A 72,089-nucleotide genomic window follows, 5' to 3' on the forward strand; every position below is an offset into this window, starting at 1 on the left:
TAACGACATCGCTCCACTAGAGCAGCCAGCATCTTCTCCAGACATGAGCTCTATCCAACATGCCTGGGACAGATTCAAAAGGGCTGTTTATGGACGACGTGACCCGTGAACCGATCTGAGAGATCTACTCCGAATCGCCATTGAGGAGTGGGACAATCTGAACCAACAGTGCCTCGATGAACTTGTGGATAGTAAGCCACGACGAATACAGGCATGCATCAATGCAAGAGAACGTGCTACTGGGTATTAGAGGTACCGGTGTGTACAGCAATCTGGACCACCACCTCTGACGGTCTCGCTGTATGGTGGTACAACATGCAACAGGCTCCGGAATTCTCGGAACCGAGGTGATGCAAAACATTTTTGATGTGTGTAGAAGGTAGGCAGTGTTGTGTTGTCAGTAGTGGAGCAGCGACGGTACAATGGGTTGGTCTGGAGAACCCATTGACTTCGAATGTGGACTGGTCATTGGATCTCACCTGAGTAACAGATCCTTCAGGGACATTTCAATCCTTCCTTCTACAGCTGTCGAATTTGACCATTAGTGACGTGATTGTGAAATGGAAGTGCGAGGCAACAATCAGACCAGACACACCTCAGATACTGACGGAGAGGGACCATCGAGTGTTGGGGACGGTGGCTGTTAAAATTCGCGTGAAATCAGGGGAAGGATTGACTTACGAGTTGCAGAGTGCTGTCAGGAGGTCAAGTAGCACAAAAATGTGCGTAATGGGTCGCAAGGCATGCGGTTGAGTGGTCGAGCAGATCCTCGTAACCAGTACTTTTCTGCAGTCAGTGCTGAGTGATGCTCGAAGCGCTGTAGACGGTGATGGCACTGGGCGGTGGACGACTGGACAAGAGTGATTTGTGGTCGTGGGTCGCGGTATGCCAAGTGGCTATTCGATGGAAAGGTGATGGTTTGTCCACTGGCGACAGAACTCTACCAGCCACCATGTGCAATGCCAACAGTGGAGGACAGAGGATATGCTGTTACAGTTGTTGTTGTTGTTGTGGCCTTCAGTCCTGAGACTGGTTTGATGCAGCTCTCCATGCTACTCTATCCTGTGCAAGCGTCTTCATCTCCCAGTACCTACTGCAACCTACATCCTTCTGAATCTGTTTAGTGTATTCATCTCTTGGTCTCCCTCTACGATTTTTACCCTCCACGCTGCCCTCCAATACTAAATTGGTGATCCCTTGATGCCTCAGAACATGTCCTACCAACCGATACCTTCTTCTAGTCAACTTGTGCCACAAACTCCTCTTCTCCCCAAATCTATTCAATACCTCCTCATTAGTTATGTGATCTACCCATCTAATCTTCAGCATTCTTCTGTAGCATCACATTTCGAAAACTTCTATTCTCTTCTTGTCCAAACTATTTATCGTCCATGTTTCACTTCCATACAGGGTTACACTCCATACAAATAATTTCATAAACGACTTCCTGACACTTAAACCTATACTAGATGTTAAGAAATTTCTCTTCTTCAGAAACGCTTTCCTTGCCATTGCCAGTCTACATTTTATATCTCCTCTACTCCGACCATCATCAGTCATTTTGCTCCCCAAATACCAAAACTCCTTTACTACTTTAAGCATCAGATTTCCTAATCTAATACCCTCAGCATCACCCGATTTAATTCGACTACATTCAATTATCCTCGTTTTGCTTTTGTAGGTGTTCATCTTATATCCTCCTTTCAAGACACTGTCCATTCCGTTCAACTGCTCTTCCGAGTCCTTTGCTGTCTCTGACAGAATTACAATGTCATCGGCGAACCTCAAAGTTTTTATTTCTTCTCCATGGATTTTAATACCTACTCCGAATTTTTCTTTTGTTTCCTTCACAGTTTGCTCAATATACAGACCGAATAACATCGGGGAGAGGCTACAACCCTGTCTCACTCCGTTCCCAATCACTGCTTCCCTTTCGTGTCCCTCGACTCTTATAACTGCCATCTGGTTTCTGTACAAATTGTAAATAGCCTTTCGCTCCCTGTATTTTACCCCTGCCACCTTCAGTATTTGAAAGAGAGTATGACAGTCAACGTTGTCAAAATCTTTCTCTAAGTTTACAAATGCTACAATCGTAGGTTTGCCTTTTCTTAATCTAGCTTCTAAGATAAGTCGTAGGGTCAGTATTGCCTCACGTGTTAAAATATTACTACGGAATCCAAACTGATCTTCCCCGAGGTCGGTTTCTACCAGTTTTTCCACACGTCTGTAAAGAATTGGCATTAGTATTTTGTAGCCGTGACTTACTAAACTGATCGTTCGGTAAATTTCACATCTGTCAACACCTGCTTTCTTTGGGATTGGAATTATTATATTCTTCTTGAAGTCTGAGGGTATTTCGCCTGCCTCATATATCTTGCTCACCAGATGGTAGAGGTTTGTCAGGACTGGCTCTCCCAAGGCTGTCAGTAGTTCTAATGGAATGTTATCTACTCCCGGGGCCTTGATTCGACTCAGGTCTATCAGCACTCTGTCAAACTCTTCACGCAGAATCATATCTCCCATTTCATCTTCATCTACATCCTCCTCCATTTCCATAATATTGTCCTCAAGTACATCACCATTGTATAGACCCTCTATATACTCCTTCCACCTTTCTGCTTTCCCTTCTGTTACAGTATGGGAGTATTTTTCATAACTTCGGTATGCTCCCCTTATCGCGCTCAAGAAAACACTGGACGTGAACACATTTGACAGAATTATGTACTATGTACAGTATTGGACGAGTTTGGAGACGATGACTCTTTATATGAGCATGACAACGCACACTGTCTTGAAGTAGCTCTGTGAGGCAATCGTTTGGTCCAATAACATTCCTGAAATTGATTGGCCTGCCCGGAGTCCCAACCTGAACCTTGGTTAGTCTGCTTAGTTACATGAACTGACATTGTACACTATGCTCGATGACGGTCTGTGCCCAAACTGGTTGTACAGTAAAGAATTTTTTTATCAGCAGCTCTTGCCACCACATTTAGACACAGTCGTAATTTCAGAGAGTTTTGCGGTTGTGTCACGCAGTGAACCTGAATACAACGGTAGCAGACAGAGTTTCGCATCTAATGAAGGGCGTGGCCGGTGACGTCAATCAAACTCCCCTTCTGTAGGATGTCACCACAGTTGAGGCCTTCGTTTGGTGCCACCACTTCGAGCCAGTGCACCAGAAAAAGAGTACGCCAAAACAAACAAATGGAAGGAAGTTTACAGTTTAACGTCCTACCGACAGCACTATCATTAGAGGTGGAGCACAAGTTCGCATTTACGAAAAGATGGGGAAGGAAATCAGCTGTGCCCTTTTCAAAGAAATTATCCCAGCATTTGCCGCGAGTGATCTAAGGAAACCATGGAAAACGTTAAATCTGGATGGCCAGACGGGGATTTGAAATGTCGTCCTCCATAATGTGAGTCAATTACGCTAGCCATGGTGCCTCCTCTCTCAGTATCTTTGTATAACACTTCCATCTTTCCCCTTACATTCTTTGCTTCGCAGTAGCTTGCCATCTGAGATCTTAATAATCGTATATTCATACTGTTTTTATCTGAAAAACACTAAATCTCCTTCTTGAATATTATGAGAAAAGTCAATTGAAAACACTGGAAAGAATATTGGACCTAAGAGTAAACCTTGTGGAAAACCTCAAATGATATCTGTCTGAGAATAAATTTTTCCAGGCTTACATTTTGAGTGTTCAGTGCATAAAGGAATCAAGTCACAATAAAGGCCATTCCCTTTTTAAGCGAACTATCATAGCACTAGCCTGAAGAATTTAGGAAAATCAGAGTAAACCTATTTCTGGATGGCTGGATGGGGGTTTGAAACATCATCCTCCTGAATGTGAGTCCAGAGTATTAACGGCTGTAGCTCCATGCTCGGTATCTTTGCCTGACACTTCTACCTTTCAACTATACATTCTTCCCATCTGAACTCTTAATGATCATACATTAAAATTACTGTTATCTGAAAAAATTAATTCTTTTTGTTGAATGTTAGATGAAAAGCCAGTTCAAAACATTGGATATAATATCGGACCTAAGACTAACCTTGTGGAAGACCACAAATTATAAACTACTGGCCATTAAAATTCCTACACCACGAAGATGACGTGCTACAGACGCGAAATTTAACCGACAGGAAGAAGATACTGTGATTTGCAAATGATTAGCTTTTCAGAGCATTCACACAATGTTGGTGCCGCTGGCGACACTTACAACTTGCTGACATGAAGAAAGTTTCCAACCGATTTCTCATGCTCAAATAGCAGTTGACCGGCGTTGCCTGGTGAAACGTTGTTGTGATGCCTCGTGTAAGGAGGAGAAATGCGTACCATCACGTTTCAGACTTTGATAAAGGTCGGATTGTAGCCAATCGCGATTGCGGTTTATCGTATCGCGACATTGCTGCTCGCGTTGGTCGACATCCAATGACTGTTAGCAGAACATGGAATCGGTGGGTTCAGGAGGGTAATACGGAACGCCGTGCTGGATCCCAACGGCCTCGTATCACTAGCAGTCGAGATGAGAGGCATCTTATCCGCATGGCTGTCACGGATCGTGCAACCACGTCTCGATCCCCGAGTCAACAGATGGGGACGTTTGCAAGACAACAACCATCTGCACGAACAGTTCAAAGACGTTTGCAACAACACGGACTATCAGCTCGGAGACCGTGGGTGCGGTTACCCTTGACGCTGCATCACAGACAGGAGCGCCTGCGATGGTGTACTCGACGACGAACCTGTGAGCACGAATGGGAAAACGTCAATTTTGGGACGAATCCAGGTTATGTTTACAGCATCATGATGGTCGCATCCGTGTTTGGCGACGTCGCGGTGAACGCACATTGGAAGCGCGTATTCGTCATCGCCATACTGGCGTATCACCCAGCGTGATGGTATGGGGTGCCGTTGGTTACACGTCTCGGTCACCTCTTGTTCGCATTGACGGCACTTTGAACAGTGGACGTTACATTTCAAATGTGTTACGACCCGTGGCTCTACCGTTCATTCGATCCCTGCGAAACCCTACATTTCAGCAGAATAATGCACGACCGCATGTTGCAGGTCCTGTATGGGCCTTTCTGGATACAGAAAATGTTCTACTGCTGCCCTGGCTAGCACATTCTCCAGATGTCTCACCAATTGAAAACGCCTGGTCAATGGTGGCCGAGCAACTGGCTCGTCACAATAGCCCCGTCACTACTCTTGATGAACTGTGGTATCGTGTTGAAGCTGCATGGGCAGCTGTACCTGTACACGCCAACCGAGCTCTGTTTGACTCAATGCCCAGGCGTACGAAGGCTGTAATTACGGCCAGAGGTGGTTGTTCTGGGTACTGATTTCTCAGGATCTATGCACCCAAATTGCGTGAAAATGTAATGACATGTCAGTTCTAGTATAATATATTTGTCTAATGAATACCCGTTTATCACCTGCATTTCTTCTTGGTGTGGCAATTATAATGGCCAGTAGTGTATCAATCTCAGAATAAATTTTTCTATGTTTACAATTTTTTTGAAATGCATGGCACTGCTTCATTAATTATGACCTGAGCAACATGCTGGATTCAGCTGTTAACCAAGCAGATATGAGGGTGGTGTGTGACAGTTTGTCAACGTGTGCAGTTCGAGTGACCCGGTGCACGGCCCTCGTGCCTGCTATGTTCCCGCTGCTGCTGCTGCTGCTGCTGGCGGCGTCGACGTCTGCGTCCGAGAGGCAGGCGCGGCGCTTGCCAAACGAAGATGCGTGGGCGGCAGGCGGGCACGTGGACAACCACGTGTCTCCTGAGGAGTTGGCGCGCTCCAGGGAGGAGGGGAGGGAGGAGGGGAGGGAGGCGGCGGCGCTGGCAGACGTGGCCAGGAGCGTCGTGGCCCGGACCGCCTCCACCAGCCAGGTCAGTCTGCGACGAGGCCAGTCTCTTAGGTTTTATCAATCTGCTGCTGCTGCTACGGTGCTAGAAGTCAGCTTTCATTCTAAAATCAATCATTAAACTCACAGAAACACACTTACAAGGGAACCTCCCCATCGCACCCCCTCAGGTTTAGTTATAAGTTGGCACAGTGGATAGGCCTTGAAAAACTGAACACATATCAGTCGAGGAAACAGGAACAAGTTGTGTGGAACTATGAAAAACATAAGCAAAATATACAAACTGGGTAGTCCATGTGCCAGATAGGCAATGTCGAGGACAATGCAAACTCAGGAGCGCCGTGGTCCCGGGGTTAACGTGAGCATCTGCAAAACGAGAGGTCCTTGGTTCAAGTCTTCCCTCGAGTGGATATTTTAATTTCTTCATTTTCGCCGAGTTATGATCTGTCCGTTCGTTCACTGACGTCTCTGTTCACTGTAATTAGTTTAGTGTCTGTGTTTTGCGACGGCACCGAAAAACTGTGCGATTAGTAGACGAAAGAACGTGCCTCTCCAATGGATTATCACATCCACAAGAAAACCTAAATCGGGCAAGGTAGAAGAATCTTTTTACCCATTCGCCAAGTGTACAAGTTAGGTGGTTCGACAACATATTCCTGTCATGTGACGCACATGCCGTCACCAGTGTCGTATAGAATATATCAGACGTGTTTTCCTGTGGAGGAATCGGTTGACCTATGACCTTGCGATCAAATGTTTTCGGTTCCCATTGAAGAGGGGTTTTGCGGTGCGGTCGCAAAACAGAGACACTAAACTTATTACAGTGAACAGAGACGTCAATGAACGAACGGACAGATCATAACTTTGCGAAAATAAAGAAAGTAAAATTTTCACTCGAGGGAAGACGTGAACCAAGGACCTCTCGTTCCGCAGCTGCTCACGTTAACCACAAGACCACGGCGCTCCTCAACTCCCAATCTCCTTGATGTTGCCTATCTTGCGCATGGACTACTCAGTTTGTATATTTTGCTTATTTTTTCATAGTTCCACACAACTTCTTCCTGTTTTCTCGATTGATCTGTGTTCAGTTTTTCAAGGCCTATCCACTGTGCCAACTTATAACTAAATCTGAGGGGGGTGCGATGGGGAGGTTCCCTTGTTAGTAAGAAATAAGGATACACGAACACATAAACACACACACACACACACGCTCACACACACACACACACACACACACACACACACACACACACACACACACACACACACACACATCCAGAACGAAAGGAGGAATCTAAATGAAGCTAGAATTCCTGGCCACTGTGGCCGAGCAGCTCCAGGCCCTTCAGTCCAGAACCACGCGGCTGCTACGGCCGCAGGTTCGAATCCTGCCTCGGGCATGGACGTGTGTGATTCCTTAGGCTAGTTAGGTTTACGTAGTTCTAAGTTCTAATGGACTGATGACCTCAGATGTTAAGTCCCATAGTGCTCGCAGCCATTTGAACCATTTTTTTGGGGACACTGATTAGCACACTCGACTCACATTCCGGAGGATGGAGTTTGAAATCTGCGTTCGGCCATCCAGATTTAGCTTTTCCGTGCCTTTCCCAAAATCGCTTAAGCCAAATGCTGGGATGGTTCCTTCGAGAGGGCACGGCCAGTTTCCTTCCCCAACCTTCCCTAATCCCAGCTTGTGCTCTGTCTCTAGTGACTACATAGCCGACTAATCTACTGCTCATGCTCTATTACTCACTAAGCCAAACAGAATAAGTCTACGGTACTTGATGTATCCCCCCCCCATGAACCATGGACCTTTCCGTTGGTGGGGAGCCTTGCGTGCCTCAATGATACAGATAGCCGTAGCATAGGTACAACCACAACAGAGGGGTATCTGTTGAGAGGCCAGACAAACGTGTGGTTCCTGAAGAGGGGCAGCAGCCTTTTCAGTAGTTGCAGGGGCAACAGTCTGGCCTTGTAACACTAACGAAAACGACCTTGCTGTTATGGTACTGCGAACGGTTGAAAGCAAGGGGAAACTACAGCCGCCATTTTTCCCGATGTCCTTACATTAGTTAGGTTTACGTAGTTCTAAGTCTAGGGGATTGATTACCTCAGATGTTAAGTCCCATAGTGCTTAGAGCCATTTGAACCATTTGATTACAAAATCGTGTTACATTTAGAGAAAAGTGGACAGTATGAACCCACCTATCCGTATGATATGATATTCCCTCTGGCCTAGATGGATGCGCTGATGCGGTTGGGGAAACTGCCTTAAAGCCATTGCATCTCTTCCTGAGGCAAGCTGACCCACAACTCTGGCATCTGGCCTTTGATATGCCAGATACTGGCAGTGGGGCGGAGTTGACATCCAAGCTGGCGCCGCACATGTTCTATTGGGGACAGCTGTGGGGATCTTGCTGGCCATTGAAGTACCTCATCATCATGCAGGCATTTCGTAGAGACATTTGCCATGGGTGGACAAGCATTGTGCTCTTGTAAAATGGCACCAGCATTATCTCTCATGAGAGGTCACCTTTGAGGATGCAGAATGTTCATGACATACCATTATGCTGTCAGAGTTCCCTCAGTCAACACTGGTCATCACCTGTAATCATTCCTCATGGTTCCTCATACCGTGACGCCCAGAGTAAAACCATTGTGCCTCTGCAAAAGATTGTAATATTGGGACCAAGGTCACCACCGTACTTCCCAACGATGGTCATGAAGGGTAATGGACAGTGGTGATTCAAAAATGGTTCAAATGGCTCTGAGCACTATGGGTCTTAACATATGAGGTCATCAGTCCACTAGTACTTAGAACTACGTAAACCTAACTAACCTAAGGACATCACACACATCCATGCCCGAGTCAGGATTCGAACCTGCGACCGTAGCAGTCGCGCGGTTCCGGACTGAAGTGCCTACAACCGGTCGGCCACCGCGGCCGGCTAATGGTGATTCATTGCTGAACATAATGCGACACCATTCATCTGCAGTTCATGCTTCCCAGTCGCTGCACCACTCCAAATGTAGCCACTTATGTTGTGGTGTTAATGGCAGTCTACGAGTGGGAAGGTAATTTCCTAGTTTGGCTGCTGTTAGTCTATGACATAAGGTGTGGAATAATACAGAATGTTGCAGGGGCTCCACTGCCAGTTCTAGTACAGCAGGTGCGAATCTGAAGGGGTAACAACGATGTGTTTGGTGCACAACATGGCGGCGTTCCATTTCGGCCATTAAATGTGGTCGACTGGAGCCTTGATTAAAAGTATTCTTGCCCTCCCATTCTCGTGCAGTCCTACATCAGGCAACTGTAACACGCCTCAAACCTGATACTGAACCATTTGACCATTCGGGCAATTGGAGACCAAGCTCTCCTGCGAACGAAACAGAAGTGCTAGTCCTGCAAGGTTCGCAGGAGAGCTTCTGTAAAGTTTGGAAGGTAGGAGGCGATGTACTGGCGGAAGTAAAACTGTGAGGACGGGGCGTGAGTCGTGCTTGGGTAGCTCAGTTTGTAGAGCACTAGCCCGCGAAAGGCAAAGGTCGCGAGTTCGAGTCTCGGTCCGGAACACAGTTTTAATGTGCCAAGAAGTTTCAGTAAATAAGGAAAACTTCATTTTTGTGCATATAGAACAGAGCAGGAAGGACCTGTTCTTAAATTGGCAGTTAATTTTGGGGTACACAGGGTGCGAGTTTCGTCCATGGACCTCTGGCAGCAGCAACGATTGTTATACATCTGGGAATCGGGTCGAGCCGAGCTTGGGTGAAAGACACGGGTAACCCAGTCCATTACGTTTGAGTTCTGTGCCAGTGTTCAGCAGTCGTTGTAGCTGGTGAGTGGTGGTATGCCAGTCTCTCGGCAAACCACGAACAGTTGTTTTCAGTGCGTAAGAGGCCTGGAAAACACGCTCGCCAGGGCAGTAGTTGAACACCTTCTGATTAGAGTAAGTCAAGGGGAAATTGCGATCTCATTCATACAAAACTTCGGGTAACTCTCGAATGCTGGGCATAGCCAGCGGCCTTGACATATCAGAAACGTAACGGTTGCTTTCCACATTAGAAGCTATGACAGTAATAGATATGGTGCTGCGTACCCCATGGCACCCTGAACTGTTATAACCTGACGAAACTACAGTGGGTTCTTTGATTTCTCTGGGAGATGTCTCATTGGAACTACAACATCTAGTTCACTTTCTTCTGTGAATGATAAAAAGATTTACTTAACTTGATATAATCCTCTGCCACAGAAGTGCTTCATAATTTACATCTGTCACTGACTATTGACACATCACTTGATGCACTAATTAACAAACTGTTCTCTTTGTAATGGGTACTTTGGAGTTCTATTTAATGTTTTGTGGTGTGTAAGTGTTATTGTAAAACATATGAAAGTGTACCAGCAAGAATGACAGTATTATTTGAAAGAAAGAAATAAACTCTGATAATTCTTATTTATGTGCTGCTGAGCCCGACTACGAGTTTCAATAATTCCATACTTGACATTAAAATGATATATTAGTTATTTGATGCATACCAAATAACTAATATATCAGATCACCACCTCTACCCATAACAACACTGGTGTCGTAAATATTTCTATTTAAAGTCGCTCATCAGTTAGTTTTGGAAAAATTAATCTTATGCACAAGACATAAAAATATTTCATTACGTTGAGTCTAAGATTGTTCTACTGAAAGTGATCTTCATTTTTACAATAGAAAAATAATAAATTCCTGTGGGTTCTTGTCCTCGAAGTTACAACATTGTAATATCGATCGAAAGAATTAGTGTCTGATTATTTCTGCAGTTTAAAATTGCCGCTCCATACGCTCACGTAATGGCGACAAACAAAGCACAGTCTGGACTGCTGCAAACACAAAACTTAAAACATTCATAGTTGGTTATTTAGTTATAAATAAAAGTCCATACAGTAAAATTCCATTTAGTAAATTTTACATTATATTTTTCCTTTGACCACTTATGACTACCTTTTACAATATTTAAAAGAACAGACTTCAGTTTATCTTCGATCTCATCCGCTTCATACAACATGGAGAAGAAGAACATAAGAAGGAAGAATTCCACAGACAATACAAAGCCAACACACTCTCTCAGTGGTATTACCTTTTGTTATGTGGTTATTCTTTGTAAGAAACTGGTTATAAAATAATAAAACATATTGTTGTTATTTCACAATATAATAATAAACCTTTTCTCAGTTAAGTCATTTCTGGAAAAACATTCGTTAATTCATAAGCCTCGAGCACTGTTCCATACACTGGCGACACAAAATATTCGCTCTGAATAACTCCTCCGTACTACTCGACGATGTTAACTGCTTCACCCTGAGGTCACGAACTGGGACAGACCGCTTCCAAGCTCGGCTCTATATTGACCTCAGTGTGAGAGCACTGCTGTGCTGAGAGAGAGGCCGTTTCTTCTTCAGCCTCACCCATTCGTCATTGCGGATTGCAGCGAGATATCACTAATGTCTGTGATACCGATGTGTGTTGCTGAATATGCTGTGGCACCACGATCTCTGGATGATGTTAGATGCACCGTCACGCCAGCCACTTCACCATATCAGAATGACGGTTGCAACTTTGCAAAGTTCGTTCTGCTCAGAGCCTCCACACACAGTTATGTACGTCGTGATGCCCCACCCGCAGCCAGGAATCCTCTGAAAACACGACTCCTGTGTCCAGTGCTGCTCTCGCATCAAGGGAAGCCGCGGCACAGCTCGTCATGCCGCAGTCTGTGGTGTTCCAGACATCGTCCATGGCGATAACTGTGTCGCTGCAAGCAGGCGAATTCCTTGACTTAAGGCACGTCAGATAGCTCTACTATCCTGCTCGGCCAAACAAACAATGTAAATAGATGTGCAAAACTTAAGGACGAAAGTAACTTTCACATGACAAAATAATGGCGTGTGACGAGGGCCTCCCGTCGGGTAGACCACTCGCCTGGTGCAAGTCTTTCGATTTGACGCCACTTCGGCGACTTGCGCGTCGATGGTGATGAAATGATGATCATTAGGACAGCACAACACCCAGTCCCTGAGTGGAGAAAATCTCCGACCCAGCCGGGAATCGAACCTGGGCCCCTAGGATTGACAGTCTGTCGCGCTGACCACTCAGCTACCGGGGGCGGACTTTCACATGATGTCTCACTGCCAAATAACAGATCTCAATGGAACTTGGCCATACATAGGAAGAGCTGCTACAGTATAGTACAGAAGGTAACTGAAAGAAATACAGAATGAAACGAATGATGACGTCAATCAAGATGGTGGATTTTGGTTCGAAGTTTGAATTTTCCCCCAGAGAAATGGCGCAAAGTTCAAATTCCAGCAGGATAATGCACCACACCCAGGTTATCTCTGCTAAACAAAGAAAATGGCGGGAGGAAAGGACTTGTCTTTATTACTTAACCGATTTCAAGTAGATAAGTAAACGTATAAGACAAACTCAAACACTATGTTCGATTCGGTATCCATGTTACTGTCCTTCAACGCTGGAAGGACAGTAACTCCGCCCTCGCTCACTTTTCCTCAGTGACACTTTTCGTCTTTGAATGCTAGAATGCGGTCTGGAGGACATTTACAAAAAATGTTCGGTTTCCTCTGTGTTGAATATGTTGCGTAGGCCGTTGCCACTCAAAAGTTGTGTTAGTTCGTCAAACCACTCAATACAAAGGAAATTGTCCACGCTGGCACTCCCTACGCAGATTTTTTTTTAAGGTGGCGGAGTGACAATTTATTAAAATTTGAGAGCCACCTCTCACTTGCCGAAATTCCTCGAGTCCAGCGAGACTGCGCAAAAGACTTGGATTTTTCCTGCGCCATGAAGCCACTCCCGGGAACATTTGTCCTCTACACTGATTTATTCACTTTAGCAAGCACTTCTCAAGACGGGGAAATTCTCCGTGGCCTGACCTTTTCCTTTTTGTACCTGTCTTCCGATCGAACGATCCTTATTTTTTTAAAATCATGGACAATCATGGACAATTAACATGAAGCACATTAAAAAATTACAAGCTCTAGAGATGGACTTTTGGAGAAGATCGGCAAGAATCTCCAGGAAAGAAAAGATAAGGAACACCGAAGTAATAAGGAGAATGGAAATAAAAGAAAGAATATGTGACGTAATGGATAGGAAGAAATTACAGTGGTACGGGCATGTACGACGAATGGAGAAAGACAGAATACCAAAATTCATACTGGAGTGGGAACCGGAGGGGAGAAGAAGAAGAGGACGACCTATGACAACCTGGCTCCAAAATGTACAGCACATAATGAGGAGAATGGGCGCAGAGGAAGAGGACACACATGATCGAAACACCTGGAGAAATATTTTAAGATTATAGTTTAAGAACGTTTATTGTTTGTATTGTAATTTCCAAGTAAATTATTATGTTGGAGATAAGCCTCTGTAATGAGGAAAAGCTCAAAATAATAAATAAAATCGACAATGTAGACTGTAAAATAGCGAAAGGTTTTCCAGCATCTTTTTCCGAAATTCCACTCTGCACAGCTTCAATAACAACCCTTTTTTTTGTAACTGAAAGACACTTGTTCACTAAAGCACTCATGACGCTTAACAGACTCTAGAAACACGGATTGACTATAAAACAGTATGAAAGCAGACTGAAGATAGAATGGGATATAGGTCGTAGAAACAAATGACTGACGGTCTTAGGTCATACTGAGAATCACAGCAATAGCGGAACTTCAGCAGGAATCAGAAGTGGGAGATTTCGAACTGTAGATAGTGCGGGAGCCGTGACTTCAAATTGTAAAGTCTTGGCCCTTATCACTACAACTTCGCTACTGAGGGAGGCAAAAAAACTCGATTTTTTTTTATTTATGATGTATTTTTCAAGGGACCGGACAAAAGTTTCAAATTATTGATAACTGAAATCACTTCAACGTATAAGAGCTTTTTTTTTTAATCGAAAGCAGCTATGTTCAGATGGAAACCATGCCAATCACAGCTTGCGACATCTATAGGACACAAACGATCGGGCGATTTAGCAATTCTATTGAGAGGAGGCATTCACATATCATTTGGCATGTGGTATGGCGAGCGATGCACCATGTTTCCTTAGACACAGAGACACGCGAAATGTCTTACCTGATGGGTAGTGGTTAAAATGTGACCCAGTCCAGACTCCACGCTATTCATTTGATGGATTCACCATTACGGCATCAGTGCCAAACTCTGGACGTTGACAAACACAACCTCATATGTGGACCCTCAGCGGAAGTGGTAGTCTGGGCGCACAAATGAGCGCTTTCTTTCTTGGAGTGGGACAACACGACGCTGGACCAGGGATTGTGTTCTTCCGAGTTGGGATGTACTATCCACATACTAAGACGAGTGCAGTAAAGTGGCTTCGAGGCCGAGACAGTGGCACATTTGTTCAGTGATGGCCCGAGGAAAGTACTGGACTTTTGGGCCTTCTTACAGAAGCGACGTTTGAAGATCGTGTGTAGTCTGAAATACCGACAGTTTTCTCTAGGTTTTTACCGAGTATGTTTGAAGACATATCTCCCCCCACACCCTCCTCCACCCCCACCCCCACCCCCAGATCTTCCAGATGGCTGGAACGTACAAAGTACAAGAAGTTAAATTATCACTGAGACGGAAGAACGAATGGGTGATAAGAATCGATGAATGCCATATACATACGAGAAGATATACCCAGATGAAAAAGCAGCAGTGGGATTGCCAATCAAATTCTTCATTAAGCTGTCTATTTGTTTCATTATGTTATGTAAGGACGGTTTTAAGTTTATATATCTTTCAAGTAATACAGAAATACTATATTATTCATGGTATGACAATGAAATGGTTGTCACTGACATAAAAATTTACTTACTGTTATATGTGTAACAGGATTTGATTTAATTTTTTATTGTGACGTGTGAACGATTTTCATTAAAGTCTGAAGCATAAAAAAGGAAAAAGTAAGTAACTGTTCTGTGGAGCTCGACTCAAAGGCGTGCTGATTTGATACCAGGTGCTGGATGAAATTTTTACTACTGGCATTTGGACAGCAAGGGAAGGAGTGATGGTGACATAAAGTTCCAGTCTTTGCTCCAATGTCCTGGATTAAACTGCAAACCTCCGCGCAGCGATCCTGAAGTGAGGGCATGTGACACTTGATGGTGATCCGTCTGTCGGATTGGGACCTGCAGCTCGCCAGCCCCATTTTCATATTCATGTACCGGAACCTGATTTCATCCTCTCATTTCTCTCGTCATCAAACAACTCAAGCTTAACCTTTCATAATACACGCATCCATCGTAGTCAGTTACGCTCTACAAATACACATAGGACACAACTCTCCCGTGTCCACAGACAAAGGAACCTGTGTGGGTTGAGGACGAACTCCCTACGTGACACGCAGCTGAACCAGTAGACTTTGGGGCCTGAAGTATCCTCTCACAAAGAGGAGTATCTTTATGCTGATGATCTTTGCCGTACTCGCATCTTCGTCAATTTTGGAGACGCCATTTTGACTTGCATTTTATGATGATCTACTGTATCAAAGCCACCAGTGTCAACTAGTATGCTGTTTCAAGGGAACGGCATATCGAAGGTTTATCACAAACACGTCACCCTTATAATTAATAATCAGTTAGTGATACATCAACGATATAAGCCTTCGAGAGAGACTATGATAGTCAGCTGGCACGAAAGATGAATAACACATGTCTTCCCTCAGTGTAGTAGATAAAGACGTGGATTACAGAGACGAAGAAAGTGGGTGCTAATATTTGTTGGTTTTTTTTTTGTCTTAGTGTTTTTAACACATTTTGGGACCTTCTTATGGATGTAACACAAGTAAATTCTGCAGTACTCGACTTTATTTACGTTCCCCTCTGAACAGGAAACAAAGGATGAAATAAGTATTTGGCTATTTATTTCCGAATATGTGGCGATTTCCTAGTCAGTGGCTAGGCAGGAATCGAGAAGGAGAGCTTAAATTGCTGCGAGTGAAATGAGCAGCAACAAAACTCATATTTATCCTTGCCATGGCGCCCCCAGTGCTGTCGAAAATACGAGTACAGCAAGGACGATCAGCGGAAATGCACTCCACTTTTTGAGAGGAATGCATCAGGCCCGATGCGACACCTCAATCGGCAAATCCATGCGACATTTGTTTTAGAGCGACCCTTCTGGAGCACCGCAAATTTTTAGGACTATCACGCTATACAGGGTGTTATAAAAAGGTACGGCCAAACTTTCAGGAAACATGCCTCATACACAAAGAAAGAAGATATGTTATGTGGTCATGTGTCCGGAAACGCTTACTTTCCATGTTAGAGCTCATTTTATTACTTCTCTTCAAATCACATTAATCATGGAATGGAAACACACAGCAACAGAACGTACCAGCGTGACTTCAAACACTTTGTTACAGGAAATGTACAAAATGTCCTCCGTTAGCGAGGATACATGCATCCGCCATCCGTCGCATGGAATCCCTGATGCGCTGATGCAGCCCTGGAGAATGGCGTATTGTATCACAGCCGTCCACAATACGAGCACGAAGAGTCTCTACATTTGGTACCGGGTTGCGTAGACAAGAGCTTTCAAATGCCCCCATTAATGAAAGTCAAGAGGGTTGAAGTCAGGAGAGCGTGGAGGCCATGGAATTGGTCCGCCTCTACCAATCCATCGGTCACCGAATCTGTTGTTGAGAAGCGTACGAACACTTCGACTGAAATGTGCAGGAGCTCCATCGTGCATGAACCACATATTGTGTCGTACTTGTAAAGGCACATGTTCTAGCAGCACAGGTAGAGTATCCCGTATGAAATCGTGATAACGTGCTCCATTGAGCGTAGGTGGAAGAACATGGGGCCCAATCAAGACATCACCAACAATGCCTGCCCAAACGTTCACAGAACATCTGTGTTGATGGCGTGATTGCACAATTGCGTGCGGATTTTCGTCAGCTCACACATGTCGATTGTGAAAATTTACAATCTGATCACGTTGGAATGAAGTCTCATCCGTAAAGAGAACATTTGCACTGAAATGAGGATTGACAGATTGTTGGATGAACCATTCTCAGAAGTGTACCCGTGGAGGCCAATCAGCTGCTGACAGTGGCTGCACACGCTGTACATGGTACGGAAACAATTGGTTCTCCCGTAGCACTCTCCATACAGTGACGTGGTCAATGTTACCTTGTACAGCAGCAACTTCTCTGACGCTGACATTAGGGTTATCGTCAACTGCACGAAGAATTGCCTCGTCCATTGCAGGTGTCTTCGTCGTTCTAGGTCTTCCCCAGTCGCGAGTCATAGGCTGGAATGTACCGTGCTCCCTAAGACGCCGATCAATTCCGTCGAACGTCTTCCTGTCGGGACACCTTCGTTCTGGAAATCTGTCTCGATACAAACGTACCGCGCCACGGCTATTGCCCCGTGCTAATCCATACATCAAATGGGCATCTGCCAACTCCGCATTTGTAAACATTTCACTGACTGCAAAAGCACGTTCGTGATGAACACTAACCTGTTGATGCTACGTACTGATGTGCTTGATGCTAGTACTGTAGAGCAATGAGTGGCATGTCAACACAAGCACTGAAGTCAACAATACCTTCCTTCGATTGGGCCAACTGGCGGTGAATCGAGGAAGTACAGTACATACTGACGAAACTAAAATGAGCTCTAACATGGAAATTAAGCGTTTCCGAACACATGTCCACATAACATCTTTATTTGTGTGTGAGGAATGTTTCCTGAAAGTTTGGCCGTACCTTTTTGTAACACCCTGTATAGTTACATATTCAAGCATGCCAATTTGACTTACCACGAAGTTTGTTGTCAGACGTCTGCACACTCAGACTCTGGAAACGCGCAGGTGGGTGAAATTTAGCCTATGTTTGGCAACGACCTATCTTTTTAATTTTTTTTATTGGACAGAAATTCTTTTCCTATCTAGTATCTTTCCTTACTCAACTTCCTTGGACGTACGAAAATGCTGGATATGTACTTGGCAGTATTTACAGTCAGCCTGTTAATGGGAGCCTTTAGCTGGCTGGATCATTCTCTTCAGCTGGTCAGGTTGAAAGCCTATCCACATGGAAACAGCTAAACAGTGCCACTCCCCTGGAGGATGTTATTTCGCTTAAGAGTCACGGAGCCATGCAACTGTGGGAGGAGTGGTTAGCACTGAGGGACAATAAGTTGCAGTCGGTGAAAGCAACTATCCAGCTGCGGTGTTCCTCGTACCAGTCACTCAGGCAGGATGAAGTGAACCTCGCACACCACCGTACTGGTCTCTGCCCCTCACACATGACCACATGCTCTGGCAATAGCCACCCCCCACCCCAAGCTACAATGTTTGTGGTGTGCTAAGCAGTGATGCAACATTTCAACTGAGAACACTTTCTATTGTGACTAGTCATTTCACCACATCTTCACCCACATACGCTTGTAGACATATATTGAACACACCTCCTCCTCCACCTCTCTGTATCCACATCTTCCTCCCTCTGTCTGACCATCCCCTCCTCGCCACTCTCTCTGTCTCTTCATCTCCTTCTCCCACTCTCTTTGTCCATTTCCTCCACACCTTCTCTCTGATCTTATCTTCCTCTCCACTTCCTCTGACTACATCCAGCTCCCCCTCTCTTTGTCCATTTCCTCCACACCTTCTCTCTGACCTTGTCTTCCTCTCCACTTCCTCTGACTATATCCAGCTCCCCCTCTCTTTGTCCATTTCCTCCACACCTTCTCTCTGACCTTATCTTCCTCTCCACTTCCTCTGACTACATCCAGCTCCCCCTCTCTTTGTCCATTTCCTCCACACCTTCTTCTGACCTTATCTTCCTCTCCACTTCCTCTGACTATATCCAGCTCCCCCTCTCTTTGTCCATTTCCTCCACACCTTCTCTCTGACCTTATCTTCCTCTCCACTTCCTCTGACTATATCCAGCTCCCCCTCTCTTTGTCCATTTCCTCCACACCTTCTCTCTGACCTTATCTTCCTCTCCACTTCCTCTGACTATATCCAGCTCCCCCTCTCTTTGTCCATTTCCTCCACACCTTCTCTCTGACCTTATCTTCCTCTCCACTTCCTCTAACTATATCCTGCTCCCCCTCTATCTGTCTATTTCCTCCACACCCTCTCCCTGACCTTATCTTCCTCTCCACTTCCTCTAACTATATCCTCCTCCCCCTCACTCTGTCCATCCCCTCCTCTATTCATCTCAACCTGTCCCTAGCTATGCTCATCACCATGTGTAGCCACTGCAATAAAATTGAATAAAACAGTCCAATACTACTCCCACAATACACCTTCCCTGCAGGGCAGCTACATATCAGGGGCTTGAAAATCATTTATTTGCTCCTAACACGAGGGTGAGTCAAATGAAAACCTTAAATATTTTTTTAAATATTATTTATTGTGCAGAAGTGGTACAAAGCTGTACCACTTTTCAACATAATCTCCCCTACGCTCAATGCAAGTCCTCCAGTGCTTACAAAGTGCATAAATTCCTTTAGAAAAAAATTCTTTTGGTAGTCCGCGCAACCACTCGTGCACCGCGTGGCGTAACTCTTCATCAGAACGGAACTTCTTTCCTCCCACTGCGTCTTTGAGTGGTCCAAACATGTGGGAATCACTCTGGACAAGGTCTGGTGAGTATGGTGGATGAGGAAGACACTCAAAATGCAGGTTTGTGATTGTTGCAACTGTTGTACTGGCAGTGTGGGGCCTTGCATTCTCATATTGCAAAAGGACACCTGCTGAGAGCAATCCACGTCGCTTTGATTTGGTTGCAGGCCGCAGATGATTTTTTAGGAGATCTGTGTATGAGCTCTAACATGGAAATTAAGCGTTTCCGAACACATGTCCACATAACATCTTTATTTGTGTGTGAGGAATGTTTCCTGAAAGTTTGGCCGTACCTTTTTGTAACACCCTGTATAGTTACATATTCAAGCATGCCAATTTGACTTACCACGAAGTTTGTTGTCAGACGTCTGCACACTCAGACTCTGGAAACGCGCAGGTGGGTGAAATTTAGCCTATGTTTGGCAACGACCTATCTTTTTAATTTTTTTTATTGGACAGAAATTCTTTTCCTATCTAGTATCTTTCCTTACTCAACTTCCTTGGACGTACGAAAATGCTGGATATGTACTTGGCAGTATTTACAGTCAGCCTGTTAATGGGAGCCTTTAGCTGGCTGGATCATTCTCTTCAGCTGGTCAGGTTGAAAGCCTATCCACATGGAAACAGCTAAACAGTGCCACTCCCCTGGAGGATGTTATTTCGCTTAAGAGTCACGGAGCCATGCAACTGTGGGAGGAGTGGTTAGCACTGAGGGACAATAAGTTGCAGTCGGTGAAAGCAACTATCCAGCTGCGGTGTTCCTCGTACCAGTCACTCAGGCAGGATGAAGTGAACCTCGCACACCACCGTACTGGTCTCTGCCCCTCACACATGACCACATGCTCTGGCAATAGCCACCCCCCACCCCAAGCTACAATGTTTGTGGTGTGCTAAGCAGTGATGCAACATTTCAACTGAGAACACTTTCTATTGTGACTAGTCATTTCACCACATCTTCACCCACATACGCTTGTAGACATATATTGAACACACCTCCTCCTCCACCTCTCTGTATCCACATCTTCCTCCCTCTGTCTGACCATCCCCTCCTCGCCACTCTCTCTGTCTCTTCATCTCCTTCTCCCACTCTCTTTGTCCATTTCCTCCACACCTTCTCTCTGATCTTATCTTCCTCTCCACTTCCTCTGACTACATCCAGCTCCCCCTCTCTTTGTCCATTTCCTCCACACCTTCTCTCTGACCTTGTCTTCCTCTCCACTTCCTCTGACTATATCCAGCTCCCCCTCTCTTTGTCCATTTCCTCCACACCTTCTCTCTGACCTTATCTTCCTCTCCACTTCCTCTGACTACATCCAGCTCCCCCTCTCTTTGTCCATTTCCTCCACACCTTCTTCTGACCTTATCTTCCTCTCCACTTCCTCTGACTATATCCAGCTCCCCCTCTCTTTGTCCATTTCCTCCACACCTTCTCTCTGACCTTATCTTCCTCTCCACTTCCTCTGACTATATCCAGCTCCCCCTCTCTTTGTCCATTTCCTCCACACCTTCTCTCTGACCTTATCTTCCTCTCCACTTCCTCTGACTATATCCAGCTCCCCCTCTCTTTGTCCATTTCCTCCACACCTTCTCTCTGACCTTATCTTCCTCTCCACTTCCTCTAACTATATCCTGCTCCCCCTCTATCTGTCTATTTCCTCCACACCCTCTCCCTGACCTTATCTTCCTCTCCACTTCCTCTAACTATATCCTCCTCCCCCTCACTCTGTCCATCCCCTCCTCTATTCATCTCAACCTGTCCCTAGCTATGCTCATCACCATGTGTAGCCACTGCAATAAAATTGAATAAAACAGTCCAATACTACTCCCACAATACACCTTCCCTGCAGGGCAGCTACATATCAGGGGCTTGAAAATCATTTATTTGCTCCTAACACGAGGGTGAGTCAAATGAAAACCTTAAATATTTTTTTAAATATTATTTATTGTGCAGAAGTGGTACAAAGCTGTACCACTTTTCAACATAATCTCCCCTACGCTCAATGCAAGTCCTCCAGTGCTTACAAAGTGCATAAATTCCTTTAGAAAAAAATTCTTTTGGTAGTCCGCGCAACCACTCGTGCACCGCGTGGCGTAACTCTTCATCAGAACGGAACTTCTTTCCTCCCACTGCGTCTTTGAGTGGTCCAAACATGTGGGAATCACTCTGGACAAGGTCTGGTGAGTATGGTGGATGAGGAAGACACTCAAAATGCAGGTTTGTGATTGTTGCAACTGTTGTACTGGCAGTGTGGGGCCTTGCATTCTCATATTGCAAAAGGACACCTGCTGAGAGCAATCCACGTCGCTTTGATTTGGTTGCAGGCCGCAGATGATTTTTTAGGAGATCTGTGTATGATGCACTGGTGACAGTGGTCCCTCCAGGCATGTAATGCTCCAAAATGACGTCTTTTTCGTAACCTTCCCTGCTGATGGTTCTGTTCGAAACTTCTTTGGTTTTGGTGATGAGGAATGGCGCCATTCCTTGCTCGCTCTCTTTGTCTGCAGTTGGTGGAAGTGAACCCAGGTTTCGTCCCCAGTAACGATTCTCGCAAGGAAGCCATCACCTTCCCGTTCAAAGCGCCGAAGAAGTTCTTCACAAGGCATCAACACGTCGTTCTCTCATTTCAGGAATCAGCTGCCGTGACACCCATCTTGCAGACACTTTGTGAAACGGGAGCACATCATGCACATCATGCACCCATGACTGATCTGTAAACATGCTAAAGTGTCATTCAGTGTCACTCGACGGTTTTCCTTCACTATGGGTTCAACTGCTGCAATGTTCTGTGAAGTCACAACTCGTTGTGCCTGACCTGAAGTCACACCATTTACGAACTTCCTACTCCATTCGTAGACTTGCTGCTGTGACAAACATGCATCACTGTACTGAACCTTCATTCGTCGATGAATTTCAACAGGTTTCACACCTTCACTACGCAGAAACCGAATAACAGAACGCTGTTCTTAGCTGGTGCAAGTCGCAAGTGGGGCAGCCATCTTTATACTGATACTGTGACGGTATGTGTGCATCTGCACTATGCTGCCACCTACAGGCCATTCTGCACGCTGTTTGTAGCACGCTTACCAACTTACAGGGTAACGGCGCGAAATTTCGATTTGTTGTTACAAATTTACGGTTTTCATTTGACTCACCCTCGTATAAGTCACCATACAAAGCGGACCAATGAAGCAGGCCGATACTAGTCTAACACAACACACGTGGCATGTAGGGCAGTGACGTCAGGGCCCAGAAAAGCGTTTCTTGTCCCTGACATCTAAGCTGCCCTGCAAAGCAGGTTGATTTGGCGAGCCAATACTGTTCCCACGTACTATGCCTGTTGTACAGGGTAGCCAATACGCCAGAGGTTGGAAGAAACACAGTTTGGCTGTACCTCCGCTCCTATTGGAGTTAGGTTGTTATAAACCTCGAAGTGCTGGTACTCATGAGGCCTGCTGTTTCTGTGCCGAATTTCCTTGAAATCGATACAGGAGTTTGGGAGAAGATCCTGTACATACACACATACAGACTGCTTTATACATCTAAGACATGAGAGTGCAGATGATATTCAGGAAGGGAGGTGCCTTCTATTTTAGCTGGTGACTATATGAGTGTGGTACAGCTTTTAAAATTTTGTGCTGTGTCTCGTTTCCATCCTACATTTCTGGGCCGGAGGTTTTAGTGTGTTGTAGAGTGAGTCCCTCATTGTGATTATTTGAACAATCGGCCAGCTTCAGCTATCTCCTACACTATTCCAATCCTTTCCAATGTTTTTTGCTTATTTACTGCAAAGTTTTATATTTGGTTAAGCATGTAATATCCTTAGTTGTGTGTGTGCGTGTCAGGCGGAGAGAGAGAGAGAGAAAGAGAGAGAGACAGAGAGCAGAAAATTTTCTTTAGCCCACATTAGGTATTGTAGAAATGGTATATTATAAAAATGGTTCAAATGGCTCTGAGCACTATGGGACAACATCTGTGGTCATCAGTCCCCTAGAACTTTGTGGTCATCAGTCCCCTAGAACTTAGCACTACTGAAACCTAACTAACCTAAGGACATCACACACATCCATGCCTGAGGCTGGATTCGAACCTGCGACCGTAGCGGTCACGCAGTTCCAGACTGAAGCGCCCAGAACCGCTCGGTCACAACGGCCGGCAGGCATATTATAACATGAGAAGCTGCTGTGTGACTTATTTTTAATTGTACGACTGATTCCGGCCAGACAACATTTTCTAGTACAAGTTTTCGTTAACGGCGTGTGTTACATTTACATCACCAACCGAACGTCAAAATATGGAGTGATCACGAATTCCCTTTACCCCCTACACCATTTCCACGTATTTATAGATGGTCATATTGTATCAATGTGAGATCAAGGCAGAGGCAAGCTTTGAGATAGTGTGAATATTTTTTTATTATTTGTTCCAGAGTGCCAGTGTGTGCACTGTCTTTTTCATAACGGAGTATGATTCCCCTCCTTGTACCATGTGAAGCCCTCCTCAACATTGCAGGTATGATGGCAGTAACATGTGGCAGCAAACTTCTGTTTCATGGACCTCCATAATGCATTTGTCACAAGATGACAGATCAGAACTTTGGGGGACAACCTCTAACAGCAATAGCATAATGGGCTGGTGCTCCATCCTGCTGGAACCATAAACGACTGAGCAGTCCCCAGTCTTACAGATATAGAATAAACCAATCACGTAACATGGAGGAGAATATGCGTAGGTGCTACAATGACCGTAGCATCTACATCTGTTCAGACAGCCAGGCAGTCCTGAAATCATTGGCAGCTCCTGCAACAAGATCCAAGATTGTTGCAGATTGCCACAGGGCTCTGGGGGAGCTAGGGGGAAGCAATAGCCTGTACCTAGTGTGGGTCCCTGCCCACTCAGGGATCTGTGGCAATGAACAAGCCGATAGAGTGGCTAGGATGGGGGCTACAACTCCATTTATTGGACCGGAACCTGTCTTGACAATCACCAAGGCTACGATCAAATTAGAACTACGGAACTGGCTTAGGAAACAGTACGTAGGATATTGGAGCAAGATCTGTAAACGAAAACATGGTAAGGTAATGATGCCCAGACCATGTTTTAGAAGAAGCTCTGTAATCCTGGGATTGAACAGGAAGGAGATCAAACTCATGACTGGACTGATGGCCGGCCATGGGAACTTCAAAAAACACCTACACACAATGGGTATAACGGAAGAGGACCCTAAATGTAGGATCTGTGATGAGAGTGAAGAAACTGCATCACACATAATCTTCGAATTCATGGCATTGGAGAGTAAAAGATACAGAATCTTCGGGACAACTAGACCTGAAGAAATTGTGTCTAATAAAAAACTGATAGGGGGACTTCTTGCACTATTTAAGGGTCAGACCTAAGCTCCTGTTAAAATCAATCAATCAATCACTTAACATGTTGAGATTTGCACTGTGATTCACAGCACCAGCAAAAAATATGGAGCTACCAAGTAGGTTGCAAACATTGTAGCTCAAATGACGACATGTGGGTGGTCTTGTTCAAATTATTCATCGAAATGTGGGTTTTTTTAGTCCAGAAATAAATGTTTCTCGTTTTTCCAGTGCAATATATTGCACTCTGATCCAAGAAAAACACCCCCTGCGGGTTCGGAGTTAGAATAGGCCCGCGGTATTCCTGCCTGTCGTAAGAGGCGACTAAAAGGAGTCTCAAATGTTTCGGCCTTATGTGATGGTCCCCTCTCGGGTTTGACCTCCATCTTTCTAAATTGTTCCAAAGAGCGAGCCAATTGGGGAAGGTCGCCTTACATGGTGCACTGTGTCGTGCATTGAGACCTTTAGCCGGCTTTCTCGTCGTTGCAATTGTGTCCCGCTCGTTTTCCATCTCTTGGGCGATGATACGTCCATGGGTGCGATTACCACGCTGCACTGTGCAGTGTTGCTTTTAGCTGTGACGATGACCTTATACATTTTTGCACCTAAGATCCAGCACGGTAGCCAATCCGTTGTGGTGGGGCCGCCATGTACCCTGTTGGTTGTAGCCCCCTGACAACACAGGGATCGCTCTACTGATGCCTGCGCCGTTTACTCCCCATGTATGCCAAGGAGTAGATGCCCATCTCCCTGGGGCATCAGGACTCCCGGCAATGGCCATCCTGCCATGTGGCCCTTGCTGTGGCTGGGTGGCGCCCATGGGGAGGGCCCTTGGTCGGAGTAGGTGGCATCAGGGCGGATGTCCCGCAATGAAGCGTGGTACATCATCTCTTGCTGGTGGCCAGCCACCAGCCGTCTCTAAGCGTTGGAGGGCTCATTTTAAAGGTACCGTTTATGACCCCAAATCGTTCCCATCCCTGGCCACACCATGGGAGGAACGAAAGGCAATGAATGACAGTGACACGTATTCGCCCCGGTATCTCGTCTGTACCAGAGCTGATGGGGAATCCTTTGTCTCCGTGAAGCCTCAGTTCTTTGTAGAGCATTAGAGGACAAGTTTGGGGAGGTGGAGGGCTTGTCCAAAATGCGCTCTGGGTCAGTTTTGATAAAAACGGCATCCTCCGCCCAGTCACGCAGGTTACTTGCTTGTGACAAGTTGGGGGATGTTAACGTTACCATCACACCGCATAAGAGTTTAAATATGGTCCAGGGTGTTATTTTCCACAGGGACCTACTTTTGCAGTCTGATGACGAGCTGCGCGCCAACTTAGAGCATAGAGGTGTTCATTTTGTATGGCGCGTTCATCGGGGTCCGAGGGAAAATCAGGTTGCTACCGGTGCCTTCATCTTGGCCTTCGAGGGTGATACATTACCGGAGAAGGTCAAGGTGATGGTCTACCGTTGTGACGTCGAGCCCTTTATCCATCCCCCGATGCGGTGCTTTAAGTGCTGGAAGTTCGGCCATATGTCTTCCCGCTGCACTTCCAGCCTCACACGTCGAGATTGCGGACGCCCATCTCATGCCGATACTCCGTGTGCTCCGCCTCCCATCTGTGTCAACTGTGGAGAGCCTCATTCACCTTGCTCGCCAGACTGCAGGATCTTACAGAAAGAACGCAAAATCATGGAATATAAGACCCTGGACCGACTGACTTACACTGAGGCTAAGCGGAAATTTGAACGGCTACATCCCGTGCGCATGATAGCATCTTATGCCTCAACTGTCACTCCTGCTCCAGCTCCTTTAGCTGCACCACAAACAGTCAGCTCTCAGAGTCAGAGGACCTCACATGCCCCCTTGACGATGGGGGCCCCTTCTCTCGCTGTTGCTCCCACACCATCTACCTCGGGAGCAGCACCCACTAAACCACCGGGAACGCCAGTCCCCACTTCTAAGCCGGAGAAGCATAAGTCTTCTTCGGCTTCTCTCGGTCGGAAGGGATCCCTTGGGTCACTCCCTTCCCAGGTTCCTACCAGCGGCACAGCAGACACCAACCAGTGGCTGAAGAAGCCACAGGTCGCTGGTCATCGAGCTTCGCGATCATCTTCGGTCCCGGAGACTGACTCCAATAAGCCCTCTCAACAACGACAACCAAAGGAACAGCGAGAGAAAACGACATTGAAGACCCGTAAGACCAAGGCACCTGTGGTGGCACCTACTGTAGTGTTGACAGATTGCCAACACTACGCACATTATTTAAGGGAGGCGGCCATTAAGCAAGCAGGTGGACTTGATGGTCTGAAACAGGATACTTATGAATGCTATAAAGAAAAGAACGTAGCTGCTGGAATACTTAACTTTAATCCACCATTTGTATACAGCGTTCTTGATGAGACATTTCATACGATAACTATCAAACTATCAATTGATATGGCGCCTTGCTAGGTCGTAGACTTTGACTTAGCTGAAGGCTATTCTAACTATCTGCTCGGCTAATGAGCGATGCTTCGTCCGCGTAGTCGCTAGCAAAGTCGTCCGTACAACTGGGGCGAGTGCTAGTCCGTATCTCAAGACCTGCCTTGTGGTGGCGCTCAGTCTGCGATCACACAGTGGCGACACGCGGGTCCGACATGTACTAATGGACCGCGGCCGATTTAAAGCTACCACCTAGCAAGTGTGGTGTCTGGCGGTGACACCACATTCCTCCCCCACAAATCGGCGAACGGTCGTGTGATATGGCTTCCGCCCGCCGTGGGGAGGACCCCATGTTGACGTATGCGATGAGATGGGGAGCCTAACAACAGGCGAGGCTGTGCCACCCGCACCCGGCCATTCGGTCCGAGGGGATCTAGGAAACGCCTGAAAACCTAGTCCAGGGTGCACGTCAACATGCGGTGTATGCGCCCGTAAAGAGACAGGAGGGGCCGAAGGGTCGATCTCCATTGCGTCGGGGTACCCGACGCGCGAAGACGCCATGTGGTCCGGAGCGGGCAAGAGGTCCATGGCGGAGGACAGCTGGTCACGGGAAGCGATCGGCGGCGCGTGACCCATGGAGGCGCTTGGCGGCTGCAGCGAAGTGTCCACTGCGGGCGGCGCCGGCTGGAGGACAGGCGGCGGCGGCGGAGGCGGTAGCGGCGCGTCGCCATGGGGCAAAATGGAAGGCAGCGTCGGTAACACCTGGGGATGAGGCGAGCCAGTAGATGGGTCCCCAGGGCGCTGACCGGACGGCACCGTCGCTGAAAGCAGACGGGGAGCGGCAGAACCCGTGCAACGACAGAGGCGCAGCTGATTGAGATGCCGACGCACCTCACCAGAGGCCCCCAAAACCAAATACATCGCGCGGCCGAGGCAGCGAAGAATGCGCCCTGCGAGCCAACGCCGTGAACCTCGATAGTTGCGATAGAATACAACGTCGCCTGGAGCAAAAGCAGGAGTCTGCCGCTGCACAGGAACCTGATGCGGCGGATGCAGCAAAGACATCAAGGTTCGATGAGGACGACCGTGGAGCAACTCAGCCAGCGAGCGACCATCTCGGGGCTGAGAGCGATACGATGACAAAAAGAGCAACAACGCGTCCTCCCGAGAATGCGACTCTTTCAACTTCAACATCTGTGACTTGAAAGTCCGGACCAATCGTTCAGCGGCACCGTTTGACTGTGGCGAAAATGGCGCGGATGTCAGATGTTGAATACCATTGGCCTAGCAGAATGACTGAAATTCTGCGGACATGAATTGTGGGCCATTGTCGGAAACAATAGTCTGCGGAAGACCTTCAATGCAAAAGATAGCAGACAACTCTTGGATGGTGGCAGTTGACATCGTGGAAGACATCCAGACAACAAAAGGAAAATTACTGAAGGCATCTACCAGAACCAACCATCGAGCATTCCAGAATGGACCAGCAAAATCGATGTGCAAGCGTTGCCAAGGGGAAGTGGCTTTTGGCCATGCAAAGACTTTCCGCGGCGGTGCGGATTGTTGTTCGGCACACGCCATGCAAGAAGAACACATATTCGTAATCGCAGCATTGATTCCGAACCAAGTACAGTGCTGACGAGCAAGTTGTTTCGTGCGCACTATACCCCAATGTCCTTGGTGAAGAAGCCGTAAAACAGAGGACTGTCACGAACGTGGGACCACGACTCTGGATTGATCATTATCAGAACGCAACAACAAAACACCACGTCGAACAAAAAGTCTCTCCTTGTGAGCAAAAAATCGGCGAACCAACGGATCCTCGATCCGAGACTTTGACAAAGGCCATCGCGTAGCAACAAAACTGAAAACGGTAGCAAGGACAGGGTCAGCAGCTGTGGCTGTAGCTACACGACGAAAATCAATCGGAAACGATTCGACCACGTCATCGGTTTCCGCATCAATGAACATGCAAGCAAGTTCGGAAGAATCGAATGCTCTATCCTCAGCAACAGGCAAACGGGACAACGCATCGGCGTTTCCGTGCTTAGCAGTGGACCGATACAAGATATCGTAACGGTACTGCGAGAGGAAAATAGACCAGCGAATGAATTTCTGCGCTGTACGCGGAGGTACAGGCTTGTTCGGATGAAAAAGCGACGTCAAAGGTTTGTGGTCTGTGATGATGGTAAAGTGACGACCATACAAGAAATCATGGAACTTAGTAACACCAAACACGAGAGCCAAAGCTTCTTTCTCTATCTGCGAGTAATTTCTTTGCGCACACGAGAGCAATTTTGACGCAAAGGCAATAGGGCGATCATGCGAGCCAACTTTGTGCGCAAGCACAGCACCGATCCCGAAATCCGATGCATCTACCATCAACAAAAGGGGTTTCTGGGGATCGAATGGCGTAAGGCAAGTATTAGAAAGCAACGCCGATTTCAACTGTCGAAAGGCGCGTTCGCATTCCGTCGTCCAGACGAACGGAACACCTGTACGGCGTAAGCGATGAAGCGGAGCTGAAATGGAAGAGGCATTGCGCACATTCACTCACACCTTGTGATTCTAAATCGTGTAATGTTCTTGCGACCTCATCACGCAATGCGTGAGGAACATTGCGCGCTCTGAAAAATTTCGGTTGCGCGTTGACTTTCCGTTCCAAATGTGCTTCATAGTTCTTAGCGCAACCAAGCCCCGGTGCAAAAATGTCTGCAAATTCTTCACACAGACGAGAAACACTGTCTGGAGGCACAATCGAATTCACAGATAGGACCTGATTGACTATAGACATGTTAAACAACTGAAATAAATCGAAACCAAACAAGTTCACTGCAGTAGAAGAACGAAGAACGTAAAATGACACAAGTTTTGTTTGTCCCTTGTATGTTGCAAGAAGAGTGCACTGTCCTAACACAGGGATCTGCTGTCCGGAATATGTAGTGAGCTTAACAGTTGCGGCACGCAACGGAGGTTTGCCCAGTTGTTTGTACATGTCGTGATTGATCAATGAAACAGCAGCTCCGGTATCGAGCTGGAATGGTATGACCTTGCCATTAAAGTCCAAATCTACAAAAAGATTATTGTCCTACTGACGACAAGAGCGACTGCTGATTCTGCAAGCCATAAAATTCGGACAGTACATCGGGAGATTGTGGCGAAGCCATGATACAAGTAAATCAATCAAAGAGAAAGAAGGCGGTTTGTAACGTCGGCGCCATAAATTAGAGCAATACGAACGCGAAATCCTCTTTTAATCCTCATCGCCATCTGTAGTGTTGACAGATTGCCAACACTACGCACATTATTTAAGGGAGGCGGCCATTAAGCAAGCAGGCGGACTTGATGGTCTGAAACAGGATACTTCATAAATGCTATAAAGGAAAGTACGTAGCTGCTGGAATACTTAACTTTAATCCACCATTTGTATACAGCGTTCTTGATGAGACATTTCATACGATAACTATCAAACTATCAATTGCTATGGCGCCTTGCTAGGTCGTAGACTTTGACTTAGCTGAAGGCTATTCTAACTATCTGCTCGGCTAATGAGCGATGCTTCGTCCGTGTAGTCGCTAGCAAAGTCGTCCGTACAACTGGGGCGAGTGCTAGTCCGTATCTCAAGACCTGCCTTGTGGTGGCGCTCAGTCTGCGATCACACAGTGGCGACACGCGGGTCCGACATGTACTAATGGACCGCGGCCGATTTAAAGCTACCACCTAGCAAGTGTGGTGTCTGGCGGTGACACCACACCTACTCCACCGCTACCTACAAGCTCTGCGTCTGAGGATGCGATGGAGATTCTTGCGTCCGCTGAGGACCTCGATCTCGCCGGTCCCTCAGACGCAATGGATAGCACTTGCAAGCGTGCTCCATCGGAGGCAGGATGTGACCCAGAAGCATAATCTGCCTTCCCAGTCCCGTCACGCCTTTCTCAGCCATGGACAATTCCATCCTCCAGTGGAACTGCAGCGGTTTCTTCCACCATCTAGCTGAGCTCCGACAACTTATCAGCTTTCACCCTTTCTTCTGCATTGCTCTTCAGGAAACTTGGTTTCCAGCAATGCTATCCCGCGCCCTCCGTGGCTATTGGGGTTATTATAAGAAAGCTTATGAAAGGGTGTCTGGTGGCGTCTGCATATATGTCCTTAACTCTCTTCACAGCGAGTCTATCCCTCTACAAACACATTTAGAGGCTGTCACTGTTCGGGTGTGGACGCCACAGGCTGTTACCGTCTGCAGTCTTTACCTTCCACCGGATGGTGATGTCGCGCAGCATGTCCTGGCTGAGCTGATAGCCCAATTGCCGCCACCTTTCTTATTACTGGGCGACTTCAACGCCCATAACCCTCTGTGGGGTGGGTCAGTGGCGACAGGTCGAGGCGCCACCATTGAGCATCTATTGGCACAGCTCGATCTTTCGCTGTTAAATGATGGTTCCTTCACACACTTCAGTGTGGCGCATGGCACGTACTCCGCCATTGACCTTTCGATCTGCAGCCGTAGCCTCTTACCATCTGTCCAATGGAGAGTGCATGACGACCTGCGTGGTAGTGACCACTTTCCGATCTTTCTGTCACTGCCACAGCGTCAGTCTTCTGGGCGCCCTTGCAGGTGGGCCATGAATAAGGCTGACTGGGGCTTGTTTTCCTCAATTGCCGCTATTGAGCCTCTCTCTAATGATGGCATTGATGCGGTGGTTCAATCGGTCATCACGGGCATCGTTACTGCCGCCGAATCTTCCATTCCCAGTTCTTCTGGGTCCCCTCGGCGGCGGACTGTGCCTTGGTGGTCGCCTGAGATCGCTGAAGCGATTAAAGATCGCCGGCGGGCGCTCCAGCGTCACAAGCGATTTCCCTGCATTGAACACCTCATTACCTTCAAACGTCTGCGTGCGCGGGCACGCCGCCTTATCCACCAACGCAAGCAGGAGTGCTGGGAGCGGTATGTGTCCACCATTGGCCTCCATGTCTCTCCATCGCAGGTCTGGGCCAAGATTCGACGCGTCTACGGCTATCGGTCCCCTGCCAGCGTCCCTGCGCTCTCACTGAATGGAGCAGTTTGTACAGACTCCGACGAAATTGCCAACCGCTTGGCAGAGCATTTTGCTCTGAGTTCCGCTTCTTCCAATTACCCCCTGGCCTTCCACTCCATTAAACAGCGGATGGAACGTCAGAGCCTTTCTTTTCGCACCCACCAGTCCGAATCCTACAATGCTCCATTCAGTGAGTGGGAATTTCACAGTGCCCTTGCCGCTTGCCCTGATACCGCTCCTGGGCCAGATCGCATCCACTGTCAGATGCTGAAACACCTTTCAGTGGACTGCAAGCAACGCCTCCTCGACCTTTACAACCGTCTCTGGGTCGAGGGTGAGTTTCCGTCGCAATGGCGGGAAAGCATTGTCATCCCCGTTTTGAAACCGGGCAAGAGCCCTTTGGAGGTGGACAGCTACCGCCCCATTAGCCTCACCAACGTTCTTTGCAAGCTTCTCGAATGGATGGTGAGCCGGCGCTTGAATTGGGTACTGGAGTCTCGGGGCCTTCTGGATCCGTCTCAGGGTGGGTTCCGTAAAGGCTGCTCCACCACCGACAATCTGGTGAGTCTGGAGTCGGCCATCCGTACTGCCTTTGCCCGCCGTCAGCACCTGGTCGCTGTCTTTTCCGACATGCGGAAGGTGTATGATACGACGTGGCGTCATCACATACTTTCTATGCTTCATGGATGGGGTCTTCGGGGCCCTCTGCCGATCTTTACCCGAAATTTTCTGTCGTATCGTACCTTCCGCGTGCAAGTCGCGGCCTCCCATAGTTCCTCCCGAGTCCAGGAGAATGGGGTACCACAGGGATCTGTCCTCAGTGTCTGCCTGTTTTTAATCGCAATAAACGGGCTCGCTGCGGCGGTGGGAAATTCTGTCTCCGCTTCCCTGTATGCTGACGACTTCTGCCTTTACTACCGCTCCACTGACATTGCAGCTGTTGAACGTCAGCTACAGGGTGCTATCCGCAAGGCGCAGTCTTGGGCTGTAGCGCATGGTTTTCAGTTTTTGGCTGCCAAGACCCGAGTTATGCATTTCTGCCGGCGCCGAACAGTCCATCCTGAGCCGCGGCTTTATCTTTCCAACGAACTCCTGGCTGTGGTGGAGACCCACAGGTTTTTGGGTGTAGTTTTTGATGCCCGGCCGACTTGGCTGCCTCATATTCGGCAGCTTAAATAGGTGTGTTGGCGGCATCTAAATGCTCTGAGATGCTTGAGCCACACCCGATCGGGCGCCAACCGATCTAACCTGTTACGGCTCTACCAGGCGTTAATCCAGTCTCGTCTGGATTATGGGAGCCTGGCTTATGGCTCAGCATCCCCATCTGCGCTGCGGGTACTGGACCCAATCCTACACAGCGAAATACGACTTGCCACTAGTGCTTTCCGGACCAGCCCAGTGGACAGCATACTTGCGGAGGCAGGTGTCCCTCCATTGCGGTTCAGGCGCCAAAATTTACTGGCCGCTTATGCTGCCCATGTTTTTAGCTTGCCCGGGCATACAAACTATCGTCTCCTGTTCCCGCGATCGGTCGTCCATCTGCCAGAACGTCGGCCCCGCTCAGGTTGTACGATCGCAGTCCGCGTCAAGGAGCTTCTCTGCGGGCTTAGTGTTTTCACTGTTCCACCTCCTTTTTGGGCCACTTTTGCGTACACCCCCACGGTGTGTTCCTCGCCCTTGCCTTCGGCTCGACTTGGCACAGGGCCCGAAGGACTCAGTCCCTCCAGAGGCCTTCCGCCGCCGCTTTTATTCCATCCTGGCCACGTATCAGGGCTCTGACGTTGTTTACCCTGACGGTTCGATGGTTGCTGGTCGTGTTGGTTATGCGCTAACTCTAGGGGACCATTCCGAACAACGTTCCTTGCCGGCTGGCTGCAGCGTTTACACTGCTGAGCTGGTCGCCATCTTTCGAGCCCTAGAGTCTATCCGCTCATGCTCAGGTGAGTCCTTCGTGATCTGTAGCGATTCCCCGAGCAGTTTACGAGCTCTCGACCAGTGTTTTCCTCGTTCTCGTCTGGTGATGGCTATCCAGGAATCCCTGCATACTCTTGCCCGTTGCGGCCGCTCTGTGGTCTTTGTGTGTCGGTATCCCGGGCAATGAACATGTTGACCGCCTGGCGAAAGAGGCCACCAGGCAACCATCTCTGGATGTTGGCCTCCCAAAGACTGATTTGCGAGCAGTCCTCCGCCGAAAAGTTTTTGCGCTCTGGGACGCTGAATGGCGCGATCGGATCACGCCAAATAAACTCCGTGCCATTAAGGAGACGACGACTGTATGGCAGTCATCCATGCAAGCCAACCGCAGGGACTCAGTCGTCCTTTGTCAGCTCCGCATTGGCCACTCCTGGCTGACACACAGTTACTTACTGCGTCGGGAGGACCCTCCTCTGTGTCGCTGCGGGGCGGCTTTGACAGTGGCCCACATTCTGTTGGCCTGCCCCCTTTTAGCTGTGGTCAGGCGGACATTTGCGCTGCCTGATACGCTCCCTGCCCTTTTAACTGATGACCCTGTTATGGCTGGCTTAGTTTTACGTTTTATTCGGGCAGAGGGTTTTTATCATTTAATATGAGTGTTTATGTTTTATTTTATTGTTTTGGGTTGATTCTGGCCTTTGGCCTACGGTTTTAAACTGAGTTTTTAATGTGTTCTCGGTGGTTGGCTTTTCCTTTTTTATTCTATGGTCAGCCAACCACTGCCACACTCCGTGTGATTTAATTTGTTATGTCTGTTCTTTGTCTGAGTTTATCTCGTCCTGTGTTGTCTGTTGTCTCTATTATCCGTTTTTTACTCTGTGTGGTAGTTTTTAAGTTTTGGAACAAGGGACCGATGACCATTGCAGTCTGGTCCCTTTAATCCCACAAACCAACCAACCAATCCAAGAAAAACACTTTCCACCTTGAAGGAAGAGTCGTAAAGACATCGAGCATTGGTTCACAAGCATGACGACGGTTTTGCATGCCATTATCACTCAGTTATTTACGAACGAAGATGTAAAAGCCAAGTTCCTGAAACCTTAGAGCGAAATCATGCTCTGAATATCTTTCATTGTTTTTCCTGTATTTGGTCCTTCATGAGCCCAAGTGCTCATAATGATCCGTTCCTCTACGGTGTAAGTGGATTCACCAGCCATGAACTTCATGTATAAGAAACAACAATTCGGTACCATCTATATAATGCACACAGGGTAACTGGACTTTATGATCACTCTGTATATTTATAAATAGAAGGGGCGTTCAGTAAGTAATGCAACACTTTTTTTCTGAAAACACGTTTGTTTAATTGAGGATTCCAATACGCCATATTATTCCCCTTTCTTTTGGCTACAAAACCCTACTTTTCATCATAATCCTCGTTCAACGGGACAACCTTACGCCATCTCACTTGGGCAACCTGTTTGCCCGCATGTTACCACTCTCTACCAGTTGGGCAGCGAGGTGTTTGACTGTGATCTGTCGACTCACCTTGAATGAGAGTGTCCGCACGTTCCAAAATTCAAAAATGTTTGAAATGGCACTGAGCACTATGGGACTTAACATCTGAGGTCATCAGTCCCCTATAACTTAGAACTACTTAAACCCAACTGACCTAAGGACATCACGGAGATCCATGCCCGAAGCAGGATTCGAACCTGCGACCGTAGCAGCAGCGTGGTTCTGGACTCAAGCGCCTAGAACCGCTCCGCCACAGGTTCTAAAACTGCAGGAGTCATAGCTGTGTGCAGCCGGCCAGTATGCCAGAGGCTGGACAGAATTCAGCGACCTCCTCGTTAGGATGAGCCAAACTCCTCGCCGAACTACTCATCGTGCTGTCGCTCACTCTCGGTCTCCGTAGACATTCTGCAAGCACTTGCGATTATCCGCGGTGCTCTGGTTTTCCTGCAAAAGAAACTCAATGCCAGCTCTTTGCCTGGAACGCATCACCATTGCAGACGCCATTTTGAAGGCTACTTTCAGCGCCGCCACCTTTCGCAAGTTCATGAAACTATAGGGGCCGACGCGGCAATAATCGACGACGTCCCACACGACATTCCGCACATTTTTGAACCAAAACTTCCCGAGAAAGAAAAGTATTGCATTAACTACTGAAGAGCCCTCGTAATACGCTACTGGCCATTAAAATCGCTACACCAAGAAGAAATGCTGATGATAAACAGGTATTCATTGGACAAATATATTATACTAGAACTGACATGTGATTATATTTTCACGCAATTTGGGTGCATAGATTGTGAGAAATCAGTACCCAGAACAACCACCTCTGGCCGTAATAACGACCTTGATACGGCTGGGCATTCAGTCAAACAGAGCTTGGATGGCGTGTACAGGTACAGCTGTCCATGCAGCTTCAACACGATACCACAGTTCATCAAGAGTAGTGACTGGCGTATTGTGACGAGCCAGATGCTCGGCCACCATTGACCAGACGTTTTCCATTGGTGAGAGATCTGGAGAATGTGGTGGCCAGGACAGCAGTCGAACATTTTCTGTATCCAGAAAGGCCCGTACAGGACCTTCAACATGCGGTCGTGCATTATCCTGCTGGAATGTAGGGTTTTGCAGGGATCGAATGAAGGGTAGAGCCACGGGTCGTAACACATCTGAAATGTAACGTCCACTGTTCAAAGTGCCGTCAATGTGAACAAGAGGTGACCGAGACGTGTAACCAGTGGCACACCATACCATCAGAACGGGTGATACGCCAGTATGGCGATGACGAATGTGCGTTCACCGCGATGTCGTCAAACACGGATGCGACCATCACGATGGTGTAAACAGAACCTGGATTCATCCGAAAAACTGACGTTTTGCCATTCGTGCACTCAGGTTCATCGTCGAGTACACCATCGCACGCGCTCCTTTCTGTGACGCAGCGTCAAAGGTAACCGCAGCCGTGGTCTCCGAGCTGCTAGTCCATGCTGCTGCAAACGTCGTCGAACTGTTCGTGCAGATGGTTGTCGTCTTGCAAACGTAATCTGTTGAATCAGGGATCGAGACGTGGCTGCACGATGCGTTAGAGCCATGCGGATGAGATGCCTGTCATCTCGACTGCTAATGATACGAGGCCGTCGGGATCCAGCACGGCGTTCCGTATTACCCTCCTGAACCCACCATATTCTGCTAACAGTCACTGGATCTCGACAAACGTGAGCTGCAATGTCGCGATACGATAAACCGCAATAGCGATAGCCTACAATCCGACCTTTATCAAACTCGGAAACGTGATGGTACGCATTTCTCCTCCGTACACGAGGCATTACAACAACGTTTCAGCAGGCAACGCCGGACAACTGCTTTTTGTGTATGAGAAATCGGTTGGAAACTTTCCTCATGTCAGCACGTTGTAGGTGTCGCCACCGGCGCCAACCTTGTGTGAATGCTCTGAAAAGGTAGTCATTTGCATATCACAGCATCTCCTTGCTGTCGGTTAAATTTCGCGTCTGTAGCACGTCATGTTGGTGGTGTGGCAGTTTTAACGGCCAGCAGTGTATTTGTGGAGGGAGTCGGTGCGCTGCGACGCCCGCGCGGCCGCTGTCTGCGAGAGGTGACGCCGCCGGCTCGGTGCGCAGGTGCTGAGTCTCAACCTGACCAACCTGCTCATCCTGCTGGTGCTGAAGGCGCTCCTCTTCGGCGCGGGCATCTTCTCCTTCGGGCTGCTGGGCAAGCACCACTACGGGCGCGCGGCCACCGCCCCCGACGGGGGCGTCACGGAGGCGGAGCTGGCGCTGGCGCTGGCCTTCCTGTCCGGGGAGGCGGCCCCCGGGGGCGGACACGAGTGCCTGCAGCGCGCCGCCTGCCTCGCCCCCAGCACCGCCTCCAGATACGCCGTCGCCGCCTCCGCCGCGCTCGCCGCCGTCAAGGCCTTCCCCGGGTACTCTCTTCTTTTTCTTATTTGTTTTGCTTTAGGCAGTGTAGTGGGTAGATAAAAAAGAAAAGAGGATAAAAGAAAAGGTTGAAAATGTGGGAAGAAATGGTGAATAGAAAGGGGGTTTTAAAATCGTTAATGACCGTGAAAAATGGAAAGGATGAAATGCAAAACGGACTTCGTATTACAGAAAAGCTATCGGACTTACAAGGCAATGGTCAGACTTGTCATGTCGAAACCTATGTTGCTTTTTTTACCACTGTGAGTTAACATTGCAAGAAGTCTGTATGCAGAATTTTAGCTGCTGACATGACCTGGAAGTCTGTAAACAGTTTTATGAAGTAAGACATTATTGTCTCATGGTTTCCGCGCTTATAACTGCCTCTTGTACAACCCTGACCTCTCTCGCTACGCTATACCAACGCCATCTAGGGACAAGGTGGCGTGAGCTACGCGTCGCTCTCTTGCCGCAGCAATGAGAGAGCTGATTCCCCCAGTGACAGCGATCGTATAATAATTAAACATTCGTTGACAAATACGGCTGATATGTTATCTACAACATTCTTTCCAAATAGCTATGAAATAGACACAAATAAATATACGGTTTAGAACACGTCCAAATTTTATTTCTTGTAATTACCGCAAAAATGCGAAATATTGATATAATGTTCAAAACATAGGTTTTTTGTGCACCAAGAACATACAAGCAAAGACGACATATGACAGCCCTGCGAATCACAGACGTTGTTAGATGTCCGTAGACAAAACTGGGCTGGTGTTAGGAATGAATCAGGCCTAGTATCAGTATATTGCGAGCAGTGCCACGCAAATTTAACCAAATTCTGAAACCGTGGGCAGGACAATTGATAGTGTACTACTGATTGCAGCTTGAGAATATTGTCACGGTGATACACAGGAAATTGCACTGATCTGCACACAATAATTTTCTCTGTTAGTTGTCAGTAAAATGCCTACCACTGACGGAAAAATTCTCTGTCTAAAGGTTGAATTACGTTCGTAGTGCCGGGTGGAATCTGAAGTATCTCTACTTCTTTGTCAGTGTGGGCTCGAAATACAGCTTTAAATGAATCAGACCTTTTATGGCCTGACTACGAATCTAGAAGAAGAGATTTGTTCCCGCAGAACAGAAGAAAACCATGACGCATGGAAAGCGTAACGTTTTCATTTCCCATTTTTCCAGACTTCGATGCGTCTACCACAAGATTGTTTGCGTAGAACATTGTTCTTTTGACACGTGGTCCAAAAGTCCAGTTGGTTCTTAAAGACACACATATAGTTCAGGGAGCAATGAACCATCCAGACTAATTATGGGCATTATAGTGTATGAATGGGTGAGTACAGTCGTGGACTGCGCAATCGTCTCAATATGTTTTTCCCCTTTGAATGACAGCGTTATTTTCGCACGCATTTCTTTTTGAAAACCTGTCTGATCTGCATTGTACACGTACGATTCACTAAAACTAGCGATCTTATTTCTTGCATTCGTAAGAAAAGCTTCTATCATTTCGATTTGTGTCACTTCATTTTCCGACCTGTTTCTCGATATAAGTTTTGTTATTTTTCTTGCCACAATTTTATGTGATCTTTTGAAGCGACTAATCCAACTTTGAGAAGCTGTAAATTCTTTAGCGCCTATCGCGCTGGCAATCTCTATCGCCCAATCACGCGAAGTTGTATCGCTGACACTAAATGACTGTTGTCTGGCATCGGTAAATAGCTCAAAAAGTCGAGCATTTACCTCCGTCGCAGTTTCCAGTCGACTCTTACGTCGTCCAGCGACTTCCTTTTTCCATCTATACAATTCACGTTCAGAACGGACAAAGCGATACTTATTTTGAACAGTACTGACACGTAGGCGTTTCTTACCACTTTCGTTCAACCAATACGTCACCGCTTTTTCTTTGTCTGATAAGGTAATTGTGGTTGCTGGTGTTACTTTCGGAGATAATTGATGATGGTACGTGGCACTATCACTCGAAGAGTCTCCGTGAGTGCAACTTTCGTCGGTGTCTTCGCCGTCTGTAGATTCACAGTGTGCAGTATCGAGTGTTTCAGTTGTTTCTAGTCACATGTCTGCGCCATTTACATGCTCGTCTAGAAGTTTAACAACCATGTCGCACAACACATAGTCTTCACGCGTGTTTTTTGTTGATTGCTTCATTTGGCGTCTGTGGTATATCTCCATGGCAAGCGGCAAAACATTTACAGGGTTCGCCATCACCTGGGAGGGGAGATTGAATGTTCACCGTAAAGTGGCTTGCGGAGTATAGATGAACATGTAGAGAACATCTTTCACATCCCTAACCAGAACTTTAAAAAAAGGACGTGCATGCCACAGAAACGAATATTCGTTTCCCCTTCCCACCAAAACCGTGCAGCGATATCCCTCTTTAGTGAACGCCGCGATAAGACGGCCGCACTTCCCGGCCAAGGGCACAACGGCCGCGACTCGCCATTTCCAGGGGTGGCCAGCCGTCACTGCAAGCGCCAAGCACGAAACAGCCATGATCGTGATTTTTTTAGGTGACTTCCAGTTCATGTCAGCAGCTACAATTTTGCATACGGACCTTTTGCACAGTTAAATAACAGCGCTAAAAAAAAAAAAAGCAATACATGTTTCGGCTTGACAAATCTGACCATTCCCTTGTTAGTGATTCGGAAAAGATATTGTTGGGGTGGTCCCTGTGGCGTTTCTGAGCAAAAGTCAAACCAGTTTCCACTATGAAAATTATTCGAAAGAGAACAGAGAATAACAAATGTGATTAACAGGGCGAAATGGCGTAGATAATTCATTCATTACCAATTTAATATGTCTTCTCTCGTGCGGCGTCCAGGTCTTGTTCTCCAACAATCTCCTGCTTCATTTCTGCATGAAAAGTCGTAGCTGCTCCAAAATCTTGCAGTAAATTGCATCGTCCAGGAATTACTAATGTCTACAAATTAAAACCATCCTGATATTGAATGCAATGTATTTTACGTTGCTGCTTCCATCCTCCAAACTTCCACAATACGTCTGCACATCAACAAGTTTTTTCGTCTTAATCAGACCAAGACTAACGAATAAGTTAAGTTATGCTTCCGCTCTCAAGAGACAAGAGCGGGCAGAAAACAAAAAGAATTACAATTTTTGTACCTTCATTTTCTTATATATTTTCTCTGCCGTCGAGCGCTCATACCGCTGCGACGGTATAATTTATATCTGAGGAAACGAGTGTAGCGCGGCGAAATTCAAAGTCCCGCTACAGCAGCACTTACTATACAGCCAGCAACAGTAATAACTGTACAGACTTCCAAACATGAAAACTTTTGAGTTAAAGCAACAGTGCGAGCTTAGTTTTATGTAGTACACCAAGGAGACAAAAGTCACGGGGTGCCTCCTTATATATTGTCAGACCTCCTTTTTCCCGACGTACTGCAGCAGCTCGAGGTGGCGTGGACCTAATAGGTCGTTGGAAGTCCCCTGCAGAAACACTCCATGCTACTATAAGAACCTTCAACATCGCAGCGCATCAGCAATCGTTGGTTAATATAGTAAAAAACCAAAAACCCGCCTCGATTGCGAAAAAGCAGCTTACCCCAGGTTTCGGCGTAGATAACTACGCCGAAACCTGGGTTAACACTTAACACTAGGTGCTTTTTTCGCAATCGAGGCGGGTTTTTAGTTTTTTAATATACTCCATGCTATCTCTATAGACGCCCATTGTTGCGAAAGTGTTGCGAGGTGAAGGATTTTGTGCACGAATTGACCTCTCCATTACATCTCATAAATGAATTATGTATGGCCAGACCATTTTGGTACGTTTTTTCTATTTTGAACTGCAATTTCCTTAACCTTTAATATGAAGGGAGTGGCAGGGCTTGACCCATACAGTGACCATTTCATTTCAACATATTCATTTGCATCATAAATAAATCATTGAGAGAATTACAATCATAAATTAGATAATGATTTCTTTAAGAAACGCCACTCAGGCCAATTTTACGAGGTGTACCGGTATGAAATGAGCGTTAAGATACAAATGTGTCGATAGGGAACATTTGTTGTGAACGAGCCTTAATTTTTTTTTTGTGGTTGGTATGACATCTGTCAAAGATATTTAGTATACATCAAGTCATGGAACTAACAACATCATATGTTTTCATCGTGTTAACAATGTCGAATTTTGTACCAGAAAGTGATGATTTGCGGAAAGCATTAATTTGTTGTTTTCATTTGAAAAAAAGTGTTGCAGAGTCGCATCGAATGCTTGTCGAGGCTTATGGTGATCATGCTCTATCAGAAGCAACATGCTAAAGATGGTTTCAACGGCTCAGAAATAATGATTTTGATGTAAGAAATGAAGAACATGGAAGACCACCAAAAAAGTTCGAAGACGCCCAATTGCAAGCAATATTGGACGAAGATGATACTTTGAGTCAGAAGCAAATGGCAGCAATGCTAAATGTTTCACAACAAACAATTTCTGACCGTTTGAAGGCTATGGGAAAGATCCAAAAGTGTGGGAAATGGGTGCACACGAATTGAATGAAAGACAGATGGAAAACCGAAAAACCATTTCTCAAATTTTGCTTCAAGGACATGAAAGAAAATCAATTTTGCATCGAATTCTTACTGGCGATGAAAAATGGATTTATTTTAAGAATCCTAAACGGGAAAAATCGTGCGTTGATCTGGGACAACGATCAACATCGACTGCAAAACCAGATCGAATCGGCAAGAAGACAATGCTCTGTGTTTGGTGGGATCAGAAAGGTGTGGAGTATCATGAGCTTCTAAAACCCGGTGAAACTGTGAATACTAATCGCTACAGACAACAAATGATCAATTTGAACTATGCATTGATCGAAAAAAGACCAGAATGGGCCAGAAGACATGGCAAAGTAATTTTTCTACACGACAATGCACCTGCACACAAAGCAAAACTGGTTCAGAATACAATCAAAACACTTGGCTGGGAGCTGCTACCCCACCCGCCGTATTCACCAGACTTGGCCCCTTCCGACTACCATTTGTTTTCGTCAATGGGACACGCATTGGCTGAGGAACACTTCGATTCCTACGAAGAAGTCGAAAATTGAGTGTCTGATTGGTTTGCTTCAAAAGACGAACATTTCTATTGGTGTGGTGTCCACAAATTGCCAGAAAGGTGGTCAAAATGTATAGAAAGCAATGGTCAGTACTTTGAATAAAATGTTTTTAATTTTCAATTCAAAATTAGTGTTTCATTTTCACAAAAAAACGCTCATTTCATACTGGTACACCCAGTACAAACTGCTTGTTATATGAAATCACAAGCGAATTAATCTCTTTGCAAACATTTAAAAAACCGCCACTCGGGCAAAGTAAATCATTTAAAATAAACTTTACATCAAATAACCAGGAAATCAATTATTATTTCCACATAGATTGAAAACCGCCCCTCCCGGGCGAGATATTACCAAACATCTTTACAAGGTTACAGACAGTTTGATCAATAATAACCCTGTTATTTCCCCATCAAAATTGACATACGCCACTAAGGCTGAATTTGCACCGCAATTTTAGAAAACGATTTCAATTAAGACACATTCTTCTAGAAATCCCTCAAAATTCTTAAGACAAATATTTAAAACATTTAACCCGGGCAACCTTGCAGAGCCACCACAAGTTTTAGAGAACTGCAGCTTGTACAATAACTGAGGCCCGAGACTGTGAGGCCGCGACTTGGCCACGAACGGTGGAGGCGACTGAGTACTTATCTTAGAATTAAGATGTTGACTCCGTTTGTACTTCCACCCCGTTCAGAACACCGAAATCGGAACCAAAGAGCACACGCGAGCTCATGCGAAGTCCACCGCCCGTATGCCCACTAGTAATTTAAAAGGGGAGGCTCTGCACTTTGGTTGTCCACTGCTTCCGATCTCTGAAACATAAATCAGAAGCGACAACAGGGAACCAAACAACCATTTCTTCTCCTTAATGCTCAAACTTATACAGAAAACTACTTCGATACAATTGACAATGATAAAACTGATTTCATTCCTTTAAGCAGAACCACGTACACGAATGATACAAACGGAACTGGCTCATTAAAACCCACATGGTGCACCTTATGTGGGCCTGTAAGGTACCACACGGCAATCTTAAGACACGGAATATACACTCCTGGAAATTGAAATAAGAACACCGTGAATTCATTGTCCCAGGAAGGGGAAACTTTATTGACACATTCCTGGGGTCAGATACATCACATGATCACACTGACAGAACCACAGGCACATAGACACAGGCAACAGAGCATGCACAATGTCGGCACTAGTACAGTGTATATCCACCTTTCGCAGCAATGCAGGCTGCTATTCTCCCATGGAGACGATCGTAGAGATGCTGGATGTAGTCCTGTGGAACGGCTTGCCATGCCATTTCCACCTGGCGCCTCAGTTGGACCAGGGTTCGTGCTGGACGTGCAGACCGCGTGAGACGACGCTTCATCCAGTCCCAAACATGCTCAATGGGGGACAGATCCGGAGATCTTGCTGGCCAGGGTAGTTGACTTACACCTTCTAGAGCACGTTGGGTGGCACGGGATACATGCGGACGTGCATTGTCCTGTTGGAACAGCAAGTTCCCTTGCCGGTCTAGGAATGGTAGAACGATGGGTTCGATGACGGTTTGGATGTACCGTGCACTATTCAGTGTCCCCTCGACGATCACCAGTGGTGTACGGCCAGTGTAGGAGATCGCTCCCCACACCATGATGCCGTGTGTTGGCCCTGTGTGCCTCGGTCGTATGCAGTCCTGATTGTGGCGCTCACCTGCACGGCGCCAAACACGCATACGACCATCATTGGCACCAAGGCAGAAGCGACTCTCATCGCTGAAGACGACACGTCTCCATTCGTGTCTCCATTCACGCCTGTCGCGACACCACTGGAGGCGGGCTGCACGATGTTGGGGCGTGAGCGGAAGACGGCCTAACGGTGTGCGGGACCGTAGCCCAGCTTCATGGAGACGGTTGCGAATGGTCCTCGCCGATACCCCAGGAGCAACAGTGTCCCTAATTTGCTGGGAAGTGGCGGTGCGGTCCCCTACGGCACTGCGTAGGATCCTACGGTCTTGGCGTGCATCCGTGCGTCGCTGCGGTCCGGTCCCAGGTCGACGGGCACGTGCACCTTCCGCCGACCACTGGCGACATCATCGATGTACTGTGGAGACATCACGCCCCACGTGTTGAGCAATTCGGCGGTACGTCCACCCGGCCTCCCGCATGCCCATTGTACGCCCTCGCTCAAAGTCCGGCAACTGCACATACGGTTCACGTCCACGCTGTCGCGGCATGCTACCAGTGTTAAAGACTGCGATGGAGCTCCGTATGCCACGGCAAACTGGCTGACACTGAAGGCAGCGGTGCACAAATGCTGCGCAGCTAGCGCCATTCGACGGCCAACACCGCGGTTCCTGGTGTGTCCGCTGTGCCGTGCGTGTGATCATTGCTTGTACAGCCCTCTAGCAGTCTCCGGAGCAAGTATGGTGGGTCTGACACACCGGTGTCAATGTGTTCTTTTTTCCATTTCCAGGAGTGTAGATCGCTCGCTAAGGCTGCGCACACGTATCAGTGTTTTAGACACTTGCCAGCTGAAGTAAGGACAATACTATTAAGTAGAGAAGCACACACTTAATAAGGGGTATGAAATATCACATCACAGTCCTTGTAACGCTTTGCTGCCTCAAGAGCAATCATCCTTATATTTCACTAATCGTTGGTAGGACTTGAATTACTTAACTTGATGCCAGCTGCTGGATCGATGTGGCGAAGACGCCAGACGTTGTTCAGACCGACAGTCACGGCGTGTTCCTTCCGGTAAGCGAGCACACGCACGGCTTCACGAGGCCACAGCTCCGGCCCGCCGTCACTGACCCCAGTGCGATCCACCGCCAACTGCCGCCCGTACTCGGGCACGCCGTGTCGCTGTCGCCTCTCCAACGTCTCTCTAATACGCTCACTTCCGCGTGCCGCGCCCTACGTTGTCGTCCGTTTCCACTCCGTACTGCCCCCTATATCCTCACCGGCCCAGGCTGCAAAGAGAAACTTCTGCCAGAGGGAATCGATAGTGCCTAACCAAAGATAGCCCTGGCACCACTCCCGCCAGGGCTCACATTTGCTCGAACTGTCCAGAATATTCTTCAAACCAATCACGAATAATAGTGGCCCAGTGAAATGGCGCGTTGTCATCCATAAAAATTTTCATCACCGTTGTGAACGTGAAGTCCATGAATGGCTGCAAATGGTCTCGAACTAGCCGAACGTAACCATTTCCAGTCAGCGACCGGTTCCTTTGGACCAGAGGACGCAGTCCATTCCATGTAAACACAGCCCACACCATTATGGAGTCACCACCAGCTTGCACGGTGCCTTGTTCAGAACCTGAGTCCAAACCTTCGTGGGGTCTGCGCCACATTCGAAACTTACCATCAGCTCTTGCCAACTGAAATCAGGACTCATCTGACCATCATAAGGGAACAATTGACAGGAATGGGGCAAGGAAATACAGTGGAAGAATAATGGGTAGCTTTGAGGGATGAAGTAGTGAAGGCAGCAGAGGATCAAGTAGGTAAAAAGACGAGGGCTAGTAGAGATCCTTGGGTAACACAAGAAATATTGAATTTAATTGATGAAAGGAGAAAATATAAAAATGCAATAAATGAAGCAGGCAAAAAGGAATACAAACGTCTCAAAAATGAGATCGACAGGAAGTGCAAAATGGCTAAGCAGGGATGGCTAGAGGACAAATGTAAGGATGTAGAGGCTTGGCTCACTAGGGGTAAGATAGATACTGCCTACAGGAAAATTACAGAGACCTTTGGAGAAAAGAGAACGACTTGTATGAACATCAGGAGCTCAGATAAAAACCCAGTTCTAAGCAAAGAAGGGAAAGCAGAAAGGTGGAAGGAGTATATAGAGGATCTATACAAGAGCGATGTACTTGAGGACAATATTATGAAAATGGAAGAGGATGTACATGAAGATGAAATGTGAGATACGATACTGCGTGAAGAGTTTGAGAGAGCACTGAAAGACCTGAGTCGAAACAAGGCCCCAGGAGTAGACAACATTCCATTGGAACTACTGACGGCCTTGGGAGAGCCAGTCCTGACAAAACTCTACCATCTGGTGAGCAAGATGTATGAAACAGGCGAAATACCCTCAGACTTCAAGAAGAATATAATAATTCCAATCCCAAAGAAAGCGGGTGTTGACAGATGTGAAAATTACCGAACAATCAGTTTAATAAGCCACAGCTGCAAAATACTAACACGAATTCTTTACAGACGAATGGAAGAACTAGTAGAAGCCGACCTCGGGGAAGATCAGTTTGGATTTCGTAGAAATACTGGAACACGTGAGGCAGTGCTGACCTTACGACTTATCTTAGAAGAAAGATTAAGGTAAGGCAATCCTACGTTTCTAGCATTTGTAGACTTAAAGAAAGCTTTTGACAATGTTGACTGGAATACTCTATTTCAAATTCTAAAGGTGGCAGGGGTAAAATACAGGGAGAGAAAGGCTATTTACAATTTGTACAGAAACCAGATAGCAGTTATAAGAGTCGAGGGTCATGAAAGGGAAGCAGTGGTTGGGGAGAGAGTAAGACAGGGTTGTAGCCTCTCCCCGATGTTATTCAATCTGTATATTGAGCAAGCAGTAAAGGAAACAAAAGAAAAATTCGGAGTAGGTATTAAAATCCATGGAGAAGAAATAAAAACTTTGAGGTTCGCCGATGACATTGTAATTCTGTCAGAGACACCAAAGGACTTGGAAGAGCAGTTGAATGGAATGGACGGTGTCTTGAGAGGAGTATATAAGATGAACATCAACAAAAGCAAAACAAGGATAATGGAATGTAGTAGAATTAAGTCGGGTGATGCTGAGGGAATTAGATTAGGAAATGAGACACTTAAAGTAGTAAAGGAGTTTCGCTATTTGGGGAGCAAAATAACTGATGATGGTCGAAGTAGAGAGGATATAAAATGTAGACTGGCAATGGCAAGGAAAGCGTTTCTGAAGAACAGAAATTTGTTAACATCGAGTATAGATTTAAGTGTCAGGAAGTCTTTTCTGAAAGTATTTGTATGGAGTGTAGCCATGTATGGAAGTTAAACATGGACGATAAATAGTTTGGACAAGAAGAGAATAGAAGCTTTCGAAATGTGGTGCTACAGAAGAATGCTGAAGATTAGATGGGTTGATCGCATAACGAATGAGGAGGTATTGAATAGAATTGGGGAGAAGTTTGTGGCACAACTTGACTAGAAGAAGGGATCGGTTGGTAGGACATGTTCTGAGGGATCAAGGCATACACTAAACAGATTCAGAAGGATGTAGGTTGCAGTAGGTACTGGGAGATGATGAAGCTTGCACAAGATAGAGTAGCATGGAGAGCTGCATCAAACCAGTCTCAGGACTGAAGACCACAACAACAACAACAACTGACCAGGTCATGGTTTTCCAGTCGTCTAGGGTCCAAACGTCGTTGTTGGCTAGAAGGAGCGCTGCAGGCGATGTAGTGCTGTCAGCAAAGGCACACCTACGTTTGTCGCGCGTCTCACTTTGATTTCTGCTTTTATTTCACCCAGTGTTGATTGTCAGCATTGACAACTCTACCCGAACACTGCTCATTTCGGTCGTTAAGTGAAAGCTGCCAGCCTCTGCGTTGTCGTTGGTGAGAGGTAATGCCTGAAATATTGAATTCCCTAACGATCTCCAAAATGGTATATCATAAGCGTCACCATTATGCTTTCAAAGTCCCGTAGTGCTGCCATAAACACCTATGTTCAAATGTCAGCTCCACCAATGCACTGCCCTCGTATACCTTGTGTACACAATACTAACGCCATCTGTATATGTGAATATCGCTATGCCATCACTTTTCTCAGTGTAAGGGGTGGTCAAATGAAAACCGAACAGCCACCGTAAGACGACGGGTGACAGCACAGTTGTTGAGTTTGCCACAGCTGCAGTAGGGGAACGCCATAGTGCCACATCACAGGTGTAAGCGGTTGTTGGATTATCGCCTTCGTTGTTGGCGGATTGGTCTGGTGGATTCGTCTAGCTGCCGTACACTGAAGGGCCAAAGAAACTGGTATAGGTATGCGTATTCACAGATATTTAAACAGGCAGAATATGGCGCTGCGGTCGGCAATGCCTGTATAAGACAACAAGTGTCTGGCGCAGTTGTTAGATCGGTTACTGCTGCTACACTGGCAAGTTATCGAGATTTAAGTGAGTCTGAATGTCGTGTTATAGTCGGCGCACGTGCCATGGGACACAGCATCTCCGAGGTAGCCATGAAGTGGGGATTCTCCCGTACGACCATTTCACGAGTGTACCGTGAATATCAGGAATCCGATAAAACATCAAATCAGCGACATCGCTGCGGCCAGCAAAAGATCCTGCACGAACAGGTCCAACGACAACTAAAGAAAATCGTTCAACTTGACAGAAGTGTGCAACCCTTACGCAAATTGCCGAAGATTTCAATGCTGGGCCATCAACAAGTGTCAGTGTGCGAACCATTCAACGAAACATCACCGGTATGAGCATTCGGAGCTCAAGGCCTACTCGTGTATCCTTGATGACTGCGCGACACAAAGCTTTATGCCTCGCCTGGACCTGTCAACTCCGACATTGGACTGTTGATGACTGGAAACATGTTGCCTGGACAGGCGAGTCTCGTTTCAATTGTATCGAGCGAATGGAGGTGTACAGGTATGGAGACAGCATCTTGAGTCCATGGGCCCTGCACGACAGCAGGGGACTGTTCAAGCTGGTGGAGGCTGTGACGGCGTGGGACGTGTTCAGTTGGAGTGATATGGGGCCCCTGATACATCAAGATACGACTCTGACAGGTGACACGTCCGTAAGCATCCTGTATGATCACCTGCATCAAATCATGTCCATTGTGCATTCTGACGGACTTGGGCAATTCCAGCAAGACAATGCGACACCTCACACATCCAGAATTGCTACAGAGTAGCTCCAGAAACACTCTTCTGAGTTTAAACAGTTCCAAACTCCCAAAACGTGAACATTATTGAGCATGCCTGGGATGCCTTGCAACGTGCTGTTCAAAAGAGATCCACACCTCTCGCACTCTTACGAATTTATTGAAAACCCTGTAAGATTAGTGGTGTCAGTTCCCTCCAGCACTACTTCAGACATTAGTCGAGTCCACGCGACTTCATGTTGTGGCACTTCTGCGTTACCCTCCACAATATTAGACAGGTGTACTGGTTTCTTTGGCTCTTAAGTTTAGTGTCGTATGTCTAGCGCCTGCCATTCCTCTAGTCTTCAGACATCTGTATAGCAGACGTAGCTTTCATTCCTCACCCGCTCGTTACACCGTCTCCGGCTATCACATGGAAGCAAGTTCCTAGGGCGTGGAACACAATCGGACGAATGCTATGCTTCAGCGATATGGTTGCTAAGCACTGCACCATCCTCCGTACAGCCCGGATCTTTCACCGTGTGATTTTCACATCTTTGGCGACCTGAAGGAAAACACGCGTGGAAGTCAGGTTCGGTCGGACGAGGGAGTGTAAGAACGGGTACCGTTGTGGGTCCGTCAATCGCCGATAGCGTTCTGCGAAACAGGACTTGATCGTCTCGTCTCCCAGTGAGATAAATATCTTCATGTGTGTGGTGATAACCTTCGAATGGAACCATTCCATCAGACCTCTGTGGCGAATGTTCCGTCTTCATTTGGCTGCCCCTTAGAAATAGTATAAAATGCTGAGGCGCTTACGTTACATCTACATCAATACTCTGCAGGCCACCTAACGGTGTGTAGCGAAGGGTACTTCTGACACCACTAAGTGCCCACCCCTTCCTGTTCCATTCGCGAATGGCGCGTGGGAAGAGTGATTGTCTGGTAAGCCTCTGTACTGGCCCTAATTTCTTGAGTTTTCTCGTCGTCGTCATTAAGCGAGATATACGAGGGTCACTCCAAAAGAAATGCACACTATTTTTTTTAATCCATCTTTTATTCTACATGTTTGAAAGTTTTACAGTGTGTAGATACATCCTTTAGGAACAATATTTTCATTTATCCACGTAATTTCCATCCCTCTCAACTTCCTTACGCCATCTTGCAACCAGCGCCTGTATACCCGTGTCGTGAAATTCTGGACCAACCTGTTGGAGCCACTGTTTAGCAGCGTGCACAAGGGAGTCATCATCTTCAAACCTTGTTCCACGAAGAGAGTCTTCCAGTTTCCCAAAGAGATGATAGTCACATGGAGCCATTTCAGGACTGTAAGACGGGTGTTTCAGTGTTGTCCATCCGAGTTGTGTGATCGCGTCCACGGTTTTTTTTTACTGACATGTGGCCGTGCATTGTCGTGCAACAGCAAAACATCCTATTTTTGCCAATGTGGTCGAACACGACTCAGTCGAGCTTGAAGTTTCTTCAGTGTCGTCACATATGCATCACAATTTATGGTGGTTCCACTTGGCACAGTGTCCACAAGCAAAAGTCCTTCGGAATCGAAAAAACCCATAGCCATAATTTTTCGAGCAGAAGGTGTGGTTTTGAATTTTTTTTCTTGGGTGAATTTGCATGATGCCACTCCATTGATTGCCTCTTCGTCTCTCGTGAAAAATGATGGAGCCATGCTTCATCACCTGTCACAATTCTTCCAAGAAATCCATCTCCACCATTCTCGTACTGTTCCAAAAGTTCGCTGCATACCGTTTTTCTTGTTTCTTTGTGAGACACTGTCAACTTCCTGGGAACCCACCTGGCACAAACCTTTTTTAACGCCAATACCTTCAGTATTTTGCAAACACTTCCTTCCCCTATCCCAACGTAGCGTGACAATTCGTTCACTGTGATGTGTGTGTCAGCAGTCACCAATTCCTTAACTCCCTGTGCATTTTCTGAAGTGTTTGCAGTACGAGGCCTGTCGCTGCGAGGATAATCCTCAATATTGCCATGCCCACTTTCATCAGGTAAACCTGCTTGCCCACCGACTAACTGTACTGCGATCGACATCAGCATCTCCATTCACCTTTTTCAACCTCTTGCGGATTTTTCCCACTGTCTCATTTTCACAGCACAGGAATTCTGTGACAGCACGTTGCTTCTGACGAACGTCAAGTGTAGCAGCCATCTTGAAGACATGCTGTGTCGGCGCCACTCACGGGAACAGGTTGAACTAAGTTTGAAGACAAGCGGGAATGATGTATCTACACACTGTAAAACTTTCACACGTGCAGAATGAAAACTGTATTTTTACAAAAATAGTGTGCGTTTCTTTTGGAGTGACCCTCATATATAGGAGTAAGTAATATGTTGTCCGACTCTTCCAGGAGAGTGCTCACTCTAAATTGCAATAGTTAACCTCTCCATGATCCACAACACCTCTTTTCCAGCGTGTGCCGCTGGAGTTTGTTGACCATCGCGGTAACGCCCTCGCGCCGACTAAACGATTCCGTCACGAAACGTGCCGCTCTTCGTTGGATCTTGTCTGTCTCTTCTATCAGTCCTACCTGGTAAGGATCCCAGGTAGATGAACAATAGTCAAGAACCGGTCGAACAAGTGTCTTGTAAGCCACTTTTTTAGCGGATGAGTTAAGTTTCCTTAATATTCTTCCCAGAAATCTCAGTCTGGCATCCGCTTTTCCTACCATTCGATTTATGTGGTCATTCCACTTAAAAGTCGCTCCGGGTGGATGCTCCTACAAAATTGACAGCAGTTAATGTTCCCAGTAATTTGTCATCGATTTATACGCAGTATGTTACATTCATTGACGTTCATGGTGTCCTGCCAAATCCTGCACCATTCACCAGTCCACTGTAGATCATGTTGCAAACCTTTACTGTCCTCTGTCGCTTCTACTTTGTTACAAAGAACAGCATGATCTGCGATTAGTCTTGAAGAGCATCCTACGCTTTCTGCTACATCATTTGTGCATATTGTAAACAGTAGCAGTCCTGTCACACTTCTTTGCGTTACCCCTGAAATTATCTTCACATCTGTCGATTTTGTGCTGTTAAGAGCGATGTGTTGTGTGTGTTGAGTTCCAGTGCAAGTCTTGAATCCAGTCGAAAATTTCTTCCGATACTCGATAAACTCGTATTTTTTCCACTAAATGGCAGTGTGGGACAATGTCAGATTCCTTCCAGGAGTCGGAGACACGGTATCAAGCGGATCGCGGATGTCTACAATGCAATGCTGTGGATCTCATGGAGGCACAGAGCGAGCTGAGTTTCGCAACATCTCTTTTTGCGGAATCGATGTTGATTTTTATAGAGGACGTTTTGTTCTTCAAAAACGTAATAACACCTGAAAGTAAAAGACGTCCCATAATTCTACAATGGATTGAAGTCAACAATGTGGGCTTATAATTATGTGCATCTGTCCTACAGCCTTTCTTGAAAAGGGAAATGACCTGCGCTTCTTTTCCAGTTGCTAGGCACTCTTCGTTCCTCCACTGGCGCACAGGTCTGTCCTTACTGTGGTTCCACATGGGGTATTTTATTCAAAATAGTTTGAGGCTATGTGTACACATAAAAGCTCTCAATTTTAAAAGTATAAAAGGAAACAGTCGATACAGGGTGTCCCAGAGGAATGGTATGACAGGAATATGACAGGGACGATCACTCAAGGCAAAAGGGTCCGGTAAACATGGGCTTTAAAATGTATACCTTATGAACTATCTGCACTTGTTCAGCACAAGAGATTTGTTTCACAGCAGCGAAGGTGAAGTAGTGCTCTGGACATTTTTTTCATGTTTTGGTTCGTACTACCTCCTCCAAAAATATGGAAAGCCAGCAATAGAACATACTTGTTTCACAGTATCGAGTGAAAAAGTGCTAACAGCTCTATACAGGGTGGTCCATTGATAGTGACCGGGCCAAATATCTCACGAAATACGCATCAAACGAAAAAAGTACAAAGAACGAAACTCGTCTAGCTTGAAGGTGGAAACCAGATGGCGCTATGGTTGGCCGGCTAGATGGCGCTGCCATAGGTCAAACGCACGTCAACTGCGTTTTTTAAAATAGGAACCCCCCATTTTTTTATTACATACTCGTGCAGTACGTAAAGAAATATGAATGTTTTAGTTGGACCACTTTTTTCGCTTTGTGATAGATGGCGCTGTAATAGTCACAAACGTATAAGTACGTGGTAACACGTAACATTCCGCCAGTGCGGACGGTATTTGCTTCATGATACGTTACCCATGCTAAAATGGACCGCTTACCAATTGCGGAAAAGGTCGATATCGTGTTGATGTATGGCTATTTCCCAACGGGCGTGTGCTATGTATGCTGCTCGGTATCCTGGACGACGTCATCCAAGTGTCCGGATCGTTCGCCGGTTAGTTACGTTATTTAAGGAAACAGGAAGCGTTCAGCCACATGTGAAACGTCAACCACGACCTGCAACAAATGATAATGCCCAAGTAGGTGTTTTAGCTGCTGTCGCGGCTAATCCGCACATCAGTAGCAGACAAATTGCGCGAGAATCGGGAATCTCAAAAACGTCGGTGTTCAGAATGCTATATCAACATCGATTGCACCAGGAATTGCATGGCGACGACTTTGAACGTCGTGTACAGTTCTGCCACTGGGCACAAGAGAAATTACGGGACGATGACAGATTTTTTGCACGCATTCTATTTAGCGACGAAGCGTCGTTCACCAACAGCGGTAAAGTAAACCGGCATAATATGCACTGTTCGGCAACGGAAAATACACGATGGCTGCGACAAGTGGAACATCAGCGACCTTGGCGGGTTAATGTATGGTGCGGCATTATGGGAGGACGGATAATTGGCCCCCATTTTATCGATCGCAATCTAAATGGTGCAAAGTATGCTGATTTCCTACGTAATGTTCTACCGATGTTACTACAAGATGTTTCACTGCATGACAGAATAGCGATGTACTTCCAACATGATGGATGTCAGGCACATAGCTCGCGTGCGGTTGAAGCGGTATTGAATAGCATATTTCATGACAGGTGGATTGGTCGTCGAAGCACCATACCATGGCTCGCACGTTCACAGGATCTGACGTCACCGGATTTCTTTGTGTGGGGACCGTTTAAGGATATTTGCTATCGTGATCCACCGACAACATCTGACAACATGCGTCAGCGCATTGTCAATGCATGTGCGAACATTACGGAAGGCGAACTACTCGCAGTTGAGAGGAATGTCGTTACACGTATTGCCAAATTCATTGAGTTTGACGGACACCATTTTGAGCATTTATTGCATTAATGTGGTATGTACAGGTAATCACGCTGTAACAGCATGCGTTTTCAGAAATGATAAGTTCACACAGGTACATGTATCACATTGGAACAACCGAAATAAAATGTTCAAACGTACCTACGTTCTGTATTTTAATTTAAAAAACCTGCCTGTTACCAACTGTTCGTCTAAAATTGTGAGCCATATGTTTGTGACTATCACAAAGCGAAAAAAGTGGTCCATCTCAAACTTTCATGTTTCTTTACATATTACACGAATATGTAATAAAAATGGGCGTTCCTATTTTAAAAAACGCAGTTGATATCCGTTTGACATATGGCAGCGCCATCTAACAGGCCAACGCCATCTGGTTTCCCCCTTCAAGCTAGACAAGTTTCGTTCTTTGTAGTTTTTTTCGCTTGACGCTTATTTCGTGAAATATTTGGCCCGGTCACGATCAATGGACCACCCTGTATAAGTAATGTGCTGCAACAAAATTTTTTGCTCATTTGCCCAGTAACGTAAGATGTCTGACAGGTAGCAAAGCAACATTTAAATCTAATTTAAAATCATTTCTCCTGGACAACTCCTTTTATTCCATTGACGAATTTCTACTTAAAAACTGGTAACTAGCTCTTCATCCAGACCGTGAACGCCCAAGGGATGTCTACCAGCTGTCGTGTCATCCTCTACCTTGCAGATGCTGTACAGAGGGGCATGTGGTCAGCACACCGCCCTCCCAGCCATTTTCCAGACTTACCACATTGCTGAGCTGCTCCCACCAGCCAAGCAGCTCCTTAACGGGCATCACGAGGCTGAGTGGATCGTGTATTAAAAACTGCTGCTGTTGTTGTTGTTGTGGTCTTCAGTCCTGAAACTGGTTTGATGCAGCTCTCCATGCTACTCTATCCAGTGCAAGTTTCTTCATCTCCTAGTACCTACTGCAACCTACATCCTTCTGAATCTGCTTAGTGTATTCATCTCTTGGTCTCCCTCTACGATTTTTACCATCCACGCTGCCCTACAATACTAAATTGGTGATCCCTTGATGCCTCAGAACATGTCCTACCAACCGATCCCTTCTTCTAGTCAAGTTGTGCCACAAACTTCTCTTCTCCCCAATCCTATTCAATACTTCCTCATTCGTTATGTTATCTACCCATCTAATCTTCAGCATTCTTCTGTAGCACCACATTTCGAAAGCTTCTATTCTCTTCTTGTCCAAACTATTTATCATCCAAGTTTCACTTCCATACATGGCTACAGTCCATACAAATACTTTCAGAAACGACTTCCTGACACTTAAATCTATACTCAATGTTAACAAATTTCTCTTCTTCAGAAATGCTTTCCTTGCCGTTGCCAGTCTACATTTTATATCCTCTACTTCGACCATCATCAGTTATTTTGCTCCCTAAATAGCAAGTCCTTTGCTGTCTCTGACAGAGTTACAATGTCATCGACGAACCTCAAAGTTTTTATTTCTTCTCCATGGATTTTAATACCTACTCCGAATTTTTCTTTTGTTTCCTCCACTGCTTGCTCAATATACAGATTGAATAACATCAGGGAGGGGCTACAACCCTCTTTCACTCCCTTCCCAACCACTGCTTCCCTTTCATGTCCCTCGACTCTTATAACTGCCATTTGGTTCCTGTACAAATTGTAAATAGCTTTTCGCTCCCTGTATTTTACCCCTGCCACCTTCAGAAGTTGAAAGAAAGTATTCCAGTCAACATTGTCAAAAGCTTTCTCTAAGTCTACAAATCCTAGAAACGTAGGTTTGCCTTTCCTTAGTCTAGCTTCTAAGATAAGTCGTAGGGCCAACATTGCCTCACGTGTTCCGATATTTCTACGGAATCCAATCTGATCTTCCCTGAGGTCAGCTTCTACTAGTTTTTCCATTCATCTGTAAAGAATTCGCGTTAGTATTTTGCAGCCGTGACTTATTAAACTGATCCTGTAAACTGACTCATTCCACATCATTGTGATAAAGCAGTCGTTCAAATGATCTATGGAACATGTAACTAACTAACTAAGCTCAGCAACTCATTGGTGCTATTTGAAAGGAGTAGGCTGTGTGCTGGCTCCAGGTTTCCTCTCTCCCTCCCTTCATCCATAACAACACATATTCAAAACTTCACTGTAGAATCACTCATCACAGTCGTCCACACAACAGAGATACACACTTCTCACTCCATAACCAACGTTAGTCCACCTCAGCTGGGACCTCGTCATGAATGGCAGTGCAGGACTCCTGCATCTGCTCCCCTACACTATATATATGTTGAGTCTCTTGAGATCTTCCGTGGTTTCCTTTACCCAGTTGCTTTTCATAGCATTAATCATTACTACATTAAAAGACTTACTGATCTGACCGTCTTCATTCATCCCGTGTACATCTCCTGATGTTGTTTGTAATCATTTCTGTTTGTTTACACAGACCATTTGTCAGTCTCTTTAGCCAGGTCTCCTCTTCTCAGTTGGTCTTTAGATTTTTCCCAGTACTTTCCTCTCTTGATTCCCTATCTTCTTCATTTTTGTTCTTCCCTCGATTGGTATTGTTTCTGAGATGTACCAGGCCTCTCATGACACTGTTGTATTATAGTACCCCAGTTTAACATTGATGAAGATACTTCTTTTGTTGTAGTGGTTCCACATGAGTCTGTACGTATTCTGTAGTTTAGTGATCCTTTCTTCATTAGCTGTCAAGTTCAGTCCTGTTTTTGTATAATCTCCCTGAAGCATTTGAATTTTTCAACTTGTGTTATCTTTCCATACCTAGTTTCCAGTATCTGTCTGTTGAGGATTTTATGTCCATGTATTATGCTTTTTCACGTGAGAACTGTACTCCTGTTTTGGCTGAGATTTTGTGTAGTGTCTCCAAAGCTTCTTTGGTTTCTTTTCTGTTGTTTATTATGATGACTATATCATCAGCAATGGCCAGACTTTTGTGTTGGCAGTTCTTCCCTTGTGTCTCTTCATCTTCAACCTCTTGACTCCTTAGCCTTATGTCCTGATTATTTTCTCTACAACTGGATTAAATAGAATGGGTGTCAGGCTATCTCGCTTTCTCGCTCCTGTCTCAATTTCGAATGATTCCGAGATCTCTCCCAAGAATTTAACTTTGGATGGTGTATTTGTTCAAGTTAACTGGATTAGCTTTCTGGTTTTTTTATCCACCTTCATTTCTTCCAGTGTGTTGCAGAGTGTTCCCCTGTCTATGGAGTCGTAGAGCTTCTTGAAGTCAAGAACTGTTATTGTGGTGTTCCTGGACTTTGACGTTGTTAATATGGTTTCAGGCACCAGACCTGTTCACTGCATGATCGTTGGATGAATGCAGTGTCACATTTGACCACGCTATTACACTAGAATGTAGAAAGGGGTGAACAGATTTCATCCTGAAGGAGGGGTGGATGGATCTTGCAGTAACTTTAAAAATGCCTTTGGAATGTGAACTCATCATGAAAATAACCTATATAACAGTCTTGTTCATTCTCAATGAAAATAGGAGAAGTACGATACGGTACTAGTTCTGATCTGTCACTGTCTGGATGAAGGGTATTGGAAGGGAAGGAAGGAAATTTGTACTTGATGTTACAACTTTACAGTTTAGATGCCTCAGGAAAAAATGTACATTTGCTAAAAATAAAACAAAAAATATTTATGAAGTATTTAAAATATCAGCATCAGTAGCAACTGGAAAGGTACCAACACGCAATAATTTATGTCACTAAAAATTATCTAACTGCAAGATCACTTGCTTAAAAGGTACATTTTATGAGCTGTTTTGAAGCATACAATATTTTGTATTGCTTTAATGTTGTCAGATAATGTGTTGTAAAGCTCTATCTCTGCTTGTAATGGTCCAGTTTGCTTAATTTCTGTATGTTAGTTTTCCGTATCCAGTTACAGTTTTTGTCTGTTACTTTATGTGTGAGCATACTGGTTTGTATGAAAATCTGGCCTCTATTCTCTTAATATTTCTTCCCAAATAAGGTAATCTCCAAGAAATACAAGCAAGACAGTATAAGGACTTACAATTTTTAAACAGTGGTTTGTGTTAGTTGGCATGAGATATATTTTCAAGGGTCACAATAATCCTTTTTTGTGTTTTAAGGCACCTTATATTTGCCCGAGAGTTTCCCCCAAAAACAATTCCATATCTTAAGAATGAGTCCACCTGTGCACAATTCACATTTCTGTGTAATCTGTTGTTGTGAATCCTGCTAAAATTTTGATACAATAACATGTGGTACAAAATTTATTGATACATAGTTCACATGTTCACCTCATTTTAAGTAATCTTAAACCCAAGGCCCAAGACATTAATTGAAATTCACTATTTCTAGTTTCTTTATAAATGGAGTTTTTTCTGGAGTTTGTTTTTTCTGTGTTTATTTTAAGGCTATTTTAGAAGAGCCACTTTGCAGTTTACGATACATCTAAAAGAAGAGCATTAATTCTGGAAATTACAGTTAAATTAAATTGTGTCACTGAGTACCTTCTGTTCCAGTGTAATGAGATATAACCCTCACTATGAAGAAATTATATCTGGAATGAGGACAGCAGTGGAGTTCAGCAAGTCAGGAGGATTGTGCGCGGAACGCTACAAGTGTTCTGACAAGTAGCACCCACCTCCAGCAGGTCTCAGAAGAGCAAGACTTTGAGTGAAAGTAGCTGTTGCCTCAGTGATGGTGGCTTGGCAGGTTGTCGCCTGTGTTTTTCAACCTGTGCCACACACTTTCTGGAGTCTACTATAGCTTTCACACAAGACTACACCAAAAGGTGATGTGTGCAGACACTAAATAAATATGTACTCAGTTCAACAGAATATTTTCATACTATACCACTGATTCATCACTGTTGTTCCACATCCATTTATTTAAGAAAGGGAGTAGCATGAAGTTTACACATTATAGTAGTGAATCTCATGTAATAAAAATGTTATTAAATCTCAAAAAAAATGGAACATATTTTGAAACTTATAGATCTCATTAGACTTTCAAAACATGCAGGATGTTATTCTTGTAATTTGAAATAGCTGTTTGAACTATATGTAAAATAAGAGCAAAGCAACCATTCACCTGGACTGATGTGTGGAACATTGAAACATATAACAGGACTCAGTTGCATGTTTCTATGCTCCTCACATCAGTCTGTTACAGGTAAGTGATTGCCTTTCCCTTATTTTATATATTTTTCCATCCAGAATTTTCCATTATTGTTATAAATAGTTTTTAGGGAATTTATTGTATGCATTTTGTACTGAACGAATTAAAAATAAATATACTCATAAGAATCACCATGGAGTGTCTCTTTTCACAAAAAACACAGACAGATAATTAAAAGGGAGAGATAGAAGTGCAGAAAATAAGAAATACAGATATACGCCACTGCCAACACATTTGGAATGAGAGAAACTGCAACTGTTTCGAAATTTAAATTTACCTATTGTTTGATGGCTTCAAAGGATAAATTTAAATACAAATTAGGATTAATTCAGATGCTCAAACTTCTAGACATTTCTTTTGGAATGAATTAATCTGTGAAACAAAAATTATAACTGTAAGTCTTCTTTGATAACTCTTACTTTTTAGAATAGAGTCTCATTTCTGAAATATATTTATTCAGCAACAACACACATATAAAAGAGTGCAATATAGATTAAACCAACAATCAAAGTAACAAGATAGAGTCATCATTTGGTTCATAAGACATTTCTTTTCAAAATAGCATCCTTCCCTGTATCTTCTGTAAGAAACCTCTGCCCTAATATCACATCAGCAACCATGTGTGGATAGAAGAGTGTGGGAGTGGGTGGTGTTCATGACTACCCCCTCACTCCTCCAAAGAAGCAAACCACTGCTGCAAACAAATTATTATGAAATATTAAAATATTTTATGTGTCTAATTTTTATTATTATTAAAATCTAAGGCATCTGTAGAATGTTAAATGTTGGTGAGATGGTAAGTTATGTTTGGGGGTTGGGGAGAGAGATAGAGACAATAAAAGATTGTGATATTCTCCCTCACAAGACCATTCCCACACATACAATACTACTGACAGTAAATCTCGATGGTGTCGACTCCTTCTGCTTGCAGGAAGTGAATGACAGAACATAGTCCACAAGTGGCAAGAGACAAAGTTAACACCATCCATTTCATTTAGTTGCTCCTTACACACTGAGAAACACAACAAAGAGCTGACACACAATGTAACCTTTAAAACTCCTCTTCCAACTACGCATATTTCGTGAAACTACAAGCATTTGTTTATTTTTAATAGCCAATTGGAGATTAATTTGTGAATAGCCCTTGTACAGTCAAGGTTGGAAGAGGCCTCATACATGGACAATACCAACTGCAGGTACTCCAGCCTTGCAGTAATGTGCTGGAAAATCCATTGAGAGGACTGAAGTCTTAGTTATAAATCATTTTGTTTGTCATGGGTGTGTAGCTGGTTCTTCACCAACCCTCTCCACATCATACATTAAACGCAAGCCTGAAAATACCTGTAATGCCCCATATTGGACAGTCAGTCATCAATTGCAAACTGTGGTAAACTCCACCATGGACACATCACAGTTATGGTGTATTGTTTCTCAAGGTATCACCACAAATGTAGGTGTGACAGGCAGTTATTTGTTAGGAAACACAAGCAGTTTACAAACTGTGCCTGGTGCGCAGCACTTTTTGAGTTTTTATATATATTAAATGTATTCGCAGTTGTGAATATGGAAAACCATCAGCTGTAGAATGAATGCCGAGAATGAAAATTTGTGCTGGACTGGGACACAAACCCGGATTTCCCACTTATCATGAATGGTTGCCTTACATTTGGCTATCCATGCATGACTTAAGGCCAGGACCAAACTTCTATATGTCATCAGCCATGTGACTACAACCTGCACTTGTACATCCATTATATATGATCCCATAGCCAAATGGTAAGTGGCAAATCTGGGTTCAAGTCCTGGTCTAGCATAATTTTTCATTGTCGTCAATCCATTCTACAGCTACAACCATTAGCTGTAGAATGGAATGATGACAATGAAAACTTGTGCTGGACAAGGATTTCCTGCTTATCATGAGTGGTCACTTTACCATTTGGCTACTGGTGCACGACTCAAGCCAGACGCAAACTTCCATATGTCATCAAGCTGTACTTGTATATCCATTATGTACATTCATGTACAGGTGAGATGTTTTATTTGTAAGTTGCTTGCTGGGTGTTGGTGGATAAATACGATATTGCAGTGCCTTTGATATTGGGAATTACGATGCAGTGTTCCTTTGGACATGGATGCAAGTGAGAATGAAAGGCACTGTGGCAACTACATAAGTACATCTCTCGACACGTGATGACACTGGCTAGGGTCATTGTGTCCAGTGAAAGTAATGGTCAAAATTGCGTAAATAGGCCGAACTCAAATGCCAGTGAAAGTAACGGTCAAAACTGCGTAAATAGGCCTAACTCAAATGCCCTTCAAAGTGAAAACAGTGGCCTAAAGTGTGTAAACAATTCAAAAACTATTTCTCGTGTAATTCCAAACAAAGTGACTAAAAAAGTGGCTTGCTCACAATGAAATACATGGAATGAACCTAATCTCATGTGCACAAACAAGTTCAGTGTGTTATCAGAAAGCAGCAGCAACTCCATAAACATTGAAAGTGAACAAGCCACCCAACATGAAGTTAAAAACGTTTTAAGAAGCTGCAGAAACATTGCCAACAGCCAGAAACAGTGAACAAAGAAACACAATGTGCTTTTTCTAGCAGATGGCCACGGAAGAAAGCTAGCAAATATTCTACAGGATGTGAATACGGATCTTCGTGCAACTGGCATCGTAAAACCTGGTGCGAGGACAGAAAATATTGTTGAAGACATCTCAGAACACAAGAATACAACAAGGGACAGTGATTTTGTTGTTTGTGTGACTGGTGCAAATGATGTAGTGCATAATGAAGCCAAAAAGTGTATAACAGGTTTGAAAAATTTTTTAGATGTAAGAAAGATGGAAAACACTGTTGTTGTGACAATACCTCATAGACATGACTTGATCTATAATTCATGTGTTAACAAAGAGATTCATAAAACAAATATTAAAATCAAACAACTATGTTCCATTTATGCTAAATGCAATGCAGTGGATATTAGCAGACTTGAAAGAAATTTGCACACTGAACATGGTGAGCATCTAAATTACCATGGAAAAACATTTTTGTGTCAGGAGATAAACAAAGTTGTAAATGAAATATGAGTACGCAGCAGCCTTGTCTTAAAAGACAGTCCCACAGAGCATGACTGTACACCTCCTTTTTTAGAGAAAACGACATTACAGACGAAGGAAAGTTAGAAACCACATTAAGTGGAAACTGCAGCAGTCTAATTCATTCAGATAATTGTGCAACCCTAGATCATGTAGCGAAAATAAATGAACACAGAAGGTTCTATGAAAGTAGAATACCATTATGTAGCAGTGACAGTTTCCTCCTCCTTCATATAAATGTACAATCTCTTAGGTGTAAAATCAATGAATTACAATACTGGCTCGATAAAATCAACTGCAGTGTTCTATGCATCAATGAACACTGGATGAAAGACACTGAAATAGACTTGTGTGTTCCTCTTGGATATTCATTAGTTACAAGCTACTGCAGAAAAAGTATTACACATGGTGGGGCCTCAATATATGTCAAAAGTAACCTTGAATTGCATTACTCAGTTATAGACCTTAGTAGAATATGCCTTGAAGCTACAATAGAAGTAGTTGGTGTGGTAATGCACGAACAGAAAACTGTAATTGTCTCAATCTATCGAATCCCAGGCTCTCATGAGATAGTATTTATAGAAAAAATTAATACTTTAATATTGCTGTTGTCAAAATATAAACAGCACAGAATTGTAATTGTAGGTGATATTAACATAGATATAAGGGCAAAGAGAAAAAATGTAATTCATATGATTAACACTCTGAAGTCATTAAACTATTACTGTCTCAATGAAAAACCCACTAGACTGAATCCATGCCTTGATAACATAATTAGCAATGTACAAAGAGACTCCATACAATGTGATGTAATAGAATTAGGAATATCAGATCACACAGGGCTATGGCTTCAAATAGAAAAGTCAGCATTCAGTTCTATAGAGAGAGAAGTGACATAGAATTCTAGGTGAATCCAATGTAAACAAAATGATAAACCAGTTAAAAGAAATGGATTGGACTCATGTAATGGATAACAATAAAACGATTAATAAATGTTTTTCCATTTTCCTGACAGAGATCAAGCATATAGCAGAAATGACATGCCCCTTGGTAACCAAAAGGTACCAGAGTAATATTACTCATAAGCAATGAAATACTAACAAGTGGTACACCCTACAACTTAACAAACTCAGAATACTACTGATGATTATGAAAGACAAATCTCATAACAGTGATAGGGACAAGGAAAATTACACCAAAATGAGAAACCTTTATAGATTAGAAATAAGAAATGCTAAGTGCTGTGCGAATGATGAATATATTTTAAATTCTGAAAATAAATGTAAAGCTGCCTGGACGGTCATTAAAAGGGAAATTAATAATATCAATAAAGAAAGGAGTATCCCTATTGACTGCAATATTCTCAATGAATATTTTGTAAATAGCATCACCACCCCACCCATCAATTCTGCCTCTGAAGCAGCAGCATTGCTCACTTGTGCAAAACATACAAGAAGCGAGAAGTTCACTTGAACCCGAATCCCATTAAATGATATTCATAAGTCAATAAACAAATTAAGTAATTCCAAAACAGAAGACTATAATGGATTCAGTAATTTCATCATAAAATGTATACCAAAAAAAATTAAAATGCCACTTCTCTCACTATCAAACAGAGTAATCTGATGGCAATAGTAGATTTCCCAACTAGGGTTACTGTTAACAGTAAAAGTCTGATAGATAATATATTTATAGATAAGTCTAAATGCAATGAGATCACTGTACATCCAATCCCTGGTCTTTCTGATCATGGTGGTCAATTGCTTAGGCTCAATTACATCAGTGTGTGCAACAGTTCCGAGCATTCTTGGAAATCTTTTAGGATAATAAATGAACAGGGCCTTAAAAAATTCAATGATAGCCTAAAAGAGATAGACTGGAGCCGAGTTTATAGGGAAACAGATGTAAACAAAAAGTACAATTCATTTTTAAATGAATTCATGTCTGTATTTGAGTCCATCTTTCCCAAAAAAGTAGTTAGAAATAGTCATATAGGCAATGCCAAGAAGTCTTGGATCACTACAGGGATAATAACATCTTGTAGAACAAAGAGGATGTTATACAGTTCTCTCAGGACTTGTAATGATCCAAAGAAATGACAACACTACAAACTTTACTGTAACATTCTCAAGAAGGTTATAAATAAATCTAAAAGTATGTGCATAAAATCAGAAATTGAAAGCTCAGAAAATAAAATTAAAACTATATGGAATGCAATAAAGAGGGAAACTGGCAGGACAACAGGGAACATGTCTCAGGTAGAGATTAAAACAGGGGACAGTATCATAAAGAAACCTGAGTTGGTTGCAGAAATATTTAATAACCACTTTTTGAGAGCAGCAGAGAAGACAGGCTGTAATGGTTCCATGGAAGAATCATTGTCCCTCCTACAGAAAGCTATTAGCAACAGATCCCACAGTTATCCGTATCTCCAGTTACTGTAAGCGAAGTCATAAGAGTAATTAGATCATTAAAAAATAAAAATTCTGCTGGTGTGTACAATATTTCTAGTAAAATACTGAAACACTGTTATAAATTTGTTATTCCCATCTTATGCAACATATACAATGCATCCCTACAAGATGGGATTGTCCCTGACAGACTTAAGTTGGCTGTAGTCATTCCTCTCTTTAAAAAAGGGGATAAAAGCATTGTTGCAAACTATCGCCCAATTTCCCTATTAACTACCTTCTCGAAAATTCTAGAAAAACTCATGCACAGAAGGATTGTAGACCATCTCAACTTCCACAGTATCTTAAGCAAAAATCAGTTTGGTTTTCGTGCCGGTCTTTGTACTGAACAGGCAATATTCTCTTTCAGCAACCAAGTTTTGGAAGCCATTAACAAAAAAATGTCTCCATTGAGTATTTTTTGTGATCTTACGAAAGCCTTTGACTGTGTAAACCACCAAATTCTTTGGAAAAAGGCAGAATACTATGGTTTAGGTGGTACTGTTGGCTTGTGGCTACAATCATATCTACAAGATCGGAAGCAGACTGTAATGCTAAATGGCTCTTCTGGAGAACCTGCCTCGTCTGAATGGGGCACGATAACGTGTGGTGTGCCTCAAGGCTCCGTTTTGGGCACACTGCTTTTCCTCATTTTTATTAATGATCTTCCTCTTTGTTCTGAGACAAACAGCAAATTTACCCTGTTTGCCGATGATACCACAATTCTAATTGACGATTTGATTGATCATGATCTTGAAAAAACTACAAATACTGTTTTTAATGATATCTTAAATTGGTTCTCCTCAAATGGTCTCTCACTCAATGCAGATATAACTCATTATATAAGGTTCCATACATCACAAAGTAATCCCGATGAAATTGACATAAAATGTAGAGATCAACCAATACAGAAAGTTGAAGACACAAAATTCCTGGGTGCTTACATAGACAGTAAATGTAATTGGTCAGTTCACATTCTTCATCTATGAAAAAACTTAGCTCGGCAAAATTTGCATTACGGGTAATTTCTTCAGTGGCTGAAGTTGACACTATTAAGGTTGCCTACTTTGGCTACTTCCACTCATTGATGTCATATGCTATCATATTCTGGGGGAACCAACCACTTGCAAAAAAAGTTTTCACCATCCAAAAAAAAGCAATCAGAGTAATGTGTGGGGTCCATCAAAGACACTCTCGCTGGCACTTGTTTCGGAAGATAGGTATCCTAACAACTGTCTCACAGTATATTTTTTCCTTGCTGACCTTTGTGTGCAAAAATTATTCCATCTACCAAGCCAACAGTAAATTCCATGGTTATAACACAGAAACAAAAACAGTCTATATTTAGAAATGAAACATCTCACTCTGGTACAAAAAGGAGTTTACTACTCCAGCATTAAGCTGTTCAATGCTCTACCACTACATATCAAATGTGTTCATACAGAACTACCAAAATTTAAACAAGTTCTCAAAGATTACCTGACAGAGAAATCTTATTATACTGTGGATGAATACCTGAAAGAAAATGTATACCATCACTAAACTTATTGCCGGCCGGAGTGGCCGAGCGGTTAAAGGTGCTACAGTCTGGAACAGGTTCAAATCCTGTCTCGGGCATGGATGTGTGTGATGTCCTTAGGTTAGTTAGGTTTAAGTAGTTCTAAGTTCTAGGGGACTTATGACCACAACAGTTGAGTCCCATAGTGCTCAGAGCCATTTTTGAACTAAACTTATTGTGTCTAGAAGTATTTCAATCGATTTTATTGTGCATTTGGGCATTAGCACACTTTTTGTAACAACAGATTGGCTGCACATGTATTTACTCTTGTAGGCCTAATATCTGATTTAACTTTGTGCTCTTATCTTTAACCTTTATTTGAAACTCCTTTTTCTGTCAAATGATTGTTATGTTATCTAGCTGACATTGTATCTGTTACTGTATTTATAGTATGTCTTACTTAAACTATGTACAATTTGCCATTGAATTGCCCTTGTATTTACTGTAAGTTTAAATTGAAACCTGTACAATTTGACACATTCCATATCCTTGTGATTGACTCACTAACTGGATCTATGGAACAAGAAATAAATAAATAAATAAATAAATAAATAAAGGAATATTCCTCGACTGTCTTAAGCTCACAGTTACATTGCCTGTGTATAAAAAAAGGTGAAAGAAACCTCCCAAATAGCTACGGACCCCTTTCAATAGTACCAATCATATCCAAGTTAGTAGAAAACTGTGAGCATAAGCAGATATACAGATATTTTGAAACCAACAAAATTTTTAATGAACAACAGTTTGGCTTCAGGTCACACCTATCAACTGTAAAAGCAGTAGAAGCTTTGGTGAGCAATGTTTATGAAGGGTATGAAAAAAGGGTATCAATGTCTGGAACACTTATTGACCTAAGTGAAGCATTTGACTTGGTGTCACATGACATACTCATCAAAAAGCTAAAATACTATGGCATTGAAGATGATACACTCTGTCTATTCAAATCTTATCTAAGCAATAGTTTACAACTTGTATATGTAAATAAGCAGAGGTTAGAAATACTCCCTATAGAAAGAGGAATACCCCAAGGCTCTGTTCTTGGACCTTTTGTGTTCATTGTCTATGTTAACGACTTCTCGAATTACATACCATGTAAGAACATACTATATGCTGACGATATGACATTAATAAGTACAGGAGAGAACTTACAGAGTGTCCTGGACAAAAATAGAGAAATGATGCAAATCGCTAATTACTGGTGTCAAGCTAACCAGCTGTGCATAAATCAAACAAAAACAGAAGAAATAATATTTAATCTCAAAGTAACTAAAAATAAAAACAAAACAGTGAGATTACTTGGACTAATCATAGACCAAAAGCTCTCATGGGAAGGACACACGAATTATCTATGTAGTAAACTAGCACAAGTACTTTTCTTATTGTATAAATTAAGAAACAGTGTGAGCAAGCAATTGCTACTCCACTCATACTATGCTTTTTTTCATTCCCAACTGCAATATGGAATTTTGCTTTGGGGTAACTCCCCAGGGATTGAATGTATTTTCAGATGGCAGAAGAAAGCAATCAGGTGCATGGAAGGGTTGCACCCAGAGAATCCTGCAGAAATTATTTTAAATCTCTTGGCATAATGACAGTGCCAAGCATGTACATATATAACTGTTTAATATATGCCAGAGAAAATCTGAGAAAATTGAACATGAGATGTGCATGCACACAGTACAAGAAACAGTCACCTGCTGGACTTGCCTTCCACAAGACTTGCTGTAGTCCATAATAACTATAAGTACTTAAGCATAAAATTTTTCAATAAGTTACCATGCTCAGCTCGTACAGTACCACTAAATAAATATAAGAATACATTGCAAACCTGGCTAAAAAACAACGAATTCTATACAACTGAAGAATTCTTAGAAACTAATCATCAAAATATATGTTTTACCTAAGTTATGAAGAAAATGTTTTGATATTATATAAGCTAGTTATTTACTGTGATTCTTTTCTTATGTGTGTATTTAATTATTGTATAAAACATTGTTTTACATAATGCTGAAGGAAAGGTCTTTAGTTCCTTTTCTCCCCTTTCTGTAATTATTTGAATATCGTACTGAAACTAAGACCCTCTGTAAACTTTGACGAAGGCAATTGTATGAAAAATACTGAAAGGCTAATAAAAATATTCTATTCTATTCTATTCTTTAATAATGTACCAGGCGGTTAATATCAAACTGACAGTGTTCCAAGTACTGCAGTGTGGGCTGTTTACAATGCAGGATGCTAAAACATCATAAGTAGGTTCATTAATCGGTGCACTCGTGGGGTACTCTGAAAAAAAAAAAAAAAAGTTCCAGTTTCTGCCACCAGCTGAATATATGGCACTGTATGCTGTCAGAATGTTAAATGTTTACTGTTTGGACATTGGTATGCTGTTTTTCACTTGGCAGTGAATGTTGATTTCTTTTGCAAAGTGGCTGTTTGTGTAGAGGGTTAAGAAGGTTGAAGTTTTCCATACAAAATGCAGTGGCTATTGAGAAGGAAGAACATGCACTGCTGGTAAATTTGTTTTGCCAGAATGGTAGCAATAGCAGCACTGCATTGCAGCAATATTGCCAACAGGAACAGATGTGAAGAGGCACCATATCTATAAATGGGCTAAAAGAATAGCATCAATAAATTCAAAACAACAGGCGAATTAGGTAGTTCATCTGGGAGAAGGAGGTGGCCCATGCCCACGGCATTTGTTGATGAAGCTGCCAGAGTTACAGGGGACTGTGCAGCATCTGCCTCAAATTCTGCAGCCAGTGCTCAAGCTGAGTCATGGGAATTGTCTCTCCCCTGATCAACATTTCAAAAGGTTTTTAGTGTACTTTACAGAATGTTCACCAAATGAAGACAAAAGATAGACTACAGTGCCATGACTCTGCCCTTCATTTTTTGGCACACATGGACATGTGTAAAAGCACAGAACTGTCACATACGGAGTTCTACTCTGCCACATGTTGCACGCCAACATGCACTGCACTGAGATTATGTGACTGTGTGGTGTGGTCTAACCAGCTCCTTCATTCTTACTCCAATTTTCTTCAAGGAGATGACACCTGGTGGGCCTGCTGACTCTGCAGTGACATCTGTATGTTACACGGACGTCCTTGCGCAACACGCGATCCCAACTTTGCAGGAATGTGACTGTGTCCACACCACTGCTTTCATGCAAGTAGTGGTGACACACCATGTTGCTTGCAGGTGAAAAATTTGCTTTGAGAAACCTTCAGTACCGAACGCATCATCTCTAGGCCATATCTACATGTATGGTATTCCAGATCCCCTGAATTAAATCCATGTGATTTCTGGTTGTGGGAATACCACACCTAAAAGTTCATGTCTATCACGGATGTATCTGGACTCTTCCTGATCTGAAGTATAGCATACGATGACATATCGTTTTGATTACACTGGATGTACTGGGAGCAATTTTCAACCACGTCACGTTAGAGATGCAGCACATTACTGAGTTGGGAGAGCATACTGAACATGTGTTGTTACTTGTGACCATCTCCTAATAAATGTACCAGAACCAGCATTTTGATTCCTTTTGTTTGACCGTCCTGCCTTTTTTCCTGCACCCACACAACACTATGATTGCTTACAGCACCATATTTTCACCTGGTGGCAGAAGTGGAACTTTCTGCATCCTGCGAAGTATACAGACCACACTGGAGCACTCTTTTATTATGTATTAGATTATTCCCATCACTGGGTAGGTAGTCATAGATTTTAACAGCTAATACCTCACTTCTTCCTGTGACACACAAAGGCTGCATTGTTGACAGTGTAAGTGATCTCTCCTTGAGGAAGATACAAACAGTTGAGAAAGATATATATACTTTTTTCTAGTTTTAATTCAGTGAGCATGGTACGAGAAACTGTTGTGATATTACTAGCATAGCCCATTTAAGTCTTCCAGTGTTGCAAGTGTGCCACAGTATGTTAAATGCAGCTGATTGCTATGTACGTGTCAATCATCAGTGCCTAAGCTTGATCATAAATTAAACAATAATTAAAATGTTTGCCACCACTCCAAAGAAGTAACCCAGATTTGGCAGAAAATAATTGCAATGTATCATCATTTATGCAACAGCGCTTTTCTGAGAACCCAGTTTCGTTCAAATTGCTATTTTTGTTTGTTTTTTAGTAATGCTTTAAATTGTTTCTGCTTTAATTGAGAGAGAGAGAGAGAGAGAGAGAGAGAGAGAGAGAGAGACTGTGTGAGTGTTTTTCAATTTTTCAATAACAGACAGGAGGATTTTACAATGCTGATGGTCATAGAGTTTCAGCTTTTGATTACAGCTTGTCCTCAGAATTTGATAAGCTCTTTCTTCCTATAAGAA

General features: G+C 44.5%; 1 protein-coding gene across 1 annotated transcript; it reads left to right on the top strand.

The window, feature by feature from the left end:
- The first annotated feature begins 5,568 nt into the window (after nt 1-5,568).
- LOC126424715 (uncharacterized) lies at nt 5,569-60,730 on the top strand. Its single transcript, XM_050087437.1, has 3 exons — nt 5,569-5,904; nt 37,903-38,204; nt 59,979-60,730. Exons 1-3 carry the CDS (start codon nt 5,569-5,571, stop codon nt 60,091-60,093), a joined length of 753 nt encoding a protein of 250 aa, XP_049943394.1. The 3' UTR covers nt 60,094-60,730.
- The last annotated feature ends 11,359 nt before the right edge of the window (nt 60,731-72,089 follow it).

Source organism: Schistocerca serialis, chromosome 10 (genome assembly GCF_023864345.2).
Source record: "Schistocerca serialis cubense isolate TAMUIC-IGC-003099 chromosome 10, iqSchSeri2.2, whole genome shotgun sequence".
Taxonomy (NCBI): Eukaryota; Metazoa; Arthropoda; class Insecta; order Orthoptera; family Acrididae; genus Schistocerca; species Schistocerca serialis.

Bases quoted from the DNA above. Each gene is read 5' to 3' on its own strand.
- LOC126424715 (XM_050087437.1), top strand. From the start codon at position 5,569: ATGCTGGATTCAGCTGTTAACCAAGCAGATATGAGGGTGGTGTGTGAC. The intron at 5,905-37,902 runs GTCAGTCTGCGA...CTCGGTGCGCAG, and splicing joins GGACCGCCTCCACCAGCCAG to GTGCTGAGTCTCAACCTGAC. The intron at 38,205-59,978 runs GTACTCTCTTCT...CTTCTGTTCCAG, and splicing joins GCCGTCAAGGCCTTCCCCGG to TGTAATGAGATATAACCCTC.